The sequence below is a fragment of the Psittacula echo genome (assembly GCF_963264785.1).
Source record: "Psittacula echo genome assembly, contig: SCAFFOLD_89, whole genome shotgun sequence".
NCBI lineage: Eukaryota > Metazoa > Chordata > Aves > Psittaciformes > Psittacidae > Psittacula > Psittacula echo.
The window spans coordinates 1-69,487 of NW_027664210.1; the positions used below are offsets into that span (position 1 = coordinate 1).

The window sequence follows — 69,487 nt, forward strand, 5'->3', positions numbered from 1 at the left end:
GACCAGGGTGTGCCTCCTTACTACAAGGCCTGTTTTTGCAAAAACTTGAAATAAAGAGATGCTTCACTGTTGTGTCTAAGCTGAGCCTTTACAAGAAGCATTTTTAAGTTTCTAACAATCCTACGGCAAGCACAGGCCACTTTGTGAAAGCCAAGTCAAATGAAGCTATTTGAAAGTTGTTCCTAAGGAGCAGGCAACTTCCATGTTGCCCCACGGGAGCCCAGAGGGAGCCCTGCTCAGCCCCACTGTGACATCATAGAACTGGGCACCCATACAGCGTGGTGGGGCAGGGAGAGAGCCCACAGCTGCGCGTGACTGTTGCCCTGAGCAGGGACACTCCTGTGGACGGGCAGCGCGGAGCTGCTGCTGGAGCTGGTTTTGCCTGAGGAGCCCAGATTGCTGAGGCTTAGGAGGAAGAGCTGAGCAGGGAGGCTGCCTTTGCCCAGAGATGGAAAGGAGAAAGGCATCACGGAAAAGAGGCCAAGGGGCCTTAAACGTCTCCTTTGAGAGCGAGACTGACCAGCAGTCAGTAGGAGAGACTGCACTGTGACCACCCCAGCACTTCCTGGCCCTGGGCAAATGCAGCTTATTAGCCACACACACAGAGAGGAGGGATGACAAGAACAAACATCTCTCCTGTCCCATCAAAAAAACTGCAACTGCAAGGAAATGTCCTCTTCTCTCCACTGTTTTGTTAACAGGCTGGCAAGCTCTCACGCTGTCCCCTCCCTAAATCATCTGTATGAAGTGTCCCATCTCCCACTCTAGATGGCTTGTGTCTGCCAGACCAAGTATCATACACTCTTCTCCCTCTATGCATATCTGAGCAGGCATATGGAAGCAAAAGAAGGTTGCTTCCCGTCTTCCTCCTCTGTCATCACCACTGGCAACTCTCAATGTGGGGCTGTTTCTAGCAGATATTTCTGCATGTTCCCTTCTGAAGAAGGAACAAAAGCAAAATGCTCTATATTCATCAATGATTTAGATGAGGGAATTGAGTGTACTGTCAGCAAGTTTGCTGATGACACTAAGCTGGGAGGAGTGGCTGACACGCCAGAAGGCTGTGCTGCCATCCAGCGAGACCTGGACAGGCTGGAGAGTTGGGCAGGGAGAAACTTGATGAAATATAACAAGGGAAAGTGTAGAGTCCTGCATCTGGGCAGGAACAACCCCAGGTTCCAGTATAGGTTGGGGAACGACCTGTTAGAGAGCAGTGTAGGGGAGAGGGACCTGGGGGTCCTAGTGGACAGCAGGATGACCATGAGCCAACACTGTGCCCTTGTGGCCAGGAAGGCCAATGGCATCCTGGGGTGTATTAGAAGGGGGGTGGTCAGTAGGTCGAGAGAGGTCCTCCTTCCCCTCTACTCGGCCCTGGTGAGACCGCATCTGGAATATTGTGTCCAGTTCTGGGCCCCTCAGTTCAAGAAGGACAGGGACCTGCTGGAGAGAGTCCAGCGCAGGGCGACAAAGATGATTAAGGGAGTGGAGCATCTCCCTTATGAGGAAAGGCTGAGGGAGCTGGGTCTCTATAGTTTGGAGAAGAGGAGACTGCGGGGGGACCTTATTAGTGTATATAAATATATAAAGGGGGAGTGTCATGAGGATGGAGCCAGGCTGTTCTCAATGGCAAACAATGATAAGACAAGGGGTAATGGGTATAAACTGGAACACAAGAGGTTCCACTTAAACTTGAGAAGAAACTTCTTCTCAGTGAGGGTGACAGAACACTGGAACAGGCTGCCCAGGGAGGTTGTGGAGTCTCCTTCTCTGGAGACATTCAAAACCCGCCTGGACACATTCCTGTGTAATCTTATCTAGGTGTTCCTGCTCTGGCAGGGGGATTGGACTAGATGATCTTTTGAGGTCCCTTCCAATCTCTAACATACTGTGATACTGTGTGATACTGTGATACTCTCCAGGTTGGAGTCAGTTCATTAGTATTTGACTAGATGCTCTCAATGAAATTAAATAACTTTCCTGGCAGCCTTGGAAGAACAGGTTCAATAGCAAGGTATGATTTAAACGATGACCCGTTGCTGGCAGCTCTAAAAAACCTGAAGCATTTAAAAGCAGCTGAAGGGAATATAATTGCTTTCATAAAATTTGCAGCATGCCACTCTGCATACTTGGGACGGGTTTGCCTATATATATACTTTTCTTTTTCTGGATAGGTTTGCCCAGAGAGATCGGAGTCTGGATCCTAGAAGCAGGATCAACAGGAAGGACTGCACAAACTGGGACTGATCCTCTCCTTTTGAAATTAATCATATACAGAGGTCTTTTTCTTACTGAAAGTAATTATAAAAAATGGTGTGACTTTCACTAGCAGTGGCTGAAATTGCAAATGGCTTGGCAGCAAATGTAATGCATGAGTTTGTTTCTTAACCCGCTCTGACCCTAAAAAAAAAAAAAAAAAAAAGTTTTTTAAAAGTCCATTTGTTCAGAGCTAGGAATTGCCAACTGTAATGGATTGTTTTCCCTTGTTAGTTTTGCAATGACACCTGGATTTAGGAATTGCCGTGAATTAACCTTGAAAAGAAAAGATCCATCAGAAAGGTGAAAGCTTTTTGGGAAAGCAGAAGCAAAAGAGGCAGGATGGAGATTAACAGAGATTTCTTTCAAGTCTATCCATGACAATTTTCTTTTTATTCCATCAGGCAACCAATGTTCAGCTCTCTCCACGCTTCAGTGCTCAGTTACCTACCCAGATTTACTACACTGGCTTATCAATGTGTGCACCTCACTGTGTAGATGACCTTTCTGACAGCCTGGGAAGTGAGTCGTGGAACTCATGTGCTCAGAGTTGCACGCTAGCAAAGGCTGCACATAAAACATTCTTACTTGCTGAAACCAAACCAAGTAACTCCAAAAGAGGCTTTCAAAAGTAGTGAGTACCTCTAAGGGGCATAATCGCCCTGAGCCTCAGACTGTAACACAGCCTGCTGATCTCACAGAAGTCTTATGAAAGTTAATTATTTTGTGTGTGTGTGAAACTCACAGATTCTGTAATTAAGTCTTTCATTGAAAAGAAAGTCAAGAAATCAATAATGCTGGATTCAGGGAGTAATTTGCAACACAAATGGTTTAGTATCCCACATTAAGCATAGGAAGTGAGACAAAATACTGAAGTCTGAGCACTCTTCACTTTGTGCGCTGAGTGGAGCAGGAAAAAAATAGCAGATGTTAATGGAATTTAAAGTAACATGTTGTATAACCACCTGAGGGATAAGTCAAGGCACTCCCGGTATGGTTGCTCACACATAATACACATTTCTATCATGTCGTAATACACATAGTCTATCTTACATGACCCTGGTTCTAACATCTTCCTTTTCTCTTTTATCTTCACAACAATATTTTAACCTTCCAGTCATAAAGCAAAGGCAAATAGCCTGCACACAATGTCAGCTTGGATAAATATTTCAAACAGCACTGGTGGAGTCCTAGCTCTGCAGATGCTTGTTATACCAACAGATGATGGGATCTTTTCCCCTTTCCCTCCTACAGCATTATCCCATGGAGAGTCAATTTTATGATCACATCTCTGTGCTGTCCAAGATTTGCTATTTCAGTTTCTTAAAGGAAACGAAGCTAACACTAAATTGCCATCTCCGTGTCTGCTTGAGCCCTTGTCAGATTTTCTGTTTCCCCGTCCCTCAAGAATTAAAGCTGTTTTAGGAAAAAGAAGAGACATGCGCAAACAACTGCTGCCTGCACGGAAACTAGAAAACTGTGCCCTTACGTGTTCTGAAACCCAATGAGTCCATGAGCACATAACAAATAACAAATTAGCTTAGCAAGAGCTCTAAGCCAAATGAATGGTAACCAGGAAAACAGGTAGAGGGCTTGGGAAGGTTGATGGATGAAGTGTAGAGGGGTTTGGGTATGAAGAGAGTTAGCAACATAGCAAGGAGGATTGGGAGACATAAGAGTGTTGGTGGAAAACTGCAGGAGCTGTAGGGAGAAGATTTTGGTAGTGGGGAGAGTATCCTGAGGATGAATTGGAGTGATTCCTGTAAAAACTACAAGCTGCTGCTTGGAAGTTTCTATTCAGGTGCTGCAGGGAGGTACTAGATGCTCCCTCCACATTTCGTAACACTAGGAAACCCTACAAAGCCAAGATGAGCAAAGAGCAAATCCTTACTCAAGTCCTGTACTTGTACACTGAACTTTAGGACACTTCCTATGAGATAAGCTAAGCAAGGAGCTTAAATCCTGTAAAGCAGAGGGAGCTGGTATCTCAGAAAGCCAGTTTTGCTCAGATAACCGCAGTTACCTGTTTTATTAAATATTGCATTACCACTTTATGCTGAAATTGGGCTAGGATAAAGCAGATAGCCTTCCTCTGGACCCTTTAGAGTGCACATGGCTTGCAGGGTTAACTCTTGTAACAGACAATTGCTATTTGGGTTTGAAGTGCTTTGCAGTCTTTCAGAAAATACCCCCACACAAAGCTTTCTCCAGCAAAAGAAATAACTTCTTTTAATTCTAAGGGAGAAATCCAGATGTTCCAAATGGAAGGTACATGTCTTCTAGCTCGGAAGCTGCGTGTAGCTTGTGGCACAGGGTCACGGACTGGACTTTGGAGCGTGAAGAAAATGAAAGCTACATCTTACTGGTGCCCCCAAACTGACAAAACATGCTTTCCTGGAATTCCTCTGCTGAGCCAACAGCTCGTAGAGAGCATATCTCTTCTCCAGTGGGAGGTCTTGTACCACGCTGTTAAAGGATGCTGCTATACACTTATTTAGGCTATCTAGAGGGATTAATTTATCAGTTTTTTCTTACTCTTTTCTTGCTGCTGTAGACCATGTCTTTTGGTTATTTCTGAGCACTGCAGTAGAACCAGAGAGCTGGAGGATCTCCAGTTAGGTCTGTGTTTTCACCACCAGTCCCCAGGGTGAGGAATTCAGCAGGGCTGTTGCTAAACAGCAGCAGCTTCCATAACAAAAAGTAGAGGAAAAAACAAAACCTTATTCCAAAACATACTGCATGCAGCAGGCCTTGTCCATACTGTGCTTCTCTTTAAAATCCAGAGAGGAGGTATGTCTTGCAGTTACCCTGGAAGTGAGTAATTTGGGAATTTCCAACATAAATAAAATCATAGTGAGCAGTTCTAGAAACAGCTTGATTTGTTTTATATCCTGGCAAGTCATTCGTATTCCTGCAAGGGTCAGTATGCCTTCCCACAGAGCAACAGCGAGCCATGTTTTATATAAGGTACCCTCTCCTTTTCCAGAAGATGAAGGAGACATTTGAACACTGACATTTTATACAATCTCTTGTATTCAATTTTGGAATGCCTGCTCTCTCTTTCGGCCTCCGACATTCCCTCTACACGGCTCCTCTACTACTTCCAATATGAGTCTAATAAAAAGCACTCCCCAAGAGCTGGTCTCTCGCGTTCAGCTGCGGTGGGAGGGGGTGTGCATGGCTGAGGATGACTGGCTGTCGTCATTCCATGTCTGTGCCTCAGCCAAAACCCTGCAAGGTGAGGACGAAGGGAGAGGAGCAGCGTGAGCAAGGCACAGAGCTCTGACAGCATCATGTCACTTGACTGGAGCTAAACACTGCCCTGTGAATGCAGCACAGCCCTTCCCTGCATGCTCTCTCCCAGGGCTGTGTCCCCCGCAGGAACAGGGCTTTCCCCAAGGACACAGCCCACCTCAGCACTCCCCTTTGCAGTGCACACAGGTGGCTTCTCTGAAGGGTGTAGCCAGAAAGGCAGATGCTCTGCGTGACCTTTGCCATGGGGTAAATACCACAGAGGAGTCTCCCAAAACACCAACAGTTAAGGAGAGAGAATCACGAATTACGCTCTGAAAGAATCACAGAATCTTAGAAGTCAGGGACCTCTTTGAATAGGAACCTGGAGGTGTTATGGGATGTGCTCTGGTGGCCAAGCTTGTGCTCACTGCTGGGGGGAGCCACGGAGAAAAGGCTGAGTGGGAGGAGGGCTCAGGACTCACCCTGCTCCCCTGGGACAAGCCCTGTCTCAAAGGGTCTCCCAGAGCTGCCCTGGGACAGGAGCTTCCCTCAACCCTCAGGTGTCACGCAGCACGCAGGAGCACACAGAGAGGGGCTGTCCCTGGCGGGGACAGGAAGAACTGGTGAGATGAAGCTCCTCTCTTGGGCCCAGGACCTTGCTGCTCTCCCCACACACCCCAGCGCAGGGGTCAGCCCTGGGTGGGGCAGTAAGGGGGAAAAGCCTGGCAGATGTGCCCCATGGAGGGGACTCGCTGAACATGGGCAACCGAACCTTGCCTGCTTCTTCCATGCTGAGCTGTAACTACCGATCTCCTCATACACGGCCTCAGGGAAGGGCTCCCAAGCTCTCCCAGAGCATCTGGACAGTGGCAGAACTGTCCCAGAACAGGCAGAGAGGGGACAGGAACCCACTCTGCTCCCCCAGCTTTGGTCCTTTGGGCATTGCCTTAGCAGAGGGAAGTGACAAAGTCCCACAGTGTGCAGCCGAGAACTGGGAAACCCTCTGGCCCAGGCAGCTGCTGCCATTGCGGACGCAAGCTGTGCTGCCCAGGAGGGTCCCGTCATGCAGGGGTTGGCAGATGGACACAGAGTGGTTGTAGGGCATGATGGTGAGAAGATAAAACTCGTCTGTGCTTGAGGAGAGAAAGAAAAAGACCTGGGCAGCACATCCCAGGAAGAAGATGGCCCTGGTGTTCCAGAGGGAACTGGCAATCGGTTTAGTGACAGTGGTGGACATGGGGCGCAGGTCCAGCAGGGGAGGTCGAGGAGGAAGAAGTACATGGGGGTGTGGAGGCACTGGTTGCAGGCTGTGGTGGTGAGGATGAGTTCGTTGCCCAGGAGCACAGCCAGGTAGATGCCGAGGAAGAGTCAGGCATGCAAGAGCTGCAGCTCCCACGTGTCTGCAAATGGCAGGCGGAGGAAGCGGGTGACGGAGCTGCCACTGGACATTTGCTGCTTCTTGTTATGGGGGCTTTCCAAAAGGGAAAAGACAGTGGCAATTTAGGGGAGAATTCTCTGAGTGAAACCTAATGCATTTCTCACAGAACACCCTGAAACTGCCTCTTCTCTGGTTTCAGGAAGACTTTTGGCAGGTCCCTTCCATGAGCTCTGGTTGCTGCAGGCTGAGGGTGTCAGTGGAAGGAGGGGGCTCTGCTGGGGGCTCTGGCAGAGCCAGTCCTGCCCTCCGGCAGTAAGGAAATAGGAACATGGCGGGAGCACCTATGGGGGTATTGTGTCAGATGAAATTCAGACGAGATATCAAAGAGCTGTTCAGAAGATCTCATCTGTCCATCAGCTTTGGTCTCAGCTGTCCTGTGCTGGGTCTTTCAGCAGGAAGATGACTTCCCCCAGACTGCTCCAGCACACAGCCCCTGGGGTGCAGGGACCCTGCTTGGAAGGACAACCCTGGGTACCCCTGGCTGCACACCCCTGAAACCATCCCCGGGAGAAGGCAGCCATCACACACACCCCTTTGATGGTGCACTGGGGAACCCGGTGCTTCTCCAGCCCCTCTACTGGGAAATTAAAAGGGGGAGCTCACAAGCCCCTGGCAGCCCCAAGGAGCTGTCCCAAGGATTGTTGGTGACCCACATCCGCTGCCTGCAGGCTGCCCTGTAGCCATGTCAGCGGGTGCTCCTACCCATCCCCCAGTGGTCCTTCCTGCACACCCTACTTTGGAGACAGATCTTCTACACCACTCTGATCTGACAAACCATTTATCCCTCCTCCCTCTTTTTTATTTGTGTTCTTTTCCTTCTCTGGTTTCAGTTGAGGTTTTCTGGTTTTGCCATCTTTCCATGAACCTGCACTCGATAAATGCAGGTGTAGGCTGTGTTTCCCCAGTTGCTCTTCACGGTAAGTTTGATGTGTGAAAAGGCTCTCTGTGTGTTCTGTGAAGAGAGTGACAAGGAAACTGAGGCGTTAAGTGTGACGGTGCCGTTGACGTTTCTGCCCCTGCCAGCCCTGCTCCTGCTCAGGAACAAGCTTCCAAAAGCGGGTCGGAGTGGCTGTAGGCACCCGAGGCTCCCTGCTGGCAGCGGTGCTCCTGCAGAGACTGGAGGCATGGGAAGGGAGAAGGCACCCTCTGCAGCCTGGCCTGCTGGGGACTGCACCTCCCTTCCCTTTGCCCCTTTCCCTCTGCGGCTTGCTCCGTGCTGACAGAGAGGCTGGGGAGGTCCTCCTATGCGTGAGACAGGTGGTGTGAAACCCCATGAAGCTCCCGCTATCCTCTCTGCCTGCCTTCCTACTGGCAGGTGTGAGGGCACCAGGAGAAAAGGGACGTGTTGTGCTGGGAGCAAAGGACACTGTCCAGCCTGTCAGCAGGCCACAGGGTGGAGCGACAATGCTGCCTGGCAGCTTTCCCCACCAGGCATCTCTATTTCTCCTGGCACGAAGATGTTGCTTTGGTGGAGAGGCCCTGTGTGCAGCTGGCTCCGCTGAAGGCAGCAGCTGCAGCCAGGGCTCTCTCAGGACTGAAGCTCCCACAGGAACAACCCTGCCCCTGCAAAGCTGTTGCTGCTACCACCACCGCAGGCTACTCAGCCCTCCCAGCTCCACCACACCTCCCCGGCAGTGGTCCGGGCCCCTGTGCCAGGGGAGAGAGCATTCACGCTCTTCCTGCCACGGACTTGCAGGCACTCCTGGTTTTCTCCTGGGCATCTTGCCCTCCTGCGTGGACCGTACCTTCAGAGGGAAGGTTTGAATGGCCTCTTTTGCCACGTCATACACGAACATCCCAAGGAGAGTTTCCTCTTCTCTGTCCACATTCACTCCCTCGAGGGAAAAGCACAAGGAGGAAGGAGAGAAGCTCAGGCTTGTTCCAACAAAGAGGATGTTTGTGTGTGCTGGATCGGCACATGCTGCGTGGGCTGTTATCTACTCAGCCTCTCCTGGGGCTCTAGCAGCAGTTAAGCACTGTCTCCACCTTGTGTTTTCTTCAAGGTGCTCTCACCAGAACGAGTCCTGAGAGGGATGGAACCTCTAGACCCCCTGAAGTATCCTGCAAGTGCGCTGCAGGGCTTAGGAGAAAGCAGGACACGAACCTCCAAGGATGCACAAAGCAAGCAAGTTCCAGTCACAGCTTTCCCCCAGGGCCACATGCCAGCCAGCAGCACCCAGCAGAGACTTACAAAGACAGCGATGTCTCGGGGGGCACTGAGGACGGTCCCAGATGGAGAGACCTCTTTGTAGATGTGCTGCACGCTGACAGCAGTCAGATGAACTCGTGCGGGCAACCTGATGACCACCTGGCCCTGGTGCCCTTGTAAAGGCCAGCACTTTCCTGGCGAAATATCCGGCTGCAATCAGAATGTGAGAGCAATGAAAGGTGAGCCCACGTTCAGTTCAACACAGCTGCTCATGTAGCTTGAAGCACAGGTGCTGGTGTGTCTGGGGGGTCTATTCCAGCTTGAAAATGAGGCACGTCTGGGGAAATGGGCAAACGCAGCAGCCTCTCGGTATTACGGAAAGAGGAGAATCCCTGTTACTAAGCCAACCTAGTTCGGGCCTTACAGATACACCTCTGTGCCCAGTGGCTCTGCAGAGGACCCCCTGCCTCCCACCCCAAAAAGGTACTGTTAGGGGTGAGTATGGAAATGAGGTCACCAGGGAGAAAGTCGTTCACCCAGCCGTGACAGAGGACTGTGGGCAAGATGCAGCAGCTGAGCTCTGTTCCCCTCCTGAGGGGAACCACTGCTTTCTATCAAGCCCAGCCCTGAGTTCAAGCTTTGGTTTCAGGCAACAGATCAGCACTGTGGGCTTGAGCATCACCACTGGACTGAGAGGACAACCCCTAAGGTCAGTCCCCAGCTCCACAGGAAGGAAACATGCACCGGTGATTTCTGCTACAATACCTGCAAAATCAGATCAGGAGAGTTGGGAGCGTGGAAGAACCGTGAAAGCCTGCAGACCCAATTCTCTTTGCAGTCATAAGTCTTTGAAGTTCTCTGCATGTCAATGATGGCACCTGTAAGGAAGGGAGAGCAGGTGACTGCAAGAGGCCACAGAGTAGGACCCCGTGCTCAGACCCTCTTTCTGATGCTGCTGGACAGCTCCGTGTCTCTCAGTCCTCTCCTCATCTCCATGCTGGTAGGGGTGCCAGCTGCGCAGGACGGCAGCACCCGTACGCCTGGTGTCTGCTCCTCTCAGCACCACAAGTAGAAGGTCTGAGGGTGCCGGTGAATGACAGCAGACCAAAGCTGAGGGCTTGCTGTGTGGGCAATAAAGGATGAGCCATCCGTTCCCTTTCCAAATGCATTGATGAGGAAAGGAGCCCCTCCATCAGCCCTGGAATGTGTGTGGGGCAGTGCCAGAGGCACCTGCGCAGAGGTGGCACCAGGAGGGAATCCAAGAGAGCCACTGCCACAGACTTGCTCTCGGATCTCATGAAGCTCCCCTGCTTTCAGCTCCCCTGCTTTGGAGAGCAGCACCTGCAGGACATCCTCCTTTGGGGAGTGCTACAGACAAGTGCATGGCAAGGAGAATGGGCTGCTGTGTCCATACCAGCACTCTTCAGGGCCCAGTCAGATCTTTCGACGTAGATTTCCGAAGCCAGCTCCAGCGCTGCCTGGTTCACCTCCTGACTCTCCTGGGAAAGACGCAAACAAGCACAGAAAACGAGCACATCAGCAGGCAGTTCAGCATGGCTGCCAGCACCCAGAAAGGCAAAGGGTCAGTGTCAGAAACACAAGGCACGCCTTGTCCAGTAAGCTCAGAGCCTGCAGCTGACGTGAGTCACGAGCACAGTATCTGCGGCCACGACCATGGTGTCCTCACTCCCTTTGTCCCACCTTCCTTGCTCAGGCCATGCCCACGATGGCTGGCCATGGGAGAGGGCCTGGGTCTCACTGCTGCTCAGGGCCCAGCCACAGCAGCCGGAGGTGCCCGTGCCAAGGGAAGGCTGTTGGAAGACCCGCATTGCCTAAAGCACCAGTTAACCTGGGCCCAGAGAAGGGCCTGGGCAGTGCCACAGCTCACCCAGCAATCCCCTGGCAAAGGCTGGCTTGCTGCGGCCAGCAGGCTGAGCCCACTACTAATCCCAAGGAGTGCTTCCTCAGGGCTTCTGCCCAGCCAAGCCTTCTTCTCCAAAATGCAGGGTTACCTTCTTCAAACTGCTTATCTCCACCTCCAGATGAGCCATCTCCTCCAGCAGAAGCTGCAACTTTTGGGTTTGCTCTGTCAAAGAGGTGTGCAAATTCCTGCAGGAACAGGAAAGCAGATGTTGTCAGAGAGCAGCCCATTCCCTTGGGAGCGTCTGAGCTCAGCAAGGAGCAGAGACACAGGGGGTTTCTGCTTTGTGAATGCTTCCCTTCCTCCCCAGGCTGAAAGAAAGGCAATGGCCAGAGGGAAGTACGGGAACCGTGGCTGTTAGAAAAATGGGTGCAGGTAGCACGAGGCTGTACTGGGTTCAGCTGTAGCAGTCATTTTTCTCCTTCTCAGTAGCTGGTGCAGCGCTGTGCTTTTGACTTTCAGCCTGGGAACAGCGCTGATAACACCGATGTTTTTAGTTGGTGCTCAGTAATGTTTACTCTGACCAAGGACTTTGTGAGTCTCACGCTCTGCCAGGATGGAAGGGAAGCCGGGAAGAAGCAGAGACAGGACACCTGACCCAAACTAGCCAAAGAGGTATTCCATACCACAGCACTTCATGCCCACTATAGAAACCCGGAGCAGTTACCCGGAAGGGCTCGATCACTGCTCTGGTCGGGCTGGGTATCGGTCCGCGGATGGTGAGCGGTTGTATTCTCTTCCCTTGTTATTCCCTTCATCATTATTGTTACTGGTGGTAGCAGCAACGGTTTGTGTTATACCTTAGTTACTGGACTGTTCTTATCTCAGCCCATGGGAGCTACATTCTTTCGATTCTCCTCCCCATCCCTCGGGGAGCACGGGGAGAGAGAAGAGGGGGAGTGAGCGAGAGGCTGCGTGGTGCTGAGTTACCGGCCGGGATTAAACCGTGACAGGTTGGCTGATGCTTCTGTACAGATCAATTCCAGCCCAGGAAACATCTCTTACCTCAGCATCTTTGTTTCTGCTGCAGATGCCCATGTCAGATCCTGAAAGGGAAAAACGCTCTGTTAGAGTATCCACTCCCAGAGCTGCTGGGGCTTCTCAGGAGAGGCTTCCCTAGGAAGCCCCGGCAAAAGCTGCTGCTTCTTTGGGTCACTCTGTGTGCACACAGAGAAGCCCATGATTTAGCCAGCCACTGTCAGCACTGCTCCCTTGCAGGAGCTGCCTGTCCCAAAGGGTCACCAACCTCTCTCTGTGCCTCTGCCCGCATTGTCCACACTGGCAGGGAGGTCCCACAGTAAACACCAGCTGCAATACACATCACCAAGAGACAGTTACTTGACCTGGGTTGCTAGTGATCCCTGCAGCACCGTGGTCTCCTCCTGGTTGCCTTGTGGCTGGGGCAGCAGGTAAGCCGAGGAGGTGGGGAACATGGGGTGCAGAGAGAGGACGTGCCTCTGACTGGAAGCCATCACCACAGGCTTCAGGGCACTGTGTAGCCACGATCTTCAGGTGTGCTCGGTGACCCAGAGCTATTCCCCATTTCCCCTTACTGCTTCTGTGAGCCCCGAGACCAGGCTGCATCAGCCAGGAGAGGTATCAGGAGGGGCATCAGTCACCCTGCACAGCCCCTCTGGGTATCCCCCCGTTCAGGCTTGGAAATACATACTCCCTTCTCTCGCAGGCTTGCAGACTAAGCAAACCCTTTGGTTCTGTGGCCAGTGCAGCAGCATGGCTGGGAGGCTACCAGTCTTACTGGTAGCTGAAAAGCAAGTCCTTGTCAAGGACGCACTCCAGAAGCACTTGGACCCCGCGAGTTTCCACACGTATGGGCCAAAAAGAAAAGCTGGCATCCAGCACAACCAGGCTGTTACTCTCAAATGTGTGCTCAGGCAGACTCACCAAGAACCATCGGAAGCAAGAAGATAATGAATTTCAAGCACCTCTTCTTGTGCACAGCCATCTTTTGCCTGAAAAAGGAGGGTGTCCTATGTCTGTCAATGAGCCAGGTTTTGAGCAAAGCAGCGGCATTACCACTTCCAGGCAGGAAAGCCACTGTTTTGGAAGCCTGCTGCTGACAGACAGCTGCCAGGGAAGCGCCCAGAAGGAACACTTTCTGTCCACACCTTTCAAAACTGCCAGCAGCTCTTCCCCAAAAGAACTCCAGGACTCACTACTCCCAGAAAGTAAAGAGGTTGAGCAAATCAAGACTGTTGGCTCTGCACCCCTGCATCTGGCTACACAGCAGTTTGTCCTACCATGACCAAAATCTGGGCCTCTGGCGAATGTGTGGCAGTGAGACCGCCCAGGGGCTTTACTCTTGGCTCTCCCTGAGAATGGCCACAAGACGAGCAGTGCTCGTGAGAGTGGGAAGCTGGCTGAGGAACACCCCTTGCTCTCCCCTTTGCTTGCACCGGCCCTCAGACGTCTTCTTGCTCCCCGTATCCAACACAGAAACATGTAGTTACATACATATTCCTCTCCCCATCTTTGCTTTACAGCAAAGATGCAGCCTGCAGTGGAGGAAGAGCAAGAAGTTGGCGGCGGCAGCAGCAGTCCCCACTGCTTGAAGCACAGCCGGCAGCACAGCCCAGTTCTCACCCCCTCCCTCCCTGCACCCTGACCCCTGCAGCATGAGGCTACCGCCTCCCCAAAAGCCCAACAGCAGGAACAGGTAGTACATACACAGTGAAGATGCACATGATCAGCAAGTATCTCCACGGGGATGCAAGGATACTTGCTGGGCGGCAAACAAGGCTGAAGACCGTCCCTGGGCAAAGAAACCAGAGAAAAGTTAGGCCTCTCTCTTGAGGTCTCTTCTCCAGGATGCTCAGCCAAGAGTGTTTTGGCTCCCTGCAGGGAGGCAAGCACCGAGTCCTAGGCACCACCTCTCTGGGGTGAAGAGCAGGGCAGCCTGCATTTCTCCAGCCACTCGTGACATTTTGCCAGGCTTGTGGCACAGTGCAGCTCTCGGAGCTCACCCCCAAGGACTCTGCAGCAAGAACCAGTGCTGAGCTTACTTGCAAGTGCTGTGGCCTTGTCATGACACTTTGGTGGCCCTCGAGCGGATGAGCTGGGATTGGACTGAGAAATGCGTTTCGTCAGCTCCACCTCTGTGAAAAGGCTCCTGTGGGAGGAAGAGAAAAAGATGCCAATTGCTCGCAGCGCTCACGCTGTGAGGACCAAGGCCCTTGCCAGATCTAAGCCTGTGGAAGCCTCCCAAGAGATGTTCCAGCTGCAGCAAGAGAGGACAGCACAGCTGGGCTGCTTCCAGGGGCCCCCTCTCTCCTTTCCCCAGCCTTTGCTTTACAGGCCTGCAGTGGAGGAAGAGGAAAAAGCTGGTGGCAGCAGCAGCAGTCTCCACCACTGGAAGCGCACCCTGATAATACATCTAAAACCGCTCCTACAATGCTCAATTGTTTTAAGTGACTCGAGGCTTGCAAACTCAGCTAAAAGTAGCCCATTCATACCATGGAAACACATTATAATATATACATGTGCTTCACAGAGAACCAGCTCTTGCAGGCAATCAAGAAGGACATCTGACACTGCGGTGTGGAGGATTGCTACAGCGAGAAAAAGATGAACTATCACATCTTCATCATCCTCCGTGTGACCTTTGAATAACCCGAGGAAGACAAGAGAGAAGTAACGACCCCTACGACCGCCAGAGCGAGCTACCATGCATGCTCTAGTAGGTTGCAACCTACGTCAGTTAATTCTGGGAAGAAATTATGCACAAGGTCCCTGAGAATTATAACGTATATGTATGAGATGAATTCTCATAAGCAAGAAATCTGTAAGAATCGACATGCACGTTTGGTGGAGCAATTCCCCCATGCATCGGGTGCCATAATAAATAATGCCTGCTTCTTAATGCTACATTTGATGAGAAAAATGAGCACGAGCCGGCTTCAGTGGACGCTCACAGCCCAAAAAGCCAACCGTATCCTGGCCTGCATCAAGAGGAGAGCGACCAGCAGGTCGAAGGATGTGATCCTGCCCCTCTCCTCTGCTCTCATGAGACCTCCCTTGGAGTATTGTGTGCAGTTCTGGTGTCCTCAACATGAAAAGGACATGGAACTGTTGGAACAAGTCCAGAGGAGGGCCACGAGGATGATCGGGGGCTCAATCACCTCCTGTATGAAGACAGGCTGAGAAAGCTGGGGCTGTTCAGCCTGGAGAAGAGAAGGCTGCGTGGAGACCTCAGAGCAGCCTTCCAGTATCTGAAGGGTGATTTAGGGCAGGATGTCCCTGCCCATGGCAGGGGTGTTGGAACGAGATGATCTTAATGTCCTTTTCAGCCCTAACTGTTCTAGGATTCTATGGCTGGTGTTAAGGAGTCTTATTCTACCGACTTTCGGTGACGCCGCAGCACAGCCTGATTCTCATCCCCTCCCTCCGTGTTCCCTGCCCCAACATGCCTCTCAGCAGCTCCTCTCAGTGGCTGTTCACACAGGGGGCACGGACTGCTGCCCCAACCACTATCCCGCACCTCTTTCCTGGGGCTGAGCTCTCCTCCCCATGCAGCCTCCCTCTGTCAGTCAGGCGGGTCCCAGGAGACCAACCTGAGGTGCCAGGGGCTGGGACCCCCCTCCCCCGGGCAAAGCTGGGCCCCAGCCCTCACAGTATAAGGAAGCCCCTGCTGCACACTGCCTTTTGGCTGGGAGAGCAAGCTATGCTTTCAGCCAAGGCCCACCAGAAGGGGGCTTGGCAATGCACAGGGCTGTTGTGCAGAAGTGGCTGTCAGCTTCCCCATGCTGATCCATGACCTGCTGGCTGTATTAGGCCATGTCCCAGCTACCGTCCTAACCTGATGCCCCAGGCACGAGCAGCCAACTTCGTACCTAGTCGCCTGGCGGTGGCTCTGCCCTGCAGTCTCTCCTACTGACTGCTGGTCAGTCTCGCTCTCAAAGGAGACGTTTAAGGCCCCTTGGCCTCTTTTCCGTGATGCCTTTCTCCTTTCCATCTCTGGGCAAAGGCAGCCTCCCTGCTCAGCTCTTCCTCCTAAGCCTCAGCAATCTGGGCTCCTCAGGCAAAACCAGCTCCAGCAGCAGCTCCGCGCTGCCCGTCCACAGGAGTGTCCCTGCTCAGGGCAACAGTCACGCGCAGCTGTGGGCTCTCTCCCTGCCCCACCACGCTGTATGGGTGCCCAGTTCTATGATGTCACAGTGGGGCTGAGCAGGGCTCCCTCTGGGCTCCCGTGGGGCAACATGGAAGTTGCCTGCTCCTTAGGAACAACTTTCAAATAGCTTCATTTGACTTGGCTTTCACAAAGTGGCCTGTGCTTGCCGTAGGATTGTTAGAAACTTAAAAATGCTTCTTGTAAAGGCTCAGCTTAGACACAACAGTGAAGCATCTCTTTATTTCAAGTTTTTGCAAAAACAGGCCTTGTAGTAAGGAGGCACACCCTGGTCACAAGGCTTTTATGACCTTTTGATGGCCCACCTCCGACCGCAGAGTCCCTCCCTTGTTTCCCTATTGGCTAGGTACTCCAAGGTTTACAGCCTATCTGAAGTGCCTAAGTTACCCACACCAAGTCCACCCCTGGGTACAGAGTGCATTACTTCCTTTGAGAGCTCACTACCCTCCCACCCCCAACCGCGCCTCGCCAACCTGCTTGTGTGGGATGGCTTCCCTACACTGTAAGCACTAACCCAGCTCCTGCCAAAGTTTTCACGCCTTAACCGCCATCTTTCGGCTAACTGCAAAAACAAGACTTTAATACTTTTTACAAGATTATTGAGAAAAGAAACTGATGCACGGAATGAGACTCTACAACTCAAAGGGAGTTATAAAGCAGGTATGTTTATCATGGCGCCGGCTGCAAGGGGGGTCACTCCTCCTGACTTGCACACCGAGGGGTTAAGCAAGCAGATATTTATTACACACAAACATGCATATTCATTTGTGATAAGCACATAAATGTACTGGCTTTCGCAAATCATAGGTGTTACTACGTGGATGTAACTGTGTGAGTTCGCAGTAACAGAAACAAAGCTCGCTGAAGACACAAGATTAGGCAACAAGTTGAAAATGGCCAGGACTCTTGAGCAAAATGGAGTCAAACAACAAAAGAATTTGTAAAAATAAAAGAAAAGGGTTGTGTGTGTTTTGATTTGAGGAATGCTAGTGCCTGGACAACATAGGGCTAAAGTACTTTTAGCCTAACTTAGGTCGAAGAGAAAGATCAATGTTTGTGTTGTAAGTCTGTGGAATTTAGTGGCCTGACTAAACCTGAATGAGTTATTTCACACTATCCTTCTACTTATCAGTTAGTTTAGAGACAGAAGCTCCCAAACATCTGCTAGCTTGGGATACTCCCTGTCTGCCCCTCCTGCAATAAATTTTGCAGGAAGGTCACGCTGTTCTAAATCTTTGCCAGCTATCAGAAGAATTACAGATACGGCTGGGTTCAGCTAGTTCTGTGATTACTGGGGCATCCAAGTGTGCCAAAGGTGAAGAGTACACCGTGAGGAAGACTGCTTACTTCATCTTGAAGACCCCTCCTCACATGAGGAAGACTGCTTACTTCATCCTCGAGACCCCTGCCCACAATCACCGCAGAGCAGCGCGCAGATGCCAAGAGGAGGAGACTTATGATAATAAGGTCCTGGAGCTAGATATAATATTCCCTGCCTATACGCGGGAATTATGAATATGTATTTGGGTAATGCAATAGTGAAAGTATATAAACCTGTAACAAATGCTCACCAGCGCGCCTCTGGCTACGGTCGTGCACCCAGCGCTGTTGCTTTTGCTTTACTGACTCTGTCCCTCAATAAAACCCTGTTATCTCGTTTAGAGGAGTGAGCTCGTATTTCACAGCAAGGTTGAGCAAGGCGGCCAGGAGAGCTGCGAGAGTCTGCAGAAGAGACGACGAGCGCTGGCAGAAAGAGCAGGCCAAAGGGCTGGAGTGAGCAGGGCCGGGCTCACGGTCAGGCCTGCTGTCCTATACGGTACTGCCGCGGGGGGGCGGCGCAGGGTGGCTACGCGGGCCTCCCTCTAGGCCCCAGCCCGGGCGAGGCCGCCGGGGTGTCCACGGCAAGGCGCCGGCCATGATCTGGGGCCTCGCACCCCACCAGGCGGAGTCGGCAGTGTTGTCGGGGGCGCGGCCATGGCCGTCGATGTGGGGCGAGTTTTCGCTCTGCTGGCGGCCAAGGGCACGGAAGAGGCGAGGGCGGCTAGCTGTGGCCACAGCTCCAGGCAGGGCCTGCCCCGCGGGCCGGGGACCGGCAACGTGCGCGGTGCTGATGCTGGGCTGCGGGGAGAGACCGCCGGAGGCCCCCCGCTCTGCCACCCGGGTACGAGCGTTCCGCGGGCCCCGGACGGCTGTCGGTGATGCGCCGTGGCCACGTGTCCCCCAGCGTGTGTTCGCTGGGAGCCCTGCCCGTCCGTGGGCAGGGGAGGGGCGGTCAGGAGGCCCTGCTTCCTCCTTGGAAGAAGAGCGGCTCGGATGCCGCCTTCCCTGGGCTTTCTCTCCCTGCTCGCCCTCTACTGGTGCCAAACTCAGTTTGAGCTTATTCTGAGTAAGGCAAGAGCTTTCACAGCATCCGTGTGATGTCTGAGAGCACGTTCACCTGGGGAATCAGCCCTCACTGCTCTTCTTGGTGTTCCTGTCAGTCCGTGTCTGGGTTGGTAACACGTCCACTGTGAAAATAAAAACTGAGCTCCACGGTTTCACATAACACCCTCTGTTCTCTCCCTCGGACCACTCAGTCTGTCCTCAGTCCCAGAGAAGATGGTAGATGGTTTCTGTGAGTGCTGTTATTAGCACCATAATGTTCTTTTGTTTTAAGCCAGGGGCAGTCGCTCCTTTTATGCCACAAAGTGCCAAGACTGTGGCAAGGCTGCATACTTTATGATTATTTTTAATGCAACAGAAGAAGTGAAGAATTGAGATTGTTATTTAAGTGGTTTTTGCTTTTAATTAACAATTTTTGATTGATTTATATAAAATATCTTCCAAATGCTTGGTTTTGCTTCAAAGTGGTGAATACCTTGAAGTGTTTGTGGCTGAAATCAATGACTATCAGATTTCAGTCAGGTACAGTCAGATGAGCAGGTTGGTAGCTAAGGTTTTCTTCACAGAAGAGAGGGGGTTATGGACAACTTTTTTACTGCGCATCAGCCACTTTCATACAGCCCAGCACTTTGTTTGCCTATGGTACAAAATTTCATCAGTGCGTTCTCCGGAAGGGTTAAAGTGGCAGTTTTGGAGCACTTTTAAAGCAAGTGGTGTGTAAAGTTTTAATAATCCAGTCACTTCACATGCATCTGGCAGTTGAAGACTTTTACCTTTTGTTTTGAATGCAGAATGCTGAAGGTATATTGGCATACCGGTCTTTAGGACAGCTGTTGAATGATTGAATAGATGTTGGTTTCTCCTCTGTCATTTAGCAATGAGAATATGAACACTGAGATACATCTACTGAAGTAGTATGGACTACTGATTGCTATGTGATGGAAGAGCTTCTAGAGAAATTGGTAAAATCTTGGCTGGGCTTTGAAGCCCACAACTAAAGTGACATTGAGACTGTTCCCAGTCTTAACTGTGTAACAGATTCATCCTCTTCATGTGTCAGTTGCCTGCATCTTGTTAGTCCTGCTCTGCTGCAGTAAGAATGCAATTTCACTTATTTTTGTCCTATCAGTTGTATCATTCTTCTTGTCTTGTCCTCTTTTGTGGATTACAGAGATATGTGGGAAAGTTGTACATAGGCCACCGCCACAGAAATGGGGTTAACTACAGGCCTGATGGTTCCAAATTCACAGGAGCTGTTTATCTTGGCCGTGTAGAAGCCTATGGGATGCTGGAATGGAAGGATGTCAGAAAATTTCAGGGAACTGGGAAATTGCTGTGCTAATACTGCAATTCCTGTGCCTTTCAAAGTCAGCAGTGGTTTGGTTTGGTGTTTTTTGGTTGTTTTTTTTTTTTTTTCCGAGTAGCTCCCTTAGTATTTTAGTTCTTTAGAGCAAAATTGTCATGCTTTGATCTCCCATGAGTTAGGGTGCTATTTCAACAGCTTAGCTTCTGTACTCAACTTTCCCATGGGGAAATACCGAAGGAGATGATAATAGAATCATTTGAGCTGGAAAAGACCCTTAAGATCATCAAGTCCAACCATTAACCCAGCACTGCCAAGTCCACCACTAAACCATATCCGTAAGTGCCACATCTACATGTCTTTTTAAATACCTCCAGGATGGTGACTCCACCACTTCCCTGGGCAGCCTGTTCCAAGACCTGACCGCCCTTTCAGGGAAGAAATGTTTCCTAATATCCGGACTAAACCTCCTGTGGTGCAACTTGAGGCCATTTTCTCTTTCTACTTGGGAAAAGACACCAACCCCCACCTCACTACAGCCTTCTTTCAGGTGGTTGTAGAGAGTGGTAAGGTCTCCCCTGAGCCTCCTTTTCTCCAGGCTAAACACCCCCAGTTCCTCATCACTCTTGTGCTCCAGGCCTTTCACCAGCTCCACTGCCATTCTCTGGACCAGCTCCAGCACTTCAATGCCTTTTTTGTAGTGAGAGGCCTGAAACTGAACACAGTATTTGAGGTGCAGCCTCACCAGTGCTGCCTGGAAAAGTTTCTTGTTCACGTATCTAATGTATGTAATTTGGGTATTTATTCTCCTTCTTTGATGAAGAGCTTATTTGTTAGACAGTACTCTCAAAAGGCATATTAGGATGAATTAGAAACTGGAAAAGCACTGCATTTTAGGAAACTGTGAAGATAGCACTCTGAAGTTTCCAGGTAGCTAGTTGGCTGGTTTGCATCATTTTCAGCCCTGATGTTGCTAGTAGAAGCTGGAAATCTTGTTTTCTAAGAGCTTGCAGTCCTTCTTTATTTTCCTAAAAGGTATATCTGACCAGTCCCAAGTGTAGGGGAACAGTGCCCACCTGTTCCTGCTGATCCCTGGGTATCTCTGCAATTCCTCAAATAATCTAAAACATAGAGAGAAACAACATAACAGTGTTTGCATTTAGAGGGCCAATCAACACTGAGGAGACATCAACAAGAACACAGCATTCTTGCTCAGTGTTGATAATGTGGCGTTAATTACAGATTTAGGAGAGCTTTAGTTTGAGTATATGATGTAAAATCTAAAGCTCGGGCGAAAACAGAGAAACTTGAGATCATAACCATACTCAGAATTTTATTCTTGCCAGTATATTCTGCCAGTGATAGTGCTTTTGTCCTACTCATTTATCTGTGTAGCTAAACAGCTCAGTGTGAAGTTGCTGATTTTTGCTCCAAATGGCTGTTTTGAGGTTGTGATAGCTCAGTGTGAACCTGTCTCGAACCATCTGTGTGGTCCAGATACGCATGAGTCTGCTTGAATTTGATGATGTTTATGCCTTACCTACCACAGTGTCAAGGTCAAACTAGGATACCTTTTGTAGGAAGACTGCAACTCCTGTCCTGTAGTGCACTATTTGCTGCTGAGACTCTTCCGTTGGCATGTCGTGTCATGCTTGCAAGACTATAGATACCCTAAATTTAGTTACATTGTAAGAAAAGAAACGTGCCATTTCCAGAATCTGTGTCTGCGCCAGATGTGTTTCAGAAATGTTTGTTTTGAGAAGGCAGTAAAATCTAACCAAAAACCTGTCCTGGACCAAAAGGCTGCAATCTAAAATTGATCACAGAATAAAATTAAAATAAAATCTTGCCTAGGCCTTAAAAGCATCAGGAATTGTAATCTAAACATATACATCCTACTGTAGTTAAATTTAGGGCCTTCCACTGTTCGTGTGCTGGAAGATTTGTGTTTGCTGTTAATAGACCAAAGTGAACGTGAAGGCTTTGCTGTTCAGATTGGCTTTGGCAGTTATTGCTCTGTCAATAGTAAGTGGACCAGTAAGGCCAAAAGCAGCCAGATTGGTTTAAATACAATCCAGACTTTAACTGTACAAATTGTTTGCTCTCTGACTGATACTCGTGAGTTTACTTGTTTCTTAAGGGGCTGTACAAATCTGATGAGCGATTTGGACCAGGGGTTGAGAGCTATCCAGATGGCTGTCAGGATGTTGGCTTGTGGCTCAGAGATCATCTAATTAAGCTATGTACTGAAGTACCTGGTTATTTTCCTGTCTTGGATTATCCAGCGCACTACAGGTACACTGATGACAGATCTCAGAAGGGGTATATTTCACTTGAGGAAGACCCATTTCTCCGTAACTATAAGCATCTCCCTTTTGATGGTAATGATATTTTACCTGAAGGAGTCTTTGCATATTCTCGTAACATGGATCGTCTTACTCTGACTCACTCCTTCCTGGAGAGTGTGATGCTCTGTATTTTCAGAAGAAGCTGCCTGAGGAGGACCCTTGGCCTGTTGCAAATGTAACCTCCCTGCTGGTTCGAAGGTAGATGCACGTGCATAAGCAGAGGTAACTGCTGATGATTTGTTTATTATGTGTGGATTTTTAACAATTACTACCCATGGGTGTTTGTTGTTTTCAAATTTACGTTGCAGGATAAAAGCTGCACTCGAGATTGGGTTTTGTGGCCTTGAGATTACAAGTTGCCAATAAGGGTTGTTTTTTGTTAAAAAAGGAAGCAAATAACATATTCATCTCTCAATTTATAGATTTTATTCCTTTAAGTTAAACATTGGGTTTATCCTGGTCACACCTAGAAAAATAATCCCATTACTCATTAACAAGTCAGGGTTTCTGGAAGTCCAGTTTTGAAAAGAATTGGGAGTCAAGGGCTGTAGAGACCTGTTCTGACCTTCGCTGTCCGGAGAGTGTAGTCTGGCATAGAAAAAAAAATATGGGGAAGCATAGCGCCAGGTTTTCAAAAGTACTGAAAATATGGATATTGATAACTCTTTGTGGTTGTCTTGACTCTTGTTCTTCTTCAAGGCTATTCAAAATACGCTGTAACAAAAAAGTCGACAGCTAGTAGAACTGCCAACTGCACATCAGTTTTTATGTAGCTTGGTACTTGTATGTGCAGATGCTTTTTGAGCACACGGAGGATTTCCTTGTTTGCTTTTCTGATAGGAACACAAGCTACATACGTATATTTTATAGTCATAGTTAAAGCAGGTGATGAAAATTAGATCATAAACAAATGTCATGACTGTGCATGATAAATTGGGTCATAAAAACACATGGTAGTTAGATTTTGTTTTCTTACCCGTCCATCAAACATCTACTAAAATACTTTTAACTTGTCTAGATAAAATCTATATGCTACTGCCAGCACCCCATTAATATAAGCAAGCTCACACTATCTAAAATAGCTCTTAAAATGATAGCTGGCCTTATTTTCCCATCTTGCGGACCAGCATATTTTATTCTTGATGCATTTTCTTTAGCTGCAGTAGTGGTCCAAGAGTACCTAGCTGCTTAAATGTGCTGTGCTTTTCTCTCCTTTTCTAGGCGCTGTCAAGTGGAGTTCAATTCAGATGTCAACCTCATTCTCAGTGGAGCCCGCAATGCTTATGGGCCTTCAGGCCCCAGAGAACTTGCCTCGGAGCAGCTAATTAAGAAGGCAGCAAGAGGAGACTATGATGGGGTCTCTGCGATTCTGAGGAACGGGCTTGCTCATCCAGACATAGCTGACAAACATGGATACACAGCACTTGCTGCTGCGGCTGTAAGATTCTAAGCATGACTCTTTACCACATGATGAGAAAATTCCTGGCGTAGTAGGCTGGATTAATTTTTTCTCTTGTTTCATTACATAGTATGAAGGAATGTTCAACAAGCAGGAAACCCAGAAAAGCGGTGTGGCATGAGTAGTGTCTGTAATGACTGGTATCGTGCCAACCCCCATGGTAAACAAAGAACCTAAAAGAAGCCCTTCAGTAAATATTAGCAGTGATTTCAAATGTCAGGTTTGATTTCAGGTTGTGATTATGCAGTGGGCTAGATCTATGTTCTTGGATGTGATTGTGCCCTTATTATTTTTGATCCTATTTGAAATCAGATGCACACAGAGTTGTTTTGTTTTTGCTGAAAAGCGGTTGTGGCTGAAACTACGCATGTACAACTCCAGTTTCTGTAGGAGGGGGATGCAATCTCTCCCCCTGCCTTTTTCTTTGTTTTTCTGTCAGCTGCCTCAATACTCAGCATTCACTGTAAATGCCAAGCAGAAGCTAGATAATTTAGAACACTGTATTTCTCCTATAGCCGTCTCAGTCATTTCTAGTCTCTCTGTGCATGAAACCTCGATGAATTCCTGCAAAATCCATTAGTTGAAATTAACCAAAAAAGTTATGTTCTGAACCCTGTAAGACATTGAGCTTCTGTTTTGAGGAAAATATCAATGTGAATTAGATAAACAGTGTAGAGCATCATTACCTCAAAATTGTGCTGTCAGTTCTTTCCATGTCCCAGGCAAGAAGTGTGTACTTATATATGCAAATATGGATGCTTCCCCTCTACAGGTGCATTCCCGTAATGCTCTTGTCAATCTTCTTCTTGATAGTGGAGCTGATGTGAGTAAGTGTAGTGATGAAGGATTATCTGCTCTCTCCATGTGTTTTATTCTTGTTTATCCAGAAGAATCTTTTAAGGTTAATATTGCTGAGAGGAGCTTGCACAGTTACAAGGTTTGTTTACTTCTAATCTAAAATAACAGAATCATAATGTAGTATTTTGCCAACCTGCAAGCTTGCTTTTAAAATTTGCTGTATATAAAACTCAGAACTTTAATACATTTTACATTCTGAAACTGCAGAATAATCTCTGCTCTCACTGCACTCACTTCCTAAGTCGAAGAACATGCTCCTATGCAGTTACAAGCTTACTCAGCAGTTGAAATAAGGCACTATATCAATAGCAGAATGCGAGGCTGTGCTGGCTAGGTGTTTAACACAGTGAAGATGCAGTGGGAGAGTTAATGGGAATTACAAAAATGTAAGTAGAACAGTAGGATGTAGGTGATTCTCCTGGTACTACGTAACCTTGCTGGCATCATGGAGGTGGCTACTACGAAGCGATTGTTCTGTCAGAAGTCTGGTGATGCTTGGGGAGTACTCAAAAAGGAAGAGTCGTATCCCTAACCTTTCTTCTGCCACAAAATGAAACACCTGCTTTTACTTCCTGTGTAGGAACAGGATATGAATTTTGTAAGGGTACAAACCTGGGAATGGGAAAGCAATGAAAGCAAGGATGCTGGGACTCACCAGCCAGGATGAGAAAACAGCTGAAAAAGGGGTCTGGGCAGGAACTGTGTGGTCTTAGAAGTGCTTCCGCGTAGCCTAGAAATGGAGGGGTGCCTCTGGAACTTTCACATGAGGTTAGACAGATTAGGCTTGTGCTTTGAGGAAACTTGTTGGAAATTAAGTACCAAATAATCCTTGGTTGCTCTGAAGTCACTGTTCCAGTTCCAAGAGTACGATCATGTGGTCGTGCGAAACACTGCTAAAGTTGCAAGGCAACTATATGGGAAAGGGAGAAGGGGAGTGAGAGAGAACTGCTGCTGAAAACGACACAGAAAATCAGTGTAGAGCTATTACCTCTCATAGTACTATAAGGTAATTAGGAGTAGAGAGGGGATCTTTCTATGTTGGTCGTTGTCTGTAGCAGTCTGTGAGATCTGGCGAGTAGACATACACTGCTTTCACTTTTCCTCTGAGTTGAACTTGCATCCAGATTTGGAAAAATTAGCCTTGTAGATCCTAGTATCAGATTCTCATGCAAGCTAATGCAGGTTGAAAATCTGTGTGTGTCTCGTGTTATTTCAGCAATTCTTTTTCTCTTAAGTTAGGTGATGTATACTGGAAGAAAGATTCAACTGTTCTGAACACGCTTTAGACACCATGGAATCATAGTAAAGTGAGGGTCGGAAACGACCTTAAGATCATCCAGTTCCAACCCCCCTGCCACGGGCAACCCCTCTAGACCATGTTGCCCAAGGCTCTGTCCAACCTGGCGTTGAACACTGCCAGGGACGGAGCATTTACCCACTTCTTTTTTGGGCAACCTGTTCCAGTGCCTCACCACCCTCACAGTAAAGAACTTCTTCCTTATATCTAACCTGAACTTGCCCTGAAATTGAACAAGAGAAATATTCTGTTATTTTAAGAAATTAAAACAAATGAACAAGCAAAAACTTAGTTACAATTTACTTCTAAATTATATCCCTAACAGCGCTTAACAAAATTCCAGTATCATTATATGCTGTATTGCGTTAAAGCTGTGATTAACAGGTGTGTTAATATACTGAGTCATGCACTGGAAGAAGATTTGTTTCATTTTAGTAACACTTCTTTTTTCTTTTTTTTAATCTTTAAGTGGACTGAAAAATCAGAATCCTCAGAAACTGTGAGTGATGCTGAAGGCATAGTGTGAGAGTAAGTCTCATGCGCTAGAAATGGGAGACCAACTCTCATAAATGGTTTTGCAAAAAGAAGGTAACATTATTTCACATATTTCACATAAATGTGCATCCGTTGCAAGGAAAGATATTTTTTGATTGTTTAACTGGGCAAACCTTGTTTACGAGTAGAAACCACTAACTGTTTATACGCTCTAATGTGGCTCACGGCAGCACTGAGAAAGACTATAGTTGAAAAGTGCAGTTCAAGCAAAGGACATCATGCTTGAACAAGACAAGATTTCTTGTTAGAAGATTGTGAAAAGCTTCTAAATATGCCAAGGAGAGTTGCAGTGTAGTGCAGACCTGAGGAAGGAGAATATATTTGTTACTTGAAGTCTTGACTACATAGGAACTTGCTTGTTGTTTTCTGCAAGTGTCTGTTCACCAGTGTCAGCTGAAACATAGTCCAACTGTTTTGCATTTGTGGATCTTTGAAAGGGACACATTTTGCTTTTTGCTTTGCTTACAGAGCAGTCACCAAAGATGTCCAAATTTTTGTGTGGGTTTTATGGCAGTGTAGGTCGTTTTGACATCTCAGACCCCTCAGACTGAAAGTTCGTGGTTGGCCTTCTGACCTCCATCCCTTATTTGTGCCACATTTTACTTTTGTGGCACAAAAGTAAAACATGCTCCCACCTCCCATGATTCTTGTTGTCTGAAATACTGTGCATACCGCATATTGTTCATTGGAATATAGAGATCTGCTGAATGTAGGGCTTGTGGGTAAAGCCGAGTTATTACAATGCCTGCAAAGATGAGTATACCGTGAGAACACTTTGTGATGGAATTTCTGGGTGATATCCAAGCATCCAAGTGCTGTCTGCTTCATTTTGTAGGGGTGTCAGATTCTTTTGTGTGTGTGGATAGTTTGCCTCCATAGAAATGCAGATGGCACCTGGAATATACTGTCCTAATCTAGCATAGCTCCGGTTCCAGCTTTTGTTTAAGAGAAACACTGGACCTTTGTTTTGTTGGGATGGATGGGTGAATGAAGTTTACTTGAGGAAAGAAACTTCCAAGCAGTCTTTGATGGCAGGAGGGAGGACTCTGTTTCTTTCATTAAACAATACGAAGACTAAATGTTTTACAAGTCACATGTGAGACTGGTAAAGACGCAGATAACCTTGCCTAGCTTTTTACCTGTCCCTATGCTGCAGCTTTTCATGACTGCAGAGACTGCTCTTTGCATGCCACTGCTTTAGTTTAGAGGGCTGAGATACACTGACTGTACTGTCTCCTCTTCAGGTCATAATGTTGTTGCCTGACTGGTGTATGACAGTTGTGATGTGACCCTAAAGACTGCCATGTCTTCCCTCTGCTAAGTGACAGTTGTAATGTCTATTACCTGCAAGCCATTTTAGTCCACTAGCTTTTCTTGGAAGGTGCTAATATGTTATTCTGGTATTTTCTATGTCAATTCTAGACGACAGAAGAGATGGGAAGCAATCCAGCTACTGCTTCATCGAGGTGCAGATCCCAACGCATCCTGGGCCCCACCACACCTTCTGTTCTTTGCTGATAAAGCTGCAGACGCAGAAGCAGTGGAACTCCTCTTAAAAAGGGGAGCCATGTCTGATGTGCGGCTTCCATCGAAGGTTTTACTGAATGATATTTCATAATATGGGATTCAAGGTGTGTACTGCAGCTTCAGTGCCCTACTGTAAAATATCTTGCATGTCAGAATCAGCTTTAGAATGGCCAGAAAGCTGTTTAAAGCGATTATCCTGTTCAAAGATTTATTTTTCTGTTTTTTAGTAGAAAGAACTCAAAGCTCCTTACTCTCCAAGTTTCTCTTTCTTACTATGTTTTCTGATTGCCAAGCTTGTGAGTGGTTGAGGAATATTTGCAAAGCTGGTCCTCACGTTGGTTATAGCTGTTGTGATATTTTAACAGGCCAAGTGTCTGGGGCCTTTAGTATTCCACACTCTTATAAGTCTGGGCTCTAGATTTCTGGTGGCTGTCTGTGAGGCGCAGCATATGGGAAGAGTGAGCTTGGATTATTCTTAAAATAATATTTATCACTATTTAAGTGCTGCTTCTGATAAACAGGAGTCTTAATGCTATATTTGTGTTTTCAGTTAGGGGGGTTAACTGCTCTCCACATAGCTGCCTCGATTCCTGGGGAGGAAGGGGTCCAGATAACTCAGTACCTCCTGCATTCTGCCCCAGATCTTAATGCAAGGGTAGAAGATGGAAATGAGCTATATGGTCCAGACAAGGTATGTTGCTTTTTGAGCTCATCTTTCAGCTATTGAAATTCAGATTGCAGAGGACCTGAGCAGGGAGTTGAGATTACTGCCTGCCTGATTTTGCAGTGAAAGCTTTGCATTTCCCTGAAAGAGCCTTAAAAAAAGAAAGAAAACCAAACCCCCAAAAAACTAGAGTCACTTGAGGTGTATTGTATTAGGTTGTAAATAAACACATGCTTCCGGTGCCCCAGAACACTCTGTCATGTCTTACATAAGACAGAGTCTAGAAGTTTCTTATGTGTAGTCCAGTACAAATCATAAAATCATCGAATCATAGAATAGTTACGGAAAGGACCTGAAGGTCATCTAGTTCCCACCCCCCTGCCATGAGCAGGGACACCTCACCCTAGATCATGTTGCCCAAGGCTCTGTCCAGCCTGGCCCTGAACTCTGCCAGGGATGGAGCATTCACAACATCTTTTAGCAACCTGTTGCAGTGCCTCACCAACCTCACAGTAAAGAACTTCTTCCTTATATATAACCTAAACTTCCCTGATTTAAGTTTAAACCCATTCCCCCTTGTCCTGTTGCTACAGTCCCTAATGAAGAGTACCTCTCCAGCATCCCTGTAGGCCTCCTTCAGATACTGGAAGGCTGCTATGAAGTCTCCACGCAGCCTTCTCTTCTCCAGGCTGAACAGCCCCAACCTTTTCAGCCCATCTTCATATGGGAGGTGATCGAGTCCCCTGGTCATCCTTGTAGCCCGTCTCTGGACTTGCTCCAACAGCTCCATGTCCTTTTTATGTTGAGGACACCAGAACTGCACACAATGCTCCAAGTGAGGTCTCATGAGAGCAGAGGAGACGGGCAGGATCACCTCCATCTACCTGCTGGTTGCGCTCCTCTTGATGCAGGCCAGGATACGGTTGCTTTCTGGGCTGCGAGCGCACACTGCAGCCGGCTCATGTTCACATCGACCAAGACCCCCAAGTCCTTCTCCGCAGGGCTGCTCTGAATCTCTTCTCTACCCAACCTGTAGCCATGCCTGGGATTGCCCCGCCCCAGGTGTACGACCTTGCATTTGGCTTGGTTGGACTTCATGAGGTTGGCATTGGCCCACCTCACAGGCGTGTCGAGGTCCCTCTGGATGGCATCCCTTCCCTCCAGCGTATCAACAGAACTACACGACTTAGTGGTGCTGGCAAACTTGATGAGGGTGCATCAATCCCATTGTCCATGTCACCGACAAAGATGTTGAACAGGATTGGTCCCAGTACCGACAACCACAACTCTTTGCATGTGGCCACCCAGCCAGTTCCTTATCCACTGAGTGGTCCATCCATCAAATTGATGTCTCTCCAATTTAGAGACAAGGATGTCATGCGGGACAGTGTCGAACGCTTTGCACAAGTTCAGAGAGATGACTTCAACTGCTTTGCCCCATCCATCAGTTCTGTAGCCCCATCATAGAAGGCCACAAAATTGGTCAGACATGATTTGCCCTTAGTGAAGCCATGCTGGCTGTCACCAACCGCCAACCATTTCTCATGTGCCTTAGCATGCTTTCCAGGAGAATGTGCTCCAAGATTTTGCCAGGCACAGAGGTGAGGCTGACTGGTCTGTAGATCCCTGGGTCATCCATTTTCCCCTTCTTAAAAATGAGGGGGTTTTTTTCCCTTTTTCCAGTCGTCGGGAACTTCACCTGACCGCCATGATTTTTCAAATATGATGGACAGTGGCTTAGCAACTTCATTTGCCAGCTCCTTCAGGACCCGCGGATGGATTTCATCAGGTCCCATGGGCTTGTGCACGTTCAGGTTCTTAAGATGGTCTTGAACCTGATCCTCTCCTACAGTGGGCCCAAGGTCTTCATTCTCACAGTCCCTGTGTCTGCCTTCCAAGACTTGGGCAGCGTGGTCAGAGCACTTGCTGATGAAGGCTGAGGCAAAGAAGTCATTGCGAACCACAGCCTTCTCCAAAGCCAGGGTAGCCAGTTCTCCTGATAGCTTCTGGAGAGGGCCGACATTATCCCTAGTCTGTCTTTTGTTTGCTCCATACCTATAGAAGCCCTTCCTGTTATCTTTCACCTCCCTTGCCAGATTTAATTCTAACTGGGCCTTAGCTTTCCTAACCTGGTCCCTAGCTTCCTGGGCAATGTCCCTGTATTCTGCACAGGCTGCCTGTCCTTGCTTCCACCTTTTATAAGCCTCTTTTTTCCCCTCTAAGTTTTCTCAGCAGTTCCTTATCCATCCATGGAGGTCTCCTGGCCTTCCTGCCACATTTCCTTCTAGTTGTTACACAACACTCCTGAGCTTGTAAGTCAGGATATAAGCATCCCTTCCCTCAACCTGGTTGATCCCTGAATATCAACCAGCAGTCTTGGCCCTCCTGCCCTTCAGGGCTTTATCCCACAGAACCTTACTAAGCAGGTTCCAGAAGAGGCCAAAGTCTGTTTTCTTGCAGTCCAGGGCAGTGAGCTTGCTGTGTGCCCTTCTTACTGTCCTGAGGATCTCAAACTCGACCATCTCTGATAGCTACAGCCAAGGCTGCCCTGGAGCATCACTTTCCCAACCAGCCCCTCCTTATTGGTGAGTACGAGGTAAAGCATGGCACCTCTCCTTGTTGGTTCCTCTATTACTTGCAAGAGGAAGTTGTCTTCCGCACAATGGAGGAACCTCCTGGACTGCTTGTGCCAGGCTGTACCGTCCCTCCAACAGATATCCCCCATGAGGACAAGGGCCTATGAGCACGAGGCTGCTCCTATCTGTCTGTAGAGCACTTCATCCAGAGAGTCCTCCTGATCAGCAGCTTGTACGAGATCTCCTTTGACTGTGACTCACAAGCTCTCTGTTGACTCATCACCTGTCCCCAGACAGAGATCCATACTCAAATGTCTGAAGATATATATGTCTGTTATGGGACTTGCTTGCTTCATCTCCATGGAGTTGTATTTTAGTACTTTGTCCTTAACTAGTAAACAGGAGAACTTAATACCTATTTATCAACAGTATTTAGTTACAGAATGCCCAGACACAGTCTAGGCAAAATTTACTTTTTCAAATATCACTTTTATATTGATCTGGTAACCCTTTATTCATAGAGCTTAAATGAATATGTGAATGAGCCCCACTCAAGGCAGGTCCTTTGTGCCTGAAAGCTTGCTGCTTCCCTCTCACGCCCAACTCTCTGTCATGTGGCCCAGTGAAAGTTATTAACATCTATCTCTCAAATTTGCTATCCCCAGACTTCTCCAGTCGTTTTACTAAACTTCCTAGTGAGTAGTGCGAAAGCCAGCAAGACATGAATGTAAAGAAAGTAGGAAAAGGGTGGCTATTGTTTTTGTGGGGCTGAGCAAGCCATGGTAAGAACACTCCAAAGGGAGGCAAGCCTAGCAGTTCCGAAAAGCTGAAAGGGGCAGGATTGGAGTGTGGTTTCTGCATCCCTGTTTATCTTTCTCCAATACAAAAGCATACCAATAATCCAGAGCGGCATTCTGTTGGAAACTCAGCCATGAGCAAATCTAGAGGAAACCATTTTCAGTATTTTTTATGAAACCAACATTCTACCTTTTGTTCTGTCACTACAAAATTTATACTTTACATAGGATAAGTAGTAGAACAAAGAAAATATTTGTAGTGTGTTGCTGTTCTTTAACTATATTCCGTTCACTGGAAGGGTATCAAATATCTATAAAAATAAATCTGAATGCAATATATACAGCTAGAGGAGCTAGAGTGTGTGCTATGAAAGGGCTGACAACTGCATACAACATGAAATAGATTCTGTATCAAGTCTTTGTTTCTCAACCTTTTTCCGTATGCTGTCTTCATAATTTTAAAGTCAATTTTGGTATTCTTCTGGGCAAAAGTGTTTTCTTGCAACACAAAAATTTAGGTTTCATGATTTTTAATGAAATAGTCCCATATCCAACAATTTCTACTGGTTCCTTATGTCTGATAAAGTAATGATCTAATAGGCTGTAAGGGATCAACCTATCTAATCCTTATCTTTGTAGTAAAGGTTTTGGTGTTTTTTTTTTTCCAAATACGTTATGACTCAGACCAGGTGATTTTTAAAGCTACCCTTTCACAGTATCACAGTATCACAGTATGCTAGAGATTGGAAGGGACCTCAAAAGATCATCAATCCCCCTGCCGGAGCAGGAACACCTAGATGAGGTTACACAGGAATGTGTCCAGGCGGGTTTTGAATGTCTCCAGAGAAGGAGACTCCACAACCTCCCTGGGCAGCCTGTTCCAGTGTTCTGTCACCCTCACTGAGAAGAAGTTTCTTCTCAAGTTTAAGTGGAACCTCTTGTGTTCCAGTTTGTACCCATTACCCCTTGTCCTATCATTGTTTGCCACTGAGAAGAGCCTGGCTCCATCCTCGTGACACTCCCCCTTTATATATTTATATACACTAATAAGGTCACCCATCAGTCTCCTCTTCTTCAAACTATAGAGACCCAGCTCCCTCAGCCTTTCCTCATAAGGGAGATGCTCCACTCCCTTGATCATCTTAGCTGCCCTGCGCTGGACTCTCTCCAGCAGGTCCCTGTCCTTCTTGAACTGAGGGGCCCAGAACTGGACACAATATTCCAGATTCAATGGTGATGCTATGATTCATGCTAAAAGAAGTAAAAACTACTGTCTGGTGACTAAATTTTTGAGTGTTACTGAAGCTATGACAAATACAGGCCGATACTGCAAGTGTGCTGTGGTAAATACTGTAAAGCTTTAGGGCTTTGCCTGATCTGACCAGGGTCTGGGTTTCCTGCTGTAGAACTGTCAATAAAGGCTTCTCCAGTCACTAACGTGTCACATTTGCATGTGCACATTTGCAGGCAGTGATTGAACTCCTCAGACATGGGGCTGACCCAAATCTGCCATTGATTGGAGCAGTAAGAAGTGCCCTGTGTGCTGCTGTCAGTACGGCTTATGAGCAGCAGAGGACGGCAGCACAGAGGATTGCCTTGGTGAGATAACTTCTGGGTGTTTATTGGGTTTTTTTTCAAACCTCAGAAAACCAGAGAGTTCTGTCTCCTTTCTCTGTAATGGGTAATCTGATTTCTCCCCACTCTTCCTGTGTCTGTTCCTAATGCTGTTTATTTCTGTCCTGAGGAACAGGTGTTTTGTATGGAAATTCATTTTCATGTTCAAGTAAAGAGGATGATAACTTCCTTGTGTAGAAAAGGAAAAACTGCATTAAAGTCAGATGGGGTAGTTGTAGTGCCCACATTCCTATCAAATCTGACTATAACCTTGTTTATGAACCCAACCAGCATCCACATGAAGAGAGCTGCGTTGTCTTTGATTGTTAATGTAAAATATTCAATACCACTGGTGATGAGTGAGCTTTCTCATTCATAATTAGGTCAATGACAGCATTTGGCCTTGTGAAAACTGGAGTTTTTTCTCCTCATCCAAGGGAGCACAGGGCTGATCTTATTCGGAGTGGAGGTGAAAGGCTACAGCTGATGGGTCTGGGAGAGGAGGGAATTTTCCTCAGGTGGGTTCTGTTCTGAACCCTCCCTCACTAGTTGTCTGCGCTTCATGTGTTGCTGGAATATCGTGAGATATCCAGAAACAAATAGCTACTGCCTGCAAGAAGGTTTTACTTACAGAACATGTTTAGATTTGACAATTCATCATCAGCTCTAAAGGGGCAGAAGAAATGCATGGTTTGGTGCACAAAATGGTCTCACAAACAGAGGTTAAGCTCTGATGCTCAGCACTGTCTCTGTAGCTGTGGTATGAATGCAGTTTCTGGGAAGGTTTTCTTTTTGCTTGAATGTGTCATGATTTGCTGTCTTCAGGTTGATAAGCTGCTTGAAGCTGGTGCAGATATCCTTGCACCAGTTACTCTTCAGGAAGGACAGAGAAAAGCTGTGGGAACAGTTGTTGACTACGCCTATTATGAGTATTACCAGGTATAACTTCAGTTTCCATATCTGAAAGTCCTGTGCATTTGCATCCATTCAAATATATGGCCTGTTATGTCCTTATGAATTGACCAGGGCCTCCTTCAAAACCTTTTATGGAAATTTGATTTTCTCTTCTTTTTTTGGTGAGACTCAGTTCAGCACCAAATGAAACACTAATCAGTTAAGTTTCAACACCCTCTGATAGTTTTGCCTGTAAAGACAATCCTTGCTGTCCATCTTATCGTAAGATTCCATTCATAATCTGATTGAACAGGGTTACTCGTAGTCTTAAACTTGGGCATTAAAACCAAAAATAGTGTGTGTTTCTGTGAGGCTACAACCAAATCAGGGGAAGTTATTATGGGTTATAAATCATGTTAATTTTTGATGTCTTGTAAGCCATGAGAGGACATTATTGGTCAAATTTAAAAATAATGGATTTCCTAACTAAAATACATATATTTAAATAAAAAATACATTAAAATATGTATTATGCATTATATGTTATAGATAAATAACTAAATATATATTTATTAAGTGAATTTACTAAAGGGATCTTTAATCATTTAGTAATGCCTTATAAAAAGAATCTCACTGTGAAGTATAATGAGAAACTTCTGCTGATGTGTTTTTTCTGTATATATTTGTTTAAAAAAACTACTTTAAAAAGGCCTGGGATTCTGTGACAGTTCAATTAAACCTCTTTTTTTTTTTATAGTATTCTTATTAACAAGAAAACTTACATGTTGAGCAGATTGCTTATGTCTGAAACATAAACAGCAGTTGTTCTGAAAAGAACGATAGTAATGGTCACCTTGTTCACAGAGCAGCCTGCTTAGAACTACTGAGGGTTTCTTCATCCCTCACCAATGTTCTGCGTAGATATTACCTTGTGATCATAGCTGATTCTCAAACAGGAAAATAAATTAAGCAATTCATAGCTGTAATCACAGGTCAAATTTGATCACTGTACTCCATGTATCTTACTGTCTTGCTCTGGACGTTTTTTCTATGCTCTCCTTCCTGGCACTTGCTACAGGGAAGTAGCACGGGAAATTGAGGAGTGAAGTAGTGGGCAAACAGTGCCCCCCAGCTGTCTTTTAATTTTCAAGAAACTTCGTGGTGCTTCCAAACGTGCTGGGAGAAGAGCTCTGCAAGATGAGGGCAGCTTCCAAGTGCAAGGTCCTGCAGATGGGTCCATGCAACCCCTGGTATCAGTGCAGGCTGGGGGTGAAGCAGCGATTGAGAGCAACCCTGAAGAGAAGGACATGGGGGTACTGGTGGTTGAAAAGCTGGATGTGGCCCAGCAGTGTGCACTGGAGCCCAGAACCCCTCACCCTGTGTTGGGCTGCATCCCCAGAGCATGAGCAGCCAGTCAAGGGAGAGGATTCTCCCCCTCTGCTGCTCTCTGGGGAGACCCCCCCTGCAGTCCTGATCCAGCTCTGGGGCAACAGCACAAGAGGGACGTGGAGCTGTTGGAGCGAGTCTGGAGGAGGCCATGGAGATGCTGCGAGGGCTGGAGCAGCTCTGCTCTGGAGCCAGGCTGAGAGAGCTGGGCTGGTTCAGCCTGGAGAAGAGAAGGCTCCGGGGAGAACGTACTGCATCCTTTCAGTACTTAAATTGAGTTTATAAGATGGAGACAAACCTTTTAGCAGGCTGGTTGCAATAGAACAAGGAGTTCTAAACTTGAAAGAGAGTAGATTTGACTAGATGTAAGGAAGAAATTTTTTACAATGTGAGTGGTGAAACACTGAAATAGGTTTCACAGAGAAGATGTGAAAGATCTTCTCTGTGAAACCTATTCCAGTGGGAAGGGATGCCCCATCCCTGGAAACACCATCTCTGGCTTAGTGGTGCTCTGAGCAACCTGATCTTGTTGAAGATGTTCCTGCTTATTGCAGGGGGGTTGGACTAGATGACCTTTAAAGGCCTGTTCCAACCCAAACTATTCTATTATTCTATGATTTTCTCTTGAAGAAACATCTGGAAATTGTTTTAGTTAATTTCTTGAGCACTCACCAAACTGATAACTGGAACAACTAGGACATCTAACCTGGACATGTTCTGTGCTCCATAGCATGAACTGAGATCCAAGCCAGGATCCAGCAGGGACGATGCTGTGCTTTTGGAATTGGTTGGCTTTAACTCTGAAACACTAACTTGTGTGCTACTGTTCCCAGGTGTTAGTGAATTATCTCATATTGCAGGATAGAATTGCTCACACACCATACCACATACTGCCAGCATCTGAGCAGGAAGCTTTTCAAACACGCCGATCACTGCTGGAACACTTTAGAGTGAAGCTCCGTGAGCGTGTCATCCTGAAAGAGAAAGAGTGGGATGAGGAAGAGCTGAGAAGATCCAAGAAATGTTAGTTCAAGTCTAAGATTAGTTCAAGTCTAAGATTAGTTCAAGATTAAAGGTAGCATCACCTGGTGTGAAGGGGAATTGATTATTATAGTTCTCATTATTGTCTGAAAAGGTAACTCCTAATAAAACCTGCTTATCCATGTTTGGTAAGGAGATGCAGGGGTTATAGAATCCTAGAATAGTTAGGGTTGGAAAGGACCTTAAGATCATCTAGTTCCAACCCCCCTGCCATGGGACACCTCACACTAAACCACGTCACCCAAGGCTCTGTCCAGCCTGGCCTTGAACACCGCCAGGGATGGAGCATTCACAACTTCCCTGGACAACCCATTCCAGTGCCTCACCACCCTTGCAGTAAAGAACTTCTTCCTTGTATCCAATCTAAACTTCCCCTGTTTAAGTTTGAACCCGCTACCCCTTGTCCTGTCAGTACAGTCCCTAATGAAGAGTCCCTCCCCAATTCTACAAATATTAAAGAGAATGAACAGGCTTTGTGAAGAAATCTGAATATGAGTTTAGTGCCTGTCAGCTGCTTCCTGGTAAATCCCTGTACAAGATCTACTACCATGTGTTAAGGAGTGATTGGAGGAGTTGGCTCTTCTTTCATGGGAGAACTTTGGAATTGCTTGTCATTACTGCAGGGATCAGGATACATGCAGTGGTCACTGCGGATATCTAGTGTACCTTCATTCCTTATGGCAACTGACTATCAGGTCCTCTCCCATTATGTCAGTGCTCTTCTGCTATTAAAGTAGCAACAATGAATATATTAATATGTTACATAAATCTTAATTTGGATGGTCTGAGTTACACCCTCAGTACTGGTCAAATGCGTGGTGAAATGAGGCTTAGATCCTAGGTCTCTGATAGGTCTTTGGGACAAAAGATGTAGCACACTCGGGAAGTGAACTCAGAATGTAAGGCTGTTACCTTTGCGGTTCAGCATCACCTGTGACTCTGTGGCTTGTCACAAGCAGGTTGTAAGAATAAGTTATCTGTATGGTTTCTTCCTCTTGGCTGTGACAGGCAGCAATTGGCTCCTATTTTCTTGGCTTCTGAAGCTTGTGGATGGAAGATGCATTTTATTATGTATCTTCAATTTTTCTACAGTAGACAAAGCCAAGCAGACTTTTAATGACAGTGGGTCTTGTGACTAGTATTTGAATTCTTATGTCAGAATACCAATTTTTGTTTTCCCCCCTGTTCTCTTTTGCTGGTGTAGCGGATTCAGCCATTCATAAACGTGTTTCAAAGAAGAAAGGAGGGAGCCAGCATGTGGAAGAAATGAGGTAGGACAGTACTACAGGATACTGCTCTCAAGGATTGACTATTACAAGTCAAAAATCCTATGCCCTGGGGATTTTTCTTCCTCACCAAAATTATTGTCGCCCTGCCATTTTTCTCCTTTCTAATGTTTCTCTCCAGTCTATCCAGACTTACCAGCTGCCATTAGGTTCTTTCTGGGCTCTGATCACATCCCTCCTTTTCAGCTCCAGACTTTGCTATTACTGTTTATAATATTCAGTCTTCTTGTGAGAAGCAGAGTGTCCTTGTGTTTTAAACCAATTAATGACATCAGTACATTAGAGGAGCATGCAAATACTAAGAATTAGGCCCGTACAAATTTTGTAGCTTACATTTCTCCAGAAATTTCAGGAATAAGTTGTACAGTTTGAATGTTATTCTTGGAACTGTGTATTAACAAAAGTTTGAGTAATAATGGAATACTGGCCTCAAGGATATTGAATTCTGTCACCAGTTTCTCATACTGTATGGAATTCACAGGCTTCTGAACTTTGCCTCAGTATTTGAATCAAGAGGAAGTAAGATAGGTGTCAGGAGCTGGGGCCTTTTTGAAGACAGAAATTTTGAGGTAGCATTTTTTTCTGAACCAAGATAGATCAATAGTAGCATAAGATGCAGAAATACCTAGAAGAACATGAACTAACTCAAACTAAAACCTGGAAAGTTAAACTAGTACACCAAGATTTTACAAATAAATCTCAATGATGACTTCCAGCAACAAATGAAACCTTAGTGAAGCTTGCTATTTGGAAATGATCCTTAGATGCTTTTAAAAGGATGTGAATCTGTAGTCCAGCTTGCACTTATATCTAATATTCTGCTTCCCTGTCCCACTGACAGCCTTAGTCCAAGCAATCTGTTTTATGTTCCAACTTTGGAATAACTGTTGTGGTGCAGAGGCCTATGAAAGCCCTTGTTTGTCTCTGCAGTATTCCAGGGTGTTCTGTGAGTGTTTTAAGTTTGCCAGCTTGGCTTTGTTATCTCTGGCCATATATGATCTGTTTGCATGCCAGTTTGAAAAGAGACATCTCCAGGCCGAGTGTACACTAAAGCATGCAGTGTGCTAGTGTATGGCAGGATGTGGATGTTGGTTTGGTAAAAGCTTGGTCATTTTTCTCACTAGGCTTTTCTGGGGGCTGGCTTTGCAGCTGGTACGCAGTCTGCTCCCCACAAACCCCTGTGATAAGCTGCAGAGACTCCTGTTCTTTATTGCTGAGCATTATTGTTGAACATTATTATTTTTGTATTGTAGCCGTTTTAATGCAGTTTTACTGTGATCTGCAAACATGCTGTCAGCTTGAGGAAAGCATTAACCAAACAACAGTGTGCTTTCATTTTACAACTGTCTTTGTTCTAGATTACCTTTATTTAAATACTGCTATCAGTGTGGACGTTCAGCTGGTGTTCAGCTCTCACCTTGCCAGCATTGTCATGAAGTCTTCACTTGCAGTGATATTTGCAAAAAGAAATCCTGGAATGAGCGGCATAGGCAGGAGTGTTTGGGATTGCTGAGCAAGTCTTCCCATCATTACGATCTGAGTACAGTGGTTTGTGCTTGTATACTGACTGGGGTATGTCTTCCATGTAACGGACCGGTAAAATGTGTTTTACAAAAGAATTTAAATAAGAAGGTTCAGTTCATTCACTTTAGTGGCTGTGATCTTTGTAAACCCACCAGCTTTAAGAGAGCTGCTACTGTGTCATTACTTGGAACGTGAGGAGAAAAGAATCTTTAAGGTGAGTGCAGAGCAAAGGAAATGCTCTCTCCGAGACTAAGGTTAGCTACTGTGAACATCCATAGACAACTTTCCAGGCTGAAAGACCACCATAGAGCAAACAAGTTAGGCAGGGTGGAGCTTTCGGTACAAATTCTACCAATTAATCATCTGTACCTGTATTTTAGAAGAGAAATCAATGAGATTTCTGACTTTTACGCATGGAGTCGTTAATACCACACCACTGTGCTTATTGGAAACCACACTTGTGCTCATAAAAATGAAGCCCCATGCTACCTAGCAGTAGAAGACTGGCAAGGTAGAAATTACACTATTTGAATTATATCAGATGCTCACATAGATTGAATGAGAAATCTGACGTATGAAGTGTGAGGTGGATACAGAACTGCTTTATTCACAGAAGTTCTGCAACTGATGTATCTTTTAGCGTCTGCCTTGAATGGGACTTTTAAATCTTGGATACATATAAAACCCTGTGTGTTTGGAATAGTGGGGTCTGTCCCACTGGAGATAAGTTATATCAAACATAGATGTTTACCAGTATGGGCTCTAGAGAATCAAAATATTACAGAACGGAACAGAATAGACATCAGACTGAAAGTTGGCAGCTGTATACGGCAGCTGTACACTGAAGGACTTAAACATGAAAAAAAGGACGTTCGTTTAGAAAACAGAATTTTCCTACCTTGTGTTTAAAAATTTAGTGCATTATGGGTACAGCTGGGTGAAACATCAGGATGTTAACTGGTCGTTATTTAAGCTCTTTGAGGTAAGCTTTTTCCTGTATGGCAAATGCAAAATTTCATTAACTTCAGATTCAGTGACTTCAGAGCAAGTGTGAATGCCTTTCTGTAGACAGAATTTTTCTCAGTAATAAACAAGCTTCCTCAGTAGTGTCTCCCTGTCTAGTTAATTTTGAGGTGGAAAGGGTTTTGTTTGTTCCTTTGTTATAGTATTTTCTCTCCCGTTGTGTCCTTGATTTAAAATGACCTGAAATTCCCTCAGATGAGTTTTAGCAATTCAGTCTGTTGCTCTGAGAGGCTCTGATGCCCTTCGCCCCCTTTCCTGATTCCTTTTCACTGTAGTACGATGTGATTAGCATTTATTTTGTACTTCATAAGCAAAACTCTCAATGTTTATCTGAGTTTTGAAGTAACTAATAGTATTAACTGCAGATACATTTACTGGAAGAAGCAAGTGTCATTTACACTCGCATATGTAGTCATTGTTTGCTAGGAAGTTTATAGGTGAGTAGGTAGCCGCAGCTACCCCAAGAGTTGTGTCTGTTAGCATCACATTTAATAAACTATGCCAAAACAGGAACTTCCAGGAATCTTGTACGTGCTTCCAGTTTATTGTTTCAGAGAAACAAAAGTCACACAAAGAAACGTGGCCGGCTTTGGTTTTTTTTTTCAGAGAAGAGTACAGCTCGAGCAGCTCCGGATGGAAGCAGTGCAGGATGCCAAAAGAATGTCACTGGCAAAAAGGGGGAAAATGGAAGAGAAAGAAAAGATGAAGAGAGAGGTGGAAGAAAGAGTAAAACTGGGACTGGTGGAAGAGAGCATCGCAAAGAATGACTGACTTGTTTCAAGTCACTCCTGCTGTTGTTAGGACAAGTTTTAATTCCACTGTTCTTTCTGCCTTGTGATGCACTTCTGCTAAGCTTGAAAGTGATCTAATTTGACATGTTTTGAGAAAGTAAAGCCAAACCCATCTTTCGAAGATACTGCATATGAGCTCAAGGATTATAATGCCATCGAAAACCGGTGTGTGTATGTATATGCAAGCTATGTGTTTCTATAAATTTTTGCAATTAGAAATACAGTGAACTTCAGATTGCTTTTAATGGTCTAATGCCACATATATATGTATATACATTTTAAACCACACTATTGCCCCTTATTAAACATCATCACAAATACTCCAGTAGGGAGGGAGTATCTGAGCATATCGAGAGTGACTACATGGCTGGGGGGATGAGGGCTAAGGTCAGCGTGAGTCCAGATGGTTTTCTCTTTAATCCTATTGCCAAATTAGAAAGGCTTAAGGAGGAGTGGATGTATCTTGAGGTTCAGCATGTTGTTGTGCAGCTGTGTCAATGACAACGGTGTGATTTTAAAACCACAGGACCACCTTTGGGGGTCAAGGATTGGTAGGGACAAGTAGAACTTTCCCGACAAAGAAGGTAGAAACCCCTCTTTGCTAACAGACTGGCAAACCTGAGGAGACTAGAATAAGATAGGAGGGAGATGATGACTTCAAGTGAGGAAGCGGTGAATTGGTTTGGCAAGCAAAGGTGCAGAGTGATGTGGTTGACGGTTTTCAAAATCTACAGAACAGGGAAGAACGGTGCACACTCACAAATAAGGAATTGCTGAGGGGACATTAGCAAGGGGTGTGTGGGGGTTGTTCCTCATCTTTCAGGAGTGTCTGTATGCTAATGCAGTCAGTATGGGGAGCACACAGAAGAAATTAGAAGTTTACATGCCATTAGAGGGCTACAGTCTCAGTGAAGTCACAGAGATGTGGTGGGGAAGCTCACATGACAGATGTGCTGAAACGGATGGACACAGGTTCTTTAGGAGAGACAGACCGGGAAAGGGATGAGCGGGAGCTGCCCTTACTGTGACAGCAGCTGGAATCCATGGAGCTCTGCCTTGGGGTGAACAAAGCCAGTTGAGAGGTTATGGCTCAGGATTAGCCGGCAGAATAACATGGGTGATGTGAGTTGAGGTATCTGTATGGACTGCCTGATCAGGAAGAAGTAGATGAGGTCTTTGTCAAACAGCTGGAAGAAACCTCATGCTCATAGGCCCAAGTCCTAAGGGAAGACTTTAAGCACCCCATGACATGATGGGGAGGAGAATCAAAAGAATGTAACTCCCACGGGTTGAAATAGGAACAGTCCAGTAATTAAGGTATAACACAAACCATTGCTGCTGCCAACAATAATAATAATGATGAAGGGAATAACAAGGGAAGATAATACAACCGCTCACCATCCACGCACCGATACCCAGCCCGACCAGAGCAGTGATCGAGCCCTTCCAGGTAACTGCTCCAGGTTTCTATAGTGGGCATGAAGTGCTGTGGTATGGAATACTTCTTTGGCTAGTTTGGGTCAGGTGTCCTGTCTCTGCTTCCTCCCGGCTTCCTTTCCTTCCTGGCAGAGCATGAGACTCACAAAGTCCTTGGTCAGAGTAAACATGACTGAGCACCAACTAAAAACATCGGTGTTATCAGCGCTGTTCCCAGGCTGAAAGTCAAAAGCACAGCGCTGCACCAGCTACTGAGAAGGAGAAAAATGACTGCTACAGCTGAACCCGGGACACAGGGTTAAACCCTGCCAGCGTGGGACATGAGTGCTGAGCATGGGGCTGGGGACCACACCAAATGTGGGGAAAGGGCCAAGCTGAGGGTCAGGGCTCACACAGAACTTGGAGGTGATGGCCAAGCATGGAGCTGGAGCCAGGGGCGAGCATGGGGATGGGACTGCATTGACGCTGGGATGGGAAGGCTGGATGGGTATGGCTCTGAGTGTGGGGACGGAGACAGTGACGGGCATGGGTGCAGGAGCACTGGGCTGCAGGAGCCTCTGGGAAAAGGCTGCAGCTGGTGGCAAACCAGGGTGGGATCATGGTACAGAAGCAGTTAGGGATACCTTGAGACAGTGTAGAGATGGACTTTTAGAATCCCTGGAGTTGAGCAGGATAAAAAACAACCAGTTGCAGTCAGGTGAGGGAAAGTCAGTAAGGGTCAACAGAGCACTCATCTGATGTTTGTGCTCGATGAGCTTAGCAAAGGGGTATGTATGGGAGGGTCCACCCTGGAAATAATTGTTCCCCTTTTTGTCAACCAACCCACTCCTGACATCCAAAAAGATTTTTCTAAACATGCTCCAGCACGGCAAGGGCAAGGAAGAGATGAAATTGTTAGCGTAGCAACTTTTGTCTTTAATGGGAGGAAGGATCACAAGGAGAAACTGAGGAACAATGCAAGTTCCCTTGCTAGTTCCCACAGCCCTTAGGGGTCCAGGACCCTTTTTCCCAAAAGGAAGGGGACAAGGGCAAGGATACAGTATACCACAAGGACTTTTTTCCCCTGAAATTGCCCAAGCCAATTGCTGCAAATATTGTGAATCATAAGGCCACTGGAAAAAAGATTACCCCTTTAAGCTGTGTTTTTCTCTGGCATCGCAAGCTATGCCAAGTTTAACCATGACTTCCAAATCCAGTCCCCTGCACCTGCACAGGAAAATAAATACACCCAAAATTCACAATTACTGGGAATCTGTTATACAGCAACCTTCAGTAAAGCCCACGTGATTTTAAATACCATAAACCCACGTCAAGAGTTCCCACACACCCGTCAGGGGAGGAAGGGGGAGGGGGGGAATTATCTGTGCCCAGTAGATATGGGCACCATGCATTCATCTCTGAACAGCTACAGGTTGGGCAGAGAAGAGATTCAGAGCAGCCCTGCGGAGAAGGACTTGGGGGTGTTGGTCAATGAGAAAATGAACATGAGCCGGCTGCAGTGTGCGCTCACAGCCCAGAAAGCAACCGTATCCTGGGCTGCATCAAGAGGAGCGTGACCAGCAGGTCGAAGGAGGTGATCCTGCCCCTCTACTCTGCTCTCCTGAGACCTCACTTGGAGCATTGTGTGCAGTTCTGGTGTCCTCAACACAAAAAGGACATGGAACTGTTGGAACAAGTCCAGAGGAGGCCACGAGGATGATCAGGGATTGGAGCACCTCCCGTATGAAGACAGGCTGAGAAAGTTGGGGCTGTTCAGCCTGGAGAAGAGAAGGCTGTGTGGAAGCCTCAGAGCAGCCTTCCAGTATCTGAAGGGGGCCTACAAGGATGCTGGGGAGGGACTCTTCATCAGGGACTGTAGTGACAGGACAAGGGGTAATGGGTTAAAGCTTAAACAGGGAAAGTTTAGATTGGATCTAAGGAAGAAATTCTTTACTGTGAGGGTGGTGAGGCACTGGAATGGGTTGCCCAGGGAGGTTGTCAATGCTCCATCCTTGGCGGTGTTCGAGGTCAGGCTGGATGAGGCCTTGGGTGGCATGGTTTAGTGTGAGGTGTCCGTGCCCATGGTAGGGGGGTTGGAACTGGATGATCTTCAGGTCCTTTCCAACCCTAACTATTCTACGATTCTAACAAATGACCACAATACATGGACACAGTGGGACTACAATACAGCATGGGAATTGAATAAAGGTCCCCAAGACGTGCCCTTTTTCAGAAAAGACACCCTTCCAGGTGGGCCACCTATCAATTACACGTTCTTTTGTACTATCTGAAAACAGCCCAACCAGCGTCTTAGGGACGCATTTACACAGCAAACCGCAGGCAAAGTTAACAACCCATTAACAACTACCTAAACTATGCCTGGACGGAAAACCTGCCTACCAATTTGTATAGGATCAAAAAGCCATCAATGACTGGGTACAAATATTCCACCTGATAGTGCCTGATCCATCAGTTCTTGTTGCCTTTATCTCCCAGGGTGGTGATCTCATAGCAGCCTTCCAATATCTGAAGGGGACCTAGAAAGATGCTGGAGAGGGGCTCTTCATCAGGGACTGTAGCGACAGGACAAGGGGTGATGGGTTCAAATTAAAACAGGAAGTTCAGGTTAGATATAAGCAGGAAGTTCTTTACTGTGGGGGTGGTGAGGCACTGGAACAGGTTGCCCAAAAAAACCAAGTGGGTAAATGCTCTATCCCTGGCCGCATTCAAGGCCAGGTTGGACAGAGCCTTGGGCAACATGGTCTAGGGTAAGGAGTCCCTGCCCATAGCAGGGGGGTTGGAACTGGATGCTCTTAAGGTCCTTTCCAACCCTGACTATTCTATGATTCTATGATTTTGATTCTCCCCAACTCCCTTGGGTCTGGGGAAGAGGAAAAGAAGAGAGAGAAGGAAGAGAGGAAGGAGCTTGCAGAACTCATGGTGCTGGCCAGAGATTCCTCCTCCTGAATGTCAGCCGCCCGCAACAGGAAGGTTGCCATGAGAAACCTTGAGGGTCACAGGGATGTTCCTAAGGGCAATAAGGGAGCAGAGGGGACAGATTTCCCATGGTGTCTGGCACCAAGTCCAATCTCTCTCAGCTACTTGTGGTTAAAGGAACATCTCCATTTGCTGGGAGATGAGAATCTGCCACGTCCTAGGGAAGGAGATCCACAAAGCAGTTGTGATGAGACCTGAGAGGTGGGGAGGATCAGAGATGTTTCCCCTCGTCCCTCCCCAGGCTTCCTCCTCGTGCACCCCCAGCCTCATTGCTTTCCAGGTTTGTCTGGGATGTCTAACCGTGCAAGGACAAGCTGGGTGGAGACGGACACATAGGACACTGCAGGGAATTTGGGTACCCAAGGAGAGGAGATGGGGGAGTGTCGAGGGAGGGGATTTTGGGAAGTCCAGCTGAGGTGATTGGTAGGCACTGAAGGAAAAGAACTGAAACAGATCCAAGTTAAGGGGCCTGGGAGGACCACTGTTAGGGGAATTTAGGCTATGGACCAGACAAAATAATAAGCATAGATCTAGGAAGAACTGAAAGGTCATGGAGAGAGAGCAAGGAGGATTTCTTTATGGACACATAACCATAGACTTGGTGGAGGCCCCTCCATGAGTTTGGGATGTGTCTTCACAGGCATGGGACAGATGTGACTATTCACTGTGAACCTGGGCTCCGGGGAAAGAAAGACTTATGGAAGGAAGGAGAGGGACTGATGGGATTGGGTAGCCCCTTGATTGGTCAGGGAGAGGCAAAGCCGAAGAGGCTTGGTCCCCAACATTGCAGCTTTCTTCTGCAGGATTGATGATATGAGCTTGCTGAGAAATCCTACCCCAGTCTCCCCAGAGCTCCCTAGATGTCTCTGGAGGGGCATTTCCAGGCTCCCTGGGATCCCATTACCCCAGGCTGGCACCTGAGGGGCCATCTGGGCACTTACCACATGGTCCAAGTTCAACAATCAAAGAGGTATGATTTGAGCTCTGGAGAGAGAGAAGAGGGCAATGGGATGAGAGTTAAGGACCCAGGACTCCAGAGGCGGATCCATACCTTATGCTGGGACCCAGATGTCCATGAGGGCAAAGAACATCCATAGTCATTGGGATCTCCTGCAGCCTAGACCAACCTCCAGCCTTATTCATTAATGAGGTTTAATAATTTGGGGTCACCTGTGCATCTGATTTGGTGTACCAGACGCTGAGGAGCAAGGCCAAGTTGAGCACTGTGATCTTCATCTTCCTCCTTTGATTTACTATGTTTATTAATTGGTTGTAAAGATGTTAGTGATCACTTGATTCACGCCTTACCTGAACATTTGAAGGTTCCATGCACCCTGTGTAAAACCACAATTGGGTGCCTCAATTTAGCTGAAACACCTTATGTGCGTGAATAAATATTTGTTCTTGTAATTCTGTACTTCGTGTCCTGACCTCTCTTACCTCAGTCAGTGTGAAGTTTTGCGACACCACCACCGTCATTGTCAGCCTAAGTCAGCGCTGTCACCGAGCAAGATGTGACCATTCAGAGTGGACACAATGAATTGTCTGCTTGTCCCCAAGCAGCCACTTGGAGCTGACTGCAGGAACAGAGCTCCCCTGGCTGTAGGAAGGATGTCTGTCCCCACAGCACCTCTGATAAGATGCGGGTTTTTTTGTTTGTCCAGGGCCCACAGGACAAGGATCCTGTCGAGGAAACTTGGAAAGAGCCTGACCCAGGTGGGCTGTGGCAGTTGAAGCATCCGGTATGCCTGGGTACTGGGGAGATTTCCTTCCCTGCCTATCCTGGGCAGCATCCTCTGACCAGTGTGGGGTAGGGGCAGCCATGAGAGCCTGGGAACTTGCCAAGCCTGGAACTGTTCATGCCTGTTTTCAAGCACTGCAACCTCATCGTGCGCAACAATCAACTGCAGTTGCAATAGAGCCTTAAAGCATGGTTGTCAGCCTGGCTTCTTTCCATGAGACAAGCAAAATGCTGTCCACGTGCCATTGCTAGAAGGAAAGGAGAACAACACTGAGAGCACTCTCATAGTTCTGGCCAATCCCGGGCAATTTTCACATCAGGACAAAGATCTGTTTCTCTTGCCTGTTTCTGAAAGGTAACCATTGAAGCATGTCAGGTTTCTCTCTCCAGCCCCGTTCACCTCTCCTCCCCAAGACAGCTTGGCTGAGGTGTCCCACCAGGGATGGGGACAAAGGCTGCTGTTCCCAAAGAACCACTCCAATCCCCCATCCCTATTGGGGTGGCCTGTCTACCAGTCTCTCGAGGGAGCAGAACATCAGAAGTGCTCATGTGCAACTGTCAGCAAACCCACCAACCGCTCTGAGCAACGGCAGCACTGAACTGAGTGGCCATACTGAGGCCCTCTGAGGTCAGTGTCAGGAGAGCAGAGCTGTGAATGCCAAGTTGTTGTCCTATTCTTCAGACTCGTCCTCTCCTGAAGTGTCACAGTCTTTCCACATACCAAGCAGAAGCCTCAGCACTTGCTCCCTCTAAAATAACTAAAATAATCCACTGTGAGGATAATTCTACAAGGCTGGTGGGGAAAACCTGACTTGGATCTTGAAGCCCATGGGATATTTCAGGGGAAGCAAGAGGTCACCTGGTTTGTCTCCATTATGATACAGACTCCTGTCGTAGCTTCAAATAAAGCCTGCCTAGTTCGATTCAGATGGAAAGCTAGGAACAAAGAAGCACTGTGTGTGGCTGAGAGCTGAAAATAGCTGGGACTCCCCAGTGAAACATTAAAGGTCATTTCTGAAGATTACCCATTACATGATGAGTGCTTGTTCTTTACAGAAGACTTGGTATAGAGAAGAGAACTGTTGTTGGACAGTTCTGAGAAGATATCAAGCACTTCTGAATATTTGCTTTGGAGATTGTTTAAAGGAGAGGCAGTCAACTGGAAAATTGTTCTGCCTTGTGCATTAGCTGCTGAAGCCACAGAGTGCTGAATAATTAGCATTTCAGAGGGCTATGACACAGCTGTGAAGTCGTTGTTCAAGGCATTGCATGCATGTAAGTAGTTAAGTGCAGTGGGCAGTGCAGCCCACCCAGCCGCTCGCTCCGTCCTTGCAGTGAGCTCAATTCTTCCTCTATCTCCCCATCCCCTCCATTCCCCCTTCACTCACCTAGCATCTGTTGGTTTCCCCATCCCTTCCCACTTCATTTCTTCCCTCTCTCCATCCCTTCATCCCTCCATCCCTTACCTTTTCACCCTTCCTGAGTCACTCACTCACCAACATCCACAAATATCACTGGGAGCAGCACAAATGGACCAGCAATGATTTTATCGTCAGTAAATTGACTCGAGACTTTCTGTACCTTGGACCTTCTGTATCAGCAGTATCAGAGCATACAAGTGAAGCCTACTATGCAGGAGCTGATCTGCCTCCTTCTACAGCTTCATGCCCAACTGGAACATCATCTGCAAGGACCTGTAATTTAGGGGGCTGGAGGATACTGATTACCACCTCAATCAACACCTCTAGGGACTGTGAGAGCCATCTGGGGGATAATGGTCCTGAATGTGAGAAGAGAGAGAGGTGGGAAGCCACCAGATAGTATCTAAATGACTTGGAGGGGGGAGAGATGTGGGGCTCCTGGCCTGGCTGGTGGTTACTTGTGGTCACTTCCGATTTTCAGCTGCCTCTAGAGAACAATAGAGAGGTGACAACTTCCAGCAGGGCACAGAGGTTCTCTGTTCCCAGGGTTTCAGTCACCCCACCCCTGCCAGCAACCCCTATTTCCACAGTGCTGCCCCCAGTGTCATCCCATACACCCTGAGTGCGATCCCAGCATCACCTCAACCCCCTGAACCCCAGTGCTCCCAGTACTCCCTCAGTCCAGCCACCTGCCCCAGTGCCCTCCCACACCACTCCCTGGTTCCCTTTGTCTGCCCCAGTGGTCCCACTTCTGCTTCCTTTCTCTCCCACCTTTCCAGGGCCACTTCTTTGTTCTCTCCTCCTACCCCTGTGCTCCCAGGTCTGCTCTCTCGTTCACCCAGTCTGCACCAGTTCTTCTACTTCTGGTCTCTAATTCCCCTCATTTTCCCCAGCGCTGCACGGGGAGGGTGGAAATGGAAGGGCTCAGCCATCTGGGGGTGGTGAAGGCGGACAGACAGAGAAGAATTAGATGAGTTGTACCTATTCATATGCCCCTTACAACACCCTAAAGGGCAACTCCTTTGGCTGCCTTTCTGTGGTTTGTTGCTCTTTTGGGGGTGTTTTTCTCAGAAGGTGATGAGCAGCTGCAGTTGATCCTGCAGCTTCCTGGAATTTGTACGTTCCTGGTGACCACCTGAAATGTGTTTTCAGAAGCATAGCCAATGCTATTTCACTGGGAAAAGAGAGGGATTTCTCAATGCCTGTGCATTCCATGGCCCAAGTGGTAGCTCTATGTGGGATTGCCAGCAACAGGAATGATGAGGGTTAACCTGTTTCTGCCATTTGGTCTGTGGCTTGCCCTCTAGGAGCCTGAGGGTAAGAGGAATAGGGAGGCTCAAAGCACAGGCTGAATGTGGAATTGTCCTGAAGGCCACATGCAGGCTGCATAAAGCAGCTCCGCTGCTCTGTGGGTTTGTGTAGGGTTTTGTTTTTAAAGCAAACAGTAGGGCTCTGCCTGGTCTTAGGGTCTTTTCCCACACTTTTTACTATTGTAATATATGTTAGTTAAACATCGCCATTCTGTAATTCTGTTGTGTGGCAGACTTTTATATAAAAGCAACAGGAATGGCCAAGTAAAACACATCTGACGCTAAAAGGGAGATGTGCACTTTTTTTGCATCATGCCTGCAGGACTGGATTCCTGCTGTGAGATCTTCCTGCATTTACTCTGCTCAACTCCACTTAGTTTTCCAAGACAAGCTGATGTCTCTAATTCTGTCTCTCCTGTTGCACAGGACGACTGGCTGTAACAGACCAGCTGCATCCAGGAAATGGCTTTTTGAGTTGGTGGCTTTGCGAACATCAAAGTCCACAAACTCGGTGGACCACCAGAGAAGTTATGAGGTGGCTTCTTTTGTTCAGAGCTCAGTGGCGATTGTTTTTTTGCAAGACCACTTAGAAAATATCTAAAAAATCCTATTTAAAAACTCCAAACAAACAAAGAAGCCCCAAACCCCAATTTGTAAGCCTTTGGAGACAGACCACCGTGGGTCAATTGGTCTTCAACTCTTGGTGCTTTTGCACAATCTCAATGAATCAGAAATTACTATTAACAATCCCTACACCACAGCGTCTGTCCTGTGCCAGCCCACCAACTGAATTACTGACATTTGTCTCGATGAAAGAGGAAATAGATTTTGTGGTAACATGATGAAGAGGCCGGCGTATGGATTTCCCCTGTGATTTGAGAGCACCATATGATTTAGCTGCTCTCTTTTGCCCAATTCCAAGTGGAAATAATCAAGATTATCCAAGTAAAGCAGCAAATTAATATCATGTCTGTCAAGGGGCTGGTCAGATAAGATCCGTTCAAGACCTCAGTGCAACTGCTATGGAAAACTTGGTTGCTTCTTTGTCAAAGGTCAGGAGGAATTTGAAGCTATTTTTATTCCAGTTGTCCCTCTCTTCTCTCTCCACAGGTGTGTTAACAACCGATGCAGCTTTCTGTTAGTTTGGAAGTTGATCTGTTCTTCGCAGTCCTGAAAGACATGCAGGAGGTGCCCTACAGGACACACAGAGAAGTGCTGGAGCATGTCCAAAGAAGGACAGCAGAGGAGGTGAAGGGTCCAGAGAGCAAGTCCTGTGAGGAATGGCTAAGGGAACTAGGAGTGTTTAGTCCGAAGAAGAGAAGGCTGAGGGGGGGCCTTCTCACTCTCTACAGCTACATGAAAGGAGGATGGAGAGAGGTGGGGGTCAGTCTCTTCTTCAAAACTTACAAGGAGCAGGACAAGAAGAAAGTGCCTCTCGAGCCCAAAAGAGAGAGCAGGTGGCTGTTGGCTTGATCAGCATCACCTGAAAGGGGAAAAGGGAGGAAAAGAAGGTGCCCATAGCGCCTTGTTCTCCAGAAGACTTGTCCGCAGTGCAGGCGTCTGGCATAACGAGTTGCTGTACGTGCATTTGCCCTTTGCTGTGTGTTGCTGTGTGTTGCTGTGTGCATGCCTGGGCACCTTTAGCTGAAGTCCCCCTGTCACAGTGGCGGGGAGAAAACTTGATGGAAAACTCCCGTGTTATCAGGACATTGCTAATGGTCTGCTGCTGTTACTGACTGGCATTTCTCCCCTTTCTGGTGAGGAAGATAAAGGCAAGAGAGACAGAGCTAAGGGGCAGATACAATACATCCCTCAAGGGGTTTTAGAAGGCCTCCCAAAGGAAAGATCTAGTCTCTGATGCAAACTGGAGTGACATGCCCTGTCCACGTGGCAGGGCAAGCTCGTGGCTGGAACTGAGCTGGCAGTGGAATTGGTTCCAAGTCCTAGCTCCAGTTCCCTCCTAGCTCCAGCCAGACATTGCTGGATGCCCCTGCTCTGCCAGCTGATCCCCAGTGTGTGAGAAAGGTCCGATCCAGGGTCTGCTTATGCCTTCTGAACAGCTCGTGATGTGTGAGCGCGCATCAGCATTGAATAGCTGAGCTAGTGAAAGGCAAAGATGTGTTCCTTGGCCTCCCTCTGCTCAGCTTTGGGCCAAGGCAGGGAGCAGGCCTGCTGTCCTGTGGCTGGTCTCTCCGCTAAGGTGGTTGTGTGTTCTCAGAAGCCCCAACAGAAGGTGGGGATACTCAAGGGCTGGTAGTTGCAAAGCAGAGGACGAGGGGCGGGCAGGCTGCTTTCCCTTTCCCAGGCAGTAGTCCTGGTTTTGGCTGAGACAGAGTTAATTCTCTTCCCTGTAGCTGGTGCAGTGCTCTGTTTTGGCTTCAGTCTGAGAGCAATGCTGGTAACACACCAGTGATTTAGTTGTTGCTCAGTAGCACTTATCCTGATCAAGGACTCTTCAGTCTCTCATGCTCTGCCAGTGAGGAGGAGCACAAGAAGCCAGGAGGAAGCAGAGACAGGACACCTGACCTGAACTAGCCACAGAGGTATTCCAGACCACAGCATGTCATGACCGGTATAGAAACTGGGTGAGTTGGACGGAAAGGACCGTTTGATGCTGGATCAGGCTGGGTATCGGTCAGCGGGTGCTGAGCAATTGTATTGGGCAACACTTGTGTTTTCTGGATTTTCATTTCTCTTTTTCTGTTGCTTCCTAGTATTATTATAATTTCTGTTATTGTTGGTGTTGTTTATATTATCACTATCTTTTACTTGCTTTCAATTATTAAACTGTTCTTTTCTCCACCCGCAGGTTTTACATTCTTCCGATTCCCCTCCCCATCCCACCCAGGGGGTGGGCGAGCGGCTGCCTGGTGCTGAGCTACCAGCTGGGTTTAAACCAGGACAGAGGGACACTCCAGTTTGCCCTCATCTGCCCTTACCTGGGGCACACGGTGTGCGGGAAGGGAATCTCCTTTACACAGACACCACAGGAGCCCACATTCCCTCAGCCACTCTGCTCACTGTGGTGATGCAGCCGGAGAGGATCCAGGCATGCGGCCGCTGGCAGAGGAGAGGGGACACAGGCACAGACACACAGAGTGCAGCTTTGCTGAACGGGTTTATTGATCATGAGAGGGAAACGGCCCAGGGCTCCCAGGGGATCAGGTGGGGTCCTCCAGGGATGACCATCTCCTCATGGCGCTGGAGGGGGACACGATAAGGAGGTCACCACCACTTCGGTCCTGAAAGACAGATCCCTAAATGAAACACCCGCCCGCGGTGTCTGCTGGAACACGAGAGGGGCCTTGTCCCCGGTGTCTCTCTGCAGAGACCTGAGGAAGGAGAAGGGAATTGGAGACCCCAATATGCCTGGGATAGGGCTTGGCTCCTGTGAGATCCATAGGGCACCCAGACTCCCTTACAACAGGAAGCCTTGAAACCTCCCAGAGCCCTGCCCAGCCCTCACGGTCATCCTGGGGGTCTGTATGGCACCAGAGCCCTTGCCTGGCCTGCACAGTGATCCTCTGGGTCTGCTGAGCCCCGCTGAGTGCAAGGAAAGGCAGCTCTGTCCAGCTTGCCCTGGCACATGGATCATGGACAGTCCCCTCTGTTTCCCTCTTCCATACCCAAGCTCTGGCCACCCCTGAGGGCTCAGGGATTTCCTGGGCCTCAGAATCCCTTGTGGGGCTGGAAATGCCCTGATGCTGCTCACCTAGACACGAAGACCTACAGCCAGGCGTTTCTGGCGGAGAAGCACCAGAGGAACCTGGGGAGAAAGGGAGGGTTAGGGACACGCTTGGGTGCACTGGGGTGTACTGGCAGGCAGGGAAAAGCGATGAGCAATGGGGTCCTTGGAGAAGGTGCTTTCAGGGAGAAATGGGGTACAAGAATTTGCATGGTGGTACACAGAAAGCAATGGGGGTCCTGGGGAAGGGATCACCTGGGTGCATGGCCGTGTATTGGGGCATCCTGGGGTGCTTTGGGTTGTAATGGGATGGATGGGAGTGCAAGGGGGACCCAGGGGAAGGGGGCCTCCCTGGAAAAACACTGGGGTGTTGTGGCCATGAGGGGGGAGCATCTGGGGACAGCAGAACTCATGATACCTACCTCAGGCTTCTTCCCTTCCTCTATTTCGAGTTCCCCCTGTAGAGAGACCACAAAACCTCACTGGTCACTGGTATGTCCCCAGTACCAGCAAGGGACCAGCAAGGGATGGGAGGCGTAAACTGCCATCTAGTTCCCCAGATTGGTTGCCCTCTAAGTCCACCCCAATACTCACACTCAGGCCATAATCTCCACTTTCTTCTAAGACTGCCTGGGAAAGAGAGCAAAGAGCTTGTCTGGATTGGACCTCGGTGGGGCTTTGTGTGGGGCACAGGTGTCCCCAGCCTCCCCAGGCCCACAGCTTCCCTCTGGTCTGAGCAGGAAGATCCCTTCTGCTCCCCCCCACCCCATTGCTCCAAGTTTCACCTGGGATACCTGTTCATGCAGTGACCAGGGGTGGGGACAGAGGTAAGGACAGCCTGGAGAACTAGGGGTCTCCAAAGGGGATGGGGTGACTGGGACCCAAAGATAGGGCACTGGCGTGAACTAGCCAGGCTGATAGCATTGAAGGGACAGGACCGTGTGGGATGTTAATGTGGGGTATAGGAATTCAGGTGCAGAGGATAGGGGGACTTCAAGTGTGGTGGTTGGTAGAGGCAGAAGGCCGACTGCAGAGGACCAAAGTGAGGGGACTGGGAGAGTGTTTGGGAGCTGGGGTTCAAGGAAGTGGCTTTGGGGACATTACCACAGTGGACAGGATGAAAGGTAAAGGACTGAGGGGGGCGACGTCCCAAAGGCATTGGGAACGATCAAAGGGAGGGCATCTGGGGACCCTAGGTAGGACACAGAGGAGATCCCAGGGAGGGGATGCCTGAGGGGACCAAAAGGATGAAGGGGCCCAAAAGGGAGGGGTGTGGGGGCATCGAGAAAAGAAACCGTTTGGGGCCCTCCGAGCGAGGAGATAGATCCGACCATGCAGTGAAGAAGCTGGGCTCTGGGTATCAGGAGCTATACTGCTGGGAAGCTTGGGAACAGACAGAACTGTGGAAGGCAGAAAGCTGCATCGCCTGGGGCTTCTCCCTTTCCTCTTGCTTGGGAAAGGGAGAAGCCAACTCAAGGGGTTTCGTGCTCACCACTGTGATTTCATCCTGCAGGGGAGCTGATGTCTTGCAGCCAACACCTGTTCCCAGCCTTGAGCCCCTCCATGAGGCACTGGGGACTCACCTGAGCATCTGCTGGGGTGCACAGCAGGATGGTGAAGAGCAGGGCCATGCTGAGCACTGCGACCTTCATGTTTCTCTGCGGTGTGGTGAGTCCTGGATGAGGCTGGAGAAGGTGAGGGGCAGATTTATCCCTCCCAGGACTCCTCCTTTGCCCCCAGGGCAAAGCCAGACTTGGCAGAGACACCAGCCCTGGCAGCAAGCCCGGCCTAGGCGCAGTCACCCCTGCCTCCAGCATGGCTTCAGCCACCTTTGCCGGCATCAGTCCAGCTTCCTGCACGAGGCAGCTGGACATGCAAGTGCCCAGGCATCTGGGGGTGGTGAAGGGGAACAGACAAAGGACCCCTGACAGCCAGACATCCTACAGTGTCTGCCCACTGCTCCAACACAAAAGCACCCTCCAACAGTCCCCCAAAGCCGGATCCCCCTATCTCCCAGTGCCCCTCACCTCCCAGCACTACCGTCTCCCAGTACCGCCTACCTTCCAGGACTGTCCTTCCCCCCAGGACTCCCCCAGGGATGATGCTAGCCTCAGACCAGGGGTCTCTAAGCAGAACTGTCCCTGCCCCCTCTCCATCCCTTGGGTAAACAGGGGGCTGGGAATGACCCCTCTTCCTGGGGCATCAAGGATCCCAGCATTAGGGAACACTGGGAGGTGGGAGGACAGCTGCGGTGTACTGGCAGGTGGGGATACTGCCGGGTGACTGCGACCTTCAGTCACGGGAGGCAATGGGGAGCACTGGTGAGTGCTGGGCACTGGGAGATGAGGGTTCGGCTTGAAAGCGTGCTGGGGTGGTCCCGATGCCCAGCTCCAGCCCACCCCATTTCCCACACACTGCAGGCCCCAGCCTGGTCTGGTCCCCAGCCACAGCCTCCCCAGTGCAGAGAACAGAGCAGAATATCCCCTGCCCTGGCCACCAGCCTGCCACTGCCTGGGGCCACCATACCCACCCCGATCACTGGAGTCCCACTCTGCAGAGCTGCCTCCAGATGGGGGGTCACAATGACTTTGTCCCCAACAAGGCTCTGGCTCCAGCCACGTCCCTGGGTGGCACTCAGACACTGGTCACCCAAGGCCCTTGTCCCCAAGGCATGTCCCTTCAATGCACTCATCCTTGGCCAGGCCAGCTCTGTCCCCGAGCAGGATGTGGCCATCCAGAGGGACACCGAGAAGCAGGCGCTTGTCCTCAGGCAGCCACTTGGAGCTAATTGCAGGAACAAGAGAGCTCTCATGGCAACAGGAGAGATGTTTGTTCTTGTCATCCCTCCTCTGTGTGTGTGTGGCTGATAAGCTGTATTTGCCCAGGGCCAGTGGCACAGGAACCTGTCAGCAAGAGCATGTTGTTGCTTCCAGCATGTTCTGCAAGTTGCCGCTTCATGAGAATGCATAATGGGGGGCTGAGGGGGAACCTGGAGAGGTTAAGCCAGAGTGGCAGAGCCCACCAAGGAGGGCAGTGAAAGAGAGGGGCACCCTGGCCATGAGGCTGCTCCCCTGGGACTGCCCTCACCTCTGGGCTCCAGCCTGTCCCAGGGGAGTGAGGAGCCCCAGTGAGGGTGAGTGTACGGGGTGCCCGAGATCTGCTCCTCCCTGGTGCCCCCAGCACTGCCCTCCTTGGTGGGAAGGCCATGGCTCGAGGGTGTGCATGGCTGAGGATGACTGGCTGTCGTCATTCCATGTCTGTGCCTCAGCCAAAACCCTGCAAGGTGAGGACGAAGGGAGAGGAGCAGCGTGAGCAAGGCACAGAGCTCTGACAGCATCATGTCACTTGACTGGAGCTAAACACTGCCCTGTGAATGCAGCACAGCCCTTCCCTGCATGCTCTTTCCCAGGGCTGTGTCCCCCGCAGGAACAGGGCTTTCTTTCCCCAAGGACACAGCCCACCTCAGCACTCCCCTTTGCAGTGCACACAGGTGGCTTCTCTGAAGGGTGTAGCCAGAAAGGCAGATGCTCTGCGTGACCTTTGCCATGGGGTAAATACCACAGAGGAGTCTCCCAAAACACCAACAGTTAAGGAGAGAGAATGACGAATTACGCTCTGAAAGAATCACAGAATCTTGGAAGTCAGGGACCTCTTTGAATAGGAACCTGGAGGTGTTATGGGATGTGCTCTGGTGGCCAAGCTTGTGCTCACTGCTGGGGGGAGCCACGGAGAAAAGGCTGAGTGGGAGGAGGGCTCAGGACTCACCCTGCTCCCCTGGGACAAGCCCTGTCTCAAAGGGTCTCCCAGAGCTGCCCTGGGACAGGACCTTCCCTCAACCCTCAGGTGTCACGCAGCACGCAGGAGCACACAGAGAGGGGCTGTCCCTGGCGGGGACAGGAAGAACTGGTGAGATGAAGCTCCTCTCTTGGGCCCAGGACCTTGCTGCTCTCCCCACACACCCCAGCGCAGGGGTCAGCCCTGGGTGGGGCAGTAAGGGGGAAAAGCCTGGCGGATGTGCCCCATGGAGGGGACTCGCTGAACATGGGCAACCGAACCTTGCCTGCTTCTTCCATGCTGAGCTGTAACCGATCTCCTCATACACGGCCTCAGGGAAGGGCTCCCAAGCTCTCCCAGAGCATCTGGACAGTGGCAGAACTGTCCCAGAACAGGCAGAGAGGGGACAGGAACCCACTCTGCTCCCCCAGCTTTGGTCCTTTGGGCATTGCCTTAGCAGAGGGAAGTGACAAAGTCCCACAGTGTGCAGCCGAGAACTGGGAAACCCTCTGGCCCAGGCAGCTGCTGCCATTGCGGACGCAAGCTGTGCTGCCCAGGAGGGTCCCGTCATGCAGGGGTTGGCAGATGGACACAGAGTGGTTGTAGGGCATGATGGTGAGAAGATAAAACTCGTCTGTGCTTGAGGAGAGAAAGAAAAAGACCTGGGCAGCACATCCCAGGAAGAAGATGGCCCTGGTGTTCCAGAGGGAACTGGCAATCGGTTTAGTGACAGTGGTGGACATGGGGCGCAGGTCCAGCAGGGGAGGTCGAGGAGGAAGAAGTACATGGGGGTGTGGAGGCACTGGTTGCAGGCTGTGGTGGTGAGGATGAGTTCGTTGCCCAGGAGCACAGCCAGGTAGATGCCGAGGAAGAGTCAGACATGCAAGAGCTGCAGCTCCCACGTGTCTGCAAATGGCAGGCGGAGGAAGCGGGTGACGGAGCTGCCACTGGACATTTGCTGCTTCTTCTTATGGGGGCTTTCCAAAAGGGAAAAGACAGTGGCAATTTAGGGGAGAATTCTCTGAGTGAAACCTAATGCATTTCTCACAGAACACCCTGAAACTGCCTCTTCTCTGGTTTCAGGAAGACTTTTGGCAGGTCCCTTCCATGAGCTCTGGTTGCTGCAGGCTGAGGGTGTCAGTGGAAAGAGGGGGCTCTGCTGGGGGCTCTGGCAGAGCCAGTCCTGCCCTCCGGCAGTAAGGAAATAGGAACATGGCAAGAGCGCCTATGGGGGTGTTGTGTCAGATGAAATTCAGACGAGATATCAAAGAGCTGTTCAGAAGATCTCATCTGTCCATCAGCTTTGGTCTCAGCTGTCCTGTGCTGGGTCTTTCAGCAGGAAGATGACTTCCCCCAGACTGCTCCAGCACACAGCCCCTGGGGTGCAGGCACCCTGCTTGGAAGGACAACCCTGGGTACCCCTGGCTGCACACCCCTGAAACCATCCCCGGGAGAAGGCAGCCATCACACACACCCCTTTGATGGTGCACTGGGGAACCCGGTGCTTCTCCAGCCCCTCTACTGGGAAATTAAAAGGGGGAGCTCACAAGCCCCTGGCAGCCCCAAGGAGCTGTCCCAAGGATTGTTGGTGACCCACATCCGCTGCCTGCAGGCTGCCCTGTAGCCATGTCAGCGGGTGCTCCTACCCATCCCCCAGTGGTCCTTCCTGCACACCCTACTTTGGAGACAGATCTTCTACACCACTCTGATCTGACAAACCATTTATCCCTCCTCCCTCTTTTTTATTTGTGTTCTTTTCCTTCTCTGGTTTCAGTTGAGGTTTTCTGGTTTTGCCATCTTTCCATGAACCTGCACTCGATAAATGCAGGTGTAGGCTGTGTTTCCCCAGTTGCTCTTCACGGTAAGTTTGATGTGTGAAAAGGCTCTCTGTGTGTTCTGTGAAGAGAGTGACAAGGAAACTGAGGCGTTAAGTGTGACGGTGCCGTTGACGTTTCTGCCCCTGCCAGCCCTGCTCCTGCTCAGGAACAAGCTTCCAAAAGCGGGTTGGAGTGGCTGTAGGCACCCGAGGCTCCCTGCTGGCAGCGGGGCTCCTGCAGAGACTGGAGGCATGGGAAGGGAGAAGGCACCCTCTGCAACCTGGCCTGCTGGGGACTGCACCTCCCTTCCCTTTGCCCCTTTCCCTCTGCGGCTTGCTCCGTGCTGACAGAGAGGCTGGGGAGGTCCTCCTATGCGTGAGACAGGTGGTGTGAAACCCCATGAAGCTCCCGCTATCCTCTCTGCCTGCCTTCCTGCTGGCAGGTGTGAGGGCACCAGGAGAAAAGGGACGTATTGTGCTGGGAGCAAAGGACACTGTCCAGCCTGTCAGCAGGCCACAAGGTGGAGCGACAATGCTGCCTGGCAGCTTTCCCCACCAGGCATCTCTATTTCTCCTGGCACGAAGATGTTGCTTTGGTGGAGAGGCCCTGTGTGCAGCTGGCTCCGCTGAAGGCAGCAGCTGCAGCCAGGGCTCTCTCAGGACTGAAGCTCCCACGGGAACAACCCTGCCCCTGCAAAGCTGTTGCTGCTACCACCACCGCAGGCTACTCAGCCCTCCCAGCTCCACCACACCTCCCCGGCAGTGGTCCGGGCCCCTGTGCCAGGGGAGAGAGCATTCACGCTCTTCCTGCCACGGACTTGCAGGCACTCCTGGTTTTCTCCTGGGCATCTTGCCCTCCTGCGTGGACCGTACCTTCAGAGGGAAGGTTTGAATGGCCTCTTTTGCCACGTCGTACACGAACATCCCAAGGAGAGTTTCCTCTTCTCTGTCCACATTCACTCCCTCGAGGAAAAAGCACAAGGAGGAAGGAGAGAAGCTCAGGCTTGTTCCAACAAAGAGGATGTTTGTGTGTGCTGGATCGGCACATGCTGCGTGGGCTGTTATCTACTCAGCCTCTCCTGGGGCTCTAGCAGCAGTTAAGCACTGTCTCCACCTTGTGTTTTCTTCAAGGTGCTCTCACCAGAACGAGTCCTGAGAGGGATGGAACCTCTAGACCCCCTGAAGTATCCTGCAAGTGCGCTGCAGGGCTTAGGAGAAAGCAGGACACGAACCTCCAAGGATGCACAAAGCAAGCAAGTTCCAGTCACAGCTTTCCCCCAGGGCCACATGCCAGCCAGCAGCACCCAGCAGAGACTTACAAAGACAGCGATGTCTCGAGGGGCACTGAGGACGGTCCCAGATGGAGAGACCTCTTTGTAGATGTGCTGCACGCTGACAGCAGTCAGATGAACTCGTGCTGGCAACCTGATGACCACCTGGCCCTGGTGCCCTTGTAAAGGCCAGCACTTTCCTGGCGAAATATCCGGCTGCAATCAGAATGTGAGAGCAATGAAAGGTGAGCCCACGTTCAGTTCAACACAGCTGCTCATGTAGCTTGAAGCACAGGTGCTGGTGTGTCTGGGGGGTCTATTCCAGCTTGAAAATGAGGCACGTCTGGGGAAATGGGCAAACGCAGCAGCCTCTCGGTATTACGGAAAGAGGAGAATCCCTGTTACTAAGCCAACCTAGTCCGGGCCTTACAGATACACCTCTGTGCCCAGTGGCTCTGCAGAGGACCCCCTGCCTCCCACCCCAAAAAGGTACTGTTAGGGGTGAGTATGGAAATGAGGTCACCAGGGAGAAAGTCGTTCACCCAGCCGTGACAGAGGACTGTGGGCAAGATGCAGCAGCTGAGCTCTGTTCCCCTCCTGAGGGGAACCACTGCTTTCTAGCAAGCCCAGCCCTGAGTTCAAGCTTTGGTTTCAGGCAACAGATCAGCACTGTGGGCTTGAGCATCACCACTGGACTGAGAGGACAACCCCTAAGGTCAGTCCCCAGCTCCACAGGAAGGAAACATGCACCGGTGATTTCTGCTACAATACCTGCAAAATCATATCAGGAGGGTTGGGAGCGTGGAGGAACCGTAAAAGCCTGCAGACCCAATTCTCTTTGCAGTCATAAGTCTTTGAAGTTCTCTGCATGTCAATGATGGCACCTGTAAGGAAGGGAGAGCAGGTGACTGCAAGAGGCCACAGAGTAGGACCCCGTGCTCAGACCCTCTTTCTGATGCTGCTGGACAGCTCCGTGTCTGTCAGTCCTCTCCTCATCTCCATGCTGGTAGGGGTGCCAGCTGCGCAGGACGGCAGCACCCGTACACCTGGTGTCTGCTCCTCTCAGCACCACAAGTAGAAGGTCTGAGGGTGCCGGTGAATGACAGCAGACCAAAGCTGAGGGCTTGCTGTGTGGGCAATAAAGGATGAGCCATCCGTTCCCTTTCCAAATGCATTGATGAGGAAAGGAGCCCCTCCATCAGCCCTGGAATGTGTGTGGGGCAGTGCCAGAGGCACCTGCGCAGAGGTGGGACCAGGAGGGAATCCAAGAGAGCCACTGCCACAGACTTGCTCTCGGACCTCATGAAGCTCCCCTGCTTTCAGCTCCCCTGCTTTGGAGAGCAGCACCTGGAGGACATCCTCCTTTGGGGAGTGCTACAGACAAGTGCATGACAAGGAGAATGGGCTGCTGTGTCCATACCAGCACTCTTCAGGGCCCAGTCAGATCTTTCGACGTAGATTTCCGAAGCCAGCTCCAGCGCTGCCTGGTTCACCTCCTGACTCTCCTGGGAAAGACGCAAACAAGCACAGAAAACGAGCACATCAGCAGGCAGTTCAGCATGGCTGCCAGCACCCAGAAAGGCAAAGGGTCAGTGTCAGAAACACAAGGCACGCCTTGTCCAGTAAGCTCAGAGCCTGCAGCTGACGTGAGTCATGAGCACAGTATCTGCGGCCACGACCATGGTGTCCTCACTCCCTTTGTCCCACCTTCCTTGCTCAGGACATGCACACGATGGCTGGCCATGGGAGAGGGCCTGGGTCTCACTGCTGCTCAGGGCCCAGCCACAGCAGCCGGAGGTGCCCGTGCCAAGGGAAGGCTGTTGGAAGACCCGCATTGCCTAAAGCACCAGTTAACCTGGGCCCAGAGAAGGGCCTGGGCAGTGCCACAGCTCACCCAGCAATCCCCTGGCAAAGGCTGGCTTGCTGCGGCCAGCAGGCTGAGCCCACTACTAATCCCAAGGAGTGCTTCCTCAGGGCTTCTGCCCAGCCAAGCCTTCTTCTCCAAAATGCAGGGTTACCTTCTTCAAACTGCTTATCTCCACCTCCAGATGAGCCATCTCCTCCAGCAGAAGCTGCAACTTTTGGGTTTGCTCTGTCAAAGAGGTGTGCAAATTCCTGCAGGAACAGGAAAGCAGATGTTGTCAGAGAGCAGCCCATTCCCTTGGGAGCGTCTGAGCTCAGCAAGGAGCAAAGACACAGGGGCTTTCTGCTTTGTGAATGCTTCCCTTCCTCCCCAGGCTGAAAGAAAGGCAATGGCCAGAGGGAAGTACGGGAACCATGGCTGTTAGAAAAATGGGTGCAGGTAGCACGAGGCTGTACTGGGTTCAGCTGTAGCAGTCATTTTTCTCCTTCTCAGTAGCTGGTGCAGCGCTGTGCTTTTGACTTTCAGCCTGGGAACAGCGCTGATAACACCGATGTTTTTAGTTGGTGCTCAGTCATGTTTACTCTGACCAAGGACTTTGTGAGTCTCACACTTTGCCAGGGAGGAGGGGAAGCCGGGAAGAAGCAGAGACAGGACACCTGACCCAAACTAGCCAAAGAGGTATTCCATACCACAGCACTTCATGCCCACTATAGAAGCCCGGAGCAGTTACCCGGAAGGGCTCGATCACTGCTCTGGTCGGGCTGGGTATCGGTCCGCGGATGGTGAGCGGTTGTATTCTCTTCCCTTGTTATTCCCTTCATCATTATTGTTACTGGTGGTAGCAGCAACGGTTTGTGTTATACCTTAGTTACTGGACTGTTCTTATCTCAGCCCATGGGAGCTACATTCTTTTGATTCTCCTCCCCATCCCTCGGGGAGCACGGGGAGAGAGAAGAGGGGGAGTGAGCGAGAGGCTGCGTGGTGCTGAGTTACCGGCCGGGATTAAACCGTGACAGGTTGGCTGATGCTTCTGCACAGATCAATTCCAGCCCAGGAAACATCTCTTACCTCAGCATCTTTGTTTCTGCTGCAGATGCCCATGTCAGATCCTGAAAGGGAAAAACGCTCTGTTAGAGTATCCACCCCCAGAGCTGCTGGGGCTTCCCAGGAGAGGCTTCCCTAGGAAGCCCCGGCAAAAGCTGCTGCTTCTTTGGGTCACTCTGTGTGCACACAGAGAAGCCCATGATTTAGCCAGCCACTGTCAGCACTGCTCCCTTGCAGGAGCTGCCTGTCCCAAAGGGTCACCAACCTCTCTCTGTGCCTCTGCCCGCATTGTCCACACTGGCAGGGAGGTCCCACAGTAAACACCAGCTGCAATACACATCACCAAGAGACAGTTACTTGACCTGGGTTGCTAGTGATCCCTGCAGCACCGTGGTCTCCTCCTGGTTGCCTGTGGCTGGGGCAGCAGGTAAGCCGAGGAGGTGGGGAACATGGGGTGCAGAGAGAGGACGTGCCTCTGACTGGAAGCCATCACCACAGGCTTCAGGGCACTGTGTAGCCACGATCTTCAGGTGTGCTCGGTGACCCAGAGCTATTCCCCATTTCCCCTTACTGCTTCTGTGAGCCCCGAGACCAGGCTGCATCAGCCAGGAGAGGTATCAGGAGGGGCATCAGTCACCCTGCACAGCCCCTCTGGGTATCCCCCCGTTCAGGCTTGGAAATACATACTCCCTTCTCTCGCAGGCTTGCAGACTAAGCAAACCCTTTGGTTCTGTGGCCAGTGCAGCAGCATGGCTGGGAGGCTACCAGTCTTACTGGTAGCTGAAAAGCAAGTCCTTGTCAAGGACGCACTCCAGAAGCACTTGGACCCTGCGAGTTTCCACACGTATGGGCCAAAAAGAAAAGCTGGCATCCAGCACAACCAGGCTGTTACTCTCAAATGTGTGCTCAGGCAGACTCACCAAGAACCATCGGAAGCAAGAAGATAATGAATTTCAAGCACCTCTTCTTGTGCACGGCCATCTTTTGCCTGAAAAAGGAGGGTGTCCTATGTCTGTCAATGAGCCAGGTTTTGAGCAAAGCAGCGGCATTACCACTTCCAGGCAGGAAAGCCACTGTTTTGGAAGCCTGCTGCTGACAGACAGCTGCCAGGGAAGCGCCCAGAAGGAACACTTTCTGTCCACACCTTTCAAAACTGCCAGCAGCTCTTCCCCAAAAGAACTCCAGGACTCACTACTCCCAGAAAGTAAAGAGGTTGAGCAAATCAAGACTGTTGGCTCTGCACCCCTGCATCTGGCTACACAGCAGTTTGTCCTACCATGACCAAAATCTGGGCCTCTGGCGAATGTGTGGCAGTGAGACCGCCCAGGGGCTTTACTCTTGGCTCTCCCTGAGAATGGCCACAAGACGAGCAGTGCTCGTGAGAGTGGGAAGCTGGCTGAGGAACACCCCTTGCTCTCCCCTTTGCTTGCACCGGCCCTCAGACGTCTTCTTGCTCCCCGTATCCAACACAGAAACATGTAGTTACATACATATTCCTCTCCCCATCTTTGCTTTACAGCAAAGATGCAGCCTGCAGTGGAGGAAGAGCAAGAAGTTGGCGGCGGCAGCAGCAGCCCCCACTGCTTGAAGCACAGCCGGCAGCACAGCCCAGTTCTCACCCCCTCCCTCCCTGCACCCTGACCCCTGCAGCATGAGGCTACCGCCTCCCCAAAAGCCCAACAGCAGAAACAGGTAGTACATACACAGTGAAGATGCACATGATCAGCAAGTATCTCCACGGGGATGCAAGGATACTTGCTGGGCGGCAAACAAGGCTGAAGACCGTCCCTGGGCAAAGAAACCAGAGAAAAGTTAGGCCTCTCTCTTGAGGTCTCTTCTCCAGGATGCTCAGCCAAGAGTGTTTTGGCTCCCTGCAGGGAGGCAAGCACCGAGTCCTAGGCACCACCTCTCTGGGGTGAAGAGCAGGGCAGCCTGCATTTCTCCAGCCACTCGTGACATTTTGCCAGGCTTGTGGCACAGTGCAGCTCTCGGAGCTCACCCCCAAGGACTCTGCAGCAAGAACCAGTGCTGAGCTTACTTGCAAGTGCTGTGGCCTTGTCATGACACTTTGGTGGCCCTCGAGCGGATGAGCTGGGATTGGACTGAGAAATGCGTTTCGTCAGCTCCACCTCTGTGAAAAGGCTCCTGTGGGAGGAAGAGAAAAAGATGCCAATTGCTCGCAGCGCTCACGCTGTGAGGACCAAGGCCATTGCCAGATCTAAGCCTGTGGAAGCCTCCCAAGAGATGTTCCGGCTGCAGCAAGAGAGGACAGCACAGCTGGGCTGCTTCCAGGGGCCCCCTCTCTCCTTTCCCCAGCCTTTGCTTTACAGGCCTGCAGTGGAGGAAGAGGAAAAAGCTGGTGGCAGCAGCAGCAGTCTCCACCACTGGAAGCGCACCCTGATAATACATCTAAAACCGCTCCTACAATGCTCAATTGTTTTAAGTGACTCGAGGCTTGCAAACTCAGCTAAAAGTAGCCCATTCATACCATGGAAACACATTATAATATATACATGTGCTTCACAGAGAACCAGCTCTTGCAGGCAATCAAGAAGGACATCTGACACTGTGGTGTGGAGGATTGCTACAGCGAGAAAAAGATGAACTATCACATCTTCATCATCCTCCGTGTGACCTTTGAATAACCCGAGGAAGACAAGAGAGAAGTAACGACCTCTACGACCGCCAGAGCGAGCTACCATGCATGCTCTAGTACGTTGCAACCTACGTCAGTTAATTCTGGGAAGAAATTACGCACAAGGTTCCTGGGAATTATAATGTATATGTATGAGATGAATTCTCATAAGCAAGAAATCTGTAAGAATCGACATGCACGTTTGGTGGAGCAATTCCCCCATGCATCGGGTGCCATAATAAATAATGCCTGCTTCTTAATGCTACATTTGATGAGAAAAATGAACATGAGCCGGCTTCAGTGCGCGCTCACAGCCCAAAAAGCCAACCGTATCCTGGCCTGCATCAAGAGGAACGCGACCAGCAGGTAGAAGGATGTGATCCTGCCCCTCTCCTCTGCTCTCATGAGACCTCCCTTGGAGTATTGTGTGCAGTTCTGGTGTCCTCAACATAAAAAGGACATGGAACTGTTGGAACAAGTCCAGAGGAGGGCCACGAGGATGATCAGGGGGCTCGATCACCTTCCATATGAAGACAGGCTGAGAAAGCTGGGGCTGTTCAGCCTGGAGAAGAGAAGGCTGTGTGGAGACCTCAGAGCAGCCTTCCAGTATCTGAAGGGGGCCTACAAGGATGCTGGGGAGGGACTCTTCATCAGGGACTGTAGTGAGGGGACAAGGGGTAACGGGTTCAAACTTAAAATAGGGGAAGCTTAGGTTATATGTAAGGAGAAAGTGCTTTACTGTGAGGGTGGTGAGGCACTGGAATGGGTTGCCCAAGGAAGTTGTGAAGGCTCCGTCCCCGGCAATGTCCAAGGCCAGGCTGAATGGAGTGTTGGGTGATGTGATTTAGGGCAGGATGTCCCTGCCCATAGCAGGGGTGTTGGAACGAGATGATCTTAAGGTCCTTTCCAGCCCTAACTGTTCTAGGATTCTATGGCTGGTGTTAAGGAGTCTTATTCTACCGACTTTCGGTGACGCCGCAGCACAGCCTGATTCTCATCCCCTCCCTCCGTGTTCCCTGCCCCAACATGCCTCTCAGCAGCTCCTCTCAGTGGCTGTTCACACAGGGGGCACGGACTGCTGCCCCAACCACTATCCCGCACCTCTTTCCTGGGGCTGAGCTCTCCTCCCCATGCAGCCTCCCTCTGTCAGTCAGGCGGGTCCCAGGAGACCAACCTGAGGTGCCAGGGGCTGGGACCCCCCTCCCCCGGGCAAAGCTGGGCCCCAACCCTCACAGTATAAGGAAGCCCCTGCTGCACACTGCCTTTTGGCTGGGAGAGCAAGCCATGCTTTCAGCCAAGGCCCACCAGAAGGGGGCTTGGCAATGCACAGGGCTCTTGTGCAGAAGTGGCTGTCAGCTTCCCCATGCTGATCCATGACCTGCTGGCTGTATTAGGCCATGTCCCAGCTACCGTCCTAACCTGATGCCCCAGGCACGAGCGGCCAACTTCGTACCTAGTCGCCTGGCGGTGGCTCTGCCCTGCAGTCTCTCCTACTGACTGCTGGTCAGTCTCGCTCTCAAAGGAGACGTTTAAGGCCCCTTGGCCTCTTTTCCGTGATGCCTTTCTCCTTTCCATCTCTGGGCAAAGGCAGCCTCCCTGCTCAGCTCTTCCTCCTAAGCCTCAGCAATCTGGGCTCCTCAGGCAAAACCAGCTCCAGCAGCAGCTCCGCGCTGCCCGTCCACAGGAGTGTCCCTGCTCAGGGCAACAGTCACGCGCAGCTGTGGGCTCTCTCCCTGCCCCACCACGCTGTATGGGTGCCCAGTTCTATGATGTCACAGTGGGGCTGAGCAGGGCTCCCTCTGGGCTCCCGTGGGGCAACATGGAAGTTGCCTGCTCCTTAGGAACAACTTTCAAATAGCTTCATTTGACTTGGCTTTCACAAAGTGGCCTGTGCTTGCCGTAGGATTGTTAGAAACTTAAAAATGCTTCTTGTAAAGGCTCAGCTTAGACACAACAGTGAAGCATCTCTTTATTTCAAGTTTTTGCAAAAACAGGCCTTGTAGTAAGGAGGCACACCCTGGTCACAAGGCTTTTATGACCTTTTGATGGCCCACCTCCGACCGCAGAGTCCCTCCCTTGTTTCCCTATTGGCTAGGTACTCCAAGGTTTACAGCCTATCTGAAGTGCCTAAGTTACCCACACCAAGTCCCCCCCTGGGTACAGAGTGCATTGCTTCCTTTGAGAGCTCACTACCCTCCCACCCCCGGCCCCGCCTCGCCAACCTGCTTGTGTGGGATGGCTTCCCTACACTGTAAGCACTGACCCAGCTCCTGCCAAAGTTTTCACGCCTTAACCGCCATCTTTCGGCTAACTGCAAAAACAAGACTTTAATACTTTTTACAAGATTATTGAGAAAAGAAACTGATGCACGGAATGAGACTCTACAACTCAAAGGGAGTTATAAAGCAGGTATGTTTATCATGGCGCCGGCTGCAAGGGGGGTCACTCCTCCTAACTCGCAAACCGAGGGGTTAAGCAAGCAGATATTTATTACACACAAACATGCATATTCATTTGTGATAAGCACATAAATGTACTGGCTTTGGCAAATCATAGGTGTTGCTACGTGGATGTAACTGTATGAGTTCGCAGTAACAGAAACAAAGCTCGCTGAAGACACAAGATTAGGCAACAAGTTGAAAATGGCCAGGACTCTTGAGCAAAATGGAGTCAAACAACAAAAGAATTTGTAAAAGTAAAAGAAAAGGGGTGTGTGTGTGTTGATTGGAGGAAAGCTAGTGCCTGGACAACATAGGGCTAAAGTACTTTTAGCCTAACTTAGGTCGAAGAGAAAGATCAATGTTTGTGTTGTAAGTCTGTGGAATTTAGTGGCCTGACTAAACCTGAATGAGTTATTTCACACCATCCTTCTACTTATCAGTTAGTTTAGAGACAGAAGCTCCCAAACATCTGCTAGCTTGGGATACTCCCTGTCTGCCCCTCCTGCAATAAATGTTGCAGGAAGGTCACGCTGTTCTAAATCTTTGCCAGCTATCAGAAGAATTACAGATACGGCTGGGTTCAGCTAGTTCTGTGATTACTGGGGCATC

At 49.2% G+C, this 69,487-nt stretch overlaps 1 protein-coding gene across 1 annotated transcript; it reads left to right on the plus strand.

The window, feature by feature from the left end:
* Nucleotides 1–19,194: 19,194 nt before the first annotated feature.
* On the plus strand, nt 19,195–50,789 carry LOC308232661 (ankyrin repeat and MYND domain-containing protein 1-like; the record flags this gene model as incomplete). Its single annotated transcript, XM_080639889.1, is given in 15 exon segments — nt 19,195–19,838; nt 21,964–22,282; nt 22,285–22,370; nt 22,374–22,393; nt 23,393–23,609; nt 24,403–24,567; nt 26,255–26,307; nt 27,763–27,934; nt 28,418–28,558; nt 33,372–33,503; nt 34,344–34,457; nt 36,659–36,821; nt 38,044–38,110; nt 50,346–50,355; nt 50,775–50,789. Coding segments are annotated over 15 exon segments (1,893 nt in total). The 5' UTR covers nt 19,195–19,619.
* Nucleotides 50,790–69,487: the final 18,698 nt, after the last annotated feature.